Genomic DNA, 52,027 nt, shown 5'->3' on the forward strand with positions numbered 1-52,027 from the left:
ACTACTTGTGTGCCTGATTGATGCTGCCGTCTACACTAGAGAAAAAACCTGATACAGGTGAGAAACACAGTTGCATTTCAACAGCCTTTAGAAGCATTTACATAGAATTGCTATTGAAGTCACACCTAGGCCTGCAATAGCATTTGGATCAAATGAATGAACTGGCCATCCCCCCATGCAAAAAGACCAATATTGTGAAACTCTTTAGGTTGGAGACAGCTAAAATATGACAGAAGTCTAAAAATCATGGGTGAGGTTAAATAGGTAATGAATCGCACTCTAGGGAGTTAATATCTACTTCTGTGATGAAATATCAATATATATATATATATTTATTTATTTTTTTTAAATCACAGGTTAAATAGGGCAATATTTGCCAACACTACCCTTAGAGACAACATTTAGACAGTTGTGTTTTCAGACTGCTACATTGAACTTGCACAAGAGAGTCCTGGAAATTCAGGGCAGGCAAAGCGCTCTCGTGCACATTCACTGCGCCAGTCCTGAAACCACAACTTGCTAAATTACTATTTATTTATATATCACTTATAGCCTAAAGCATTTTTCCCTATCTGTCCCGATGGGCTCACACTCTTACCACCACCACCACCACCCTCTAGTCTGGAATTCAGACTGGCTTTACTCAACTACCTTTGGTCAGAACCACAGCAAACAACTTAGAGTTCCCTTTCTTTACAATAAATACTGCAGCTACCACTGAGGAAGGAAGTTGGTGCGAGTAAGAGAAAGCTTACAATACTCTCTCAGCAGTTTAAATGTCATGAAAGAGCTTCAAGTCATCTCTATCGTCCAAATGCTCCACCTTGGGCTGAAGCCACAGTCAGAGAAGTCCACAACGAATATGTATGAGATGGATTTGCATGCACTGCCTCCTTGAGATGCAAATCTATCTCATGCATATTTATTGTGGATATCCTGAAAACCTGACCTGGCTCCAGCTCTCGAGGACCGGAATTGCCTACCCCTGCCCTAGTCCCTTAAGTAGAGACTGAAGTGAACCAGTTGCCTTTCTGATATTGTAGAGCAGGAGAGGGGAAAAAAAATCTGGATTTAGATAGGAAAGAGACTTAAGGGAAGGTAAGAAGAACAAACCAGACAGAGGGTAGAGTGGCAAGACAGTTTGTGTAAGTATATCTATGTCCAGCACTCCAGCAAAGCAAAGGTCCAGAAATAGTATGTGGTATTTTATAAGGAGCTGTAAAAAAACAAACAAAAACCCCTTCCCACTTGTTATTTCCTTTTGTGTCTTTCTAAGCATGCTGGAAAGAAAGGAAAGTTATTGTTCTGCCCTATCCCACTGCCTATAACACAAAACACTGAATGAAAATATAGAAATAATAAAAATTCCATGGCGTTTTATTTAAAAAACAAAAACACACCTCTACATCACAACAGCTCCATCATAGCAGAGATGAAAAGTCAGTCTTATCCTCTGATATTTGTGTAGTTGTGTATGTTAAGAGAACAGAAAGTTTTAAAAGGCCAGGTCAGACCGAGAACGGCTTGTCAGCAACTTCAGGAAGCAAATGGTGCACTTGAACCTGAAAGGAAAAAGAACCAAAACGCAAACCCTAAAGCAGGGGTGCTCAACCCAGTCAGGTTTTTCCCAGTGACTTTGCATGAGATCTAGTTCAATGCACTGCTTCCCACTATAAGCAAATAGATCTCATGCATATTCATTGGGGGAATCCTTAAAACCTAACAGGGTTGCAGACCTTGGAGAACCACATCGAACACCCCCGGCCCTACAGCAGAAGCTGTACCTGCGCTTCAACGCCGGCTCCTGAGATTTTCATGTCCCAATTTCTTACACAAACAGGACATGGCACAGCTGCTGTTTTTGCGCTTTTATTCAAAGATGCCCCATAGCTGGGCACACCCACACAACGTAGGGTGGCAGAATAAAACACCATCTCTCCTCCAGGTCACTACTGCTAGGAGTACATTTCCATAATTCAGGTTACAAAAAAATGGAATAAAACGCTTGGAGCTGTTTGCAGTGACTTGGGCTGCAGCCGAACAGACACACTGCCTTGCACTGTCTGTAACAAAGAGCACACCCTACTTTCTACCTAGACCAGTGGTCCCCAGCTCTGTCCTGGAGAACCACCAGACCAACTGGTTTTCAGGCTAGCCCTAATGAATATGCCTATAATGGAAGTGACAGGCATGCAAATCTGTTCCATGCATATTCATAAGGGCTAGCCTGAAAACCCGATTGGCCTGGTGGTCCTCGAGGACAGAGTTGGGGGGCCACTGACCTAGACTGTCCGAGCTCGTACTAACCCAGTCTCTTGCCTTTCCAGTGCGTACTGAGCTTATAGCTAAATCATGACAAAGATGGTGAATGGCACCAAAGCATCCTCTGCTTTGGTTCCCGTTCAGGAGAGGGGACAGATAGCGATTTAGAGATGGGTAAGTAGCTAAAAAAAAAAAAAAATATCACCAAAACTTTCCTTGCCTCGCTGAAGCTGGCAGGAGCCAGTTCCAGAACTTCCCAAACCCGTGCCGATTCAGAATTTCTGCTCAGGTCTGTCTTCCACTGCAGCCCCTTCCAGACACCCCTCGCTGCAAGACAGCCACTCCCACCTGCTCCCCAAGCTCCATAACATCCCAAGTATTCCACAAAGCCCTTTTCTAGGCTCCAGCCAGCCAAAGGCAGCAAGCTAGAAACTCCAGTGCCAGTTATAACCTCATGACTATGCAGCGACAGAGGCTGGCCAAGTTCAGGCTGTGTTCTCCATTCATTTCAAACCTTTGATCAAAAGACTTTAATTTAAAAAAACAGGGCTACTGTCCGAAACAGCAATACAACTAAAAAAATATCCATTTTAAGGAGCATATCCATCAAGTACTGTGATTGCTGGAATCGGGGGCAGCACGAAAGGGCTCAGGACAGAAAATGAGGGCCTTTTCTGCGACTTGCTTCTGCAGAGCTTTCTCTCACAACAAAAATATTTCATAAAGGAAAGGCTTTCATACCCCAAGCCTTTGATCACTGTGAAAATACAAGCAACGGAAGAGAACTCTTATCTTAAATCATTTTGGGGAAGAGAGGTGGGCTTATAATTCATCTCTGAAAGGAGCAGCCCCTCTCCAACTACAAACTGGAGAGGAAAAAAGGAGCTACATTGAAAAGAAGAAAGGACACATTTCAGACTGTGTTATCACAGTGACTTCCCTCTACCCCCATAGCACAGGGAGGTTCTGCTGGGGCAGGAAAGAGGGAGAGAGAGAGAGAGAGAGAGTGTGTGTAAGGCACAAAGTTGCAGTGATGAAGAGATGACAAGAAACATCCCCGCTCAGACTGGAGCAGTCATGGATTCTGCTCTACTTGTTAAAAAAAAAAAAAAAAAAAAAATGGATGAAAAGAAAAAACAAAATAAAACAACCAATCAAGGGGAAAGGCATCTTTCTATCATTTCTTGGCCTTAGCCGAATTGCGAGGTGGAGTCACTGGCCGCCCTCCAGGGTTCAGGCCACTGAACTGTCCATATTTGCCTTTGCTTTTATCAGCGGGTTTCAGAATCTGTTAAAAAAAAAAAAAAAAAGAGATCGGTTAAGGGGATAGGAATGGAGAAGGGTTACTTTTAGAAATCTTAAGAGGCGTAATTTTCCTTAATCTCGCTGCATAACAGGCTATTATAAAACTAATAACACCATACTGATAACTTTGAGAAATATGTGTATTTTTACTATTTGTATTCTGTAATTCGCCGATTGTCCAGCTCTCTTCAGTGTAAACCGCCTAGAAGTCATAAGATTGTGGCGGTATAGAAAAAATAAAGTTATTATTATTATTTACTATAGCCTCAGACACCCCTAATAAAAAAAAAAAACACAACTTATGGCTGGCACTGGCCTAACAATCTAAGATAAATGTTTTATGGTGAACACAGGGAACAGGTGATGTGCCGAATAGGTAGAAGTAGAATCCACCACAGGGATCTGCTCTATTCTAATTGTACATATACAACTATCTTGAACCTAGGTCTCCACATCCAGTTGTAAAATCCCTTAAAGCAGGATGCTATAAAGGCGGCTGTCAGAATTTTATGCAGAGCTGGACAGGTCATTTCTACAGCCCTGTTCAAATGAAAATGGTGCCGTACACAGACATACGAGATAAGCTGTGCAGAGTACAACTGTCTAGTCAAGACAAAACAACAAGTGCCAAGAATCAGCCCTTTATCTAGGCCCCAGCTACCAACAGCTGCAGAGAGCCTGAGTACAGGCCCCATTTTTTTTTTTTTTTCATTGTCAATAAATGTACTGGGAAAGGCGAAAACACCAAGGTAGGCACCCCCGCTGCCTCCCTCAATGGGAAAGAGACCTTGGTGGACATGCAGAATGAGAGCTCCTATATCTCCTGAAATATTGGTTAAGAAATATTTTAAGGAAGTTTTGGGAATGGCTGATATAGAAAATTTGCCTCTAACAAATCTATATTATATTCCTCAGAAGAAAAAAAGTTTCCATAGAACCGGGTATAGATCAGTTGGAACAGATTGATTTTGATTTAACTGGTTTCTTAGAGGACTCGCAGGATATAATCCAAACTAGATCTACACTCTTAATAACATGTACGAGAGAAATAGATAAATCCTTAATAATGAAAGCTTATTTTCAGAATAAACAAACAAAATTTTGTGGAGACAACGTATTAATATTTCCAGATGTGGCCCAAGCAACACAATTAAGAAGGAAATCTTTTTTGGTTTTGAAATCTAGGGTATTGGCTTTGGGAGCCACATTCTATTTAAAGTTTCCCTGTAAATGTTTGATTAAATTTCAGGAAAATGATTATGTTTACTGGGACTCAATGCAGTTAGAACAATTTTTACAACGTCATGAAACAAGTTTACCTTCTTCTCTCACCACATAATTAATAATTTGGAGTTTTGATTTGTATTTATACACCAGAATGTTTGATCTTTATTGATCAGGATTATATTTAAATATGTCTGTTTCATTTGCCTGTTTTTTTCTCTCTCAATTATGTGGACTAGAGGAAATTATATAGAAGAACCCTTAGGAGGTTATATCACTTGTCTTTGTGTTTCTGTAAAATTCCTTTTCTTTCTTATTATTTGTATAAATGATAATGTAAAATTTTGGAAAAAAAAAAAAAAAAAAAGAGAGCTCCTGCTGGGGGGGGGGGGGGGGGTAAGGGACAATATTTAAACAGTACTCCACAGGAACAGCAGCATTAACATAATGTGACAATATTAGCCCAGGTCACAAACGGATAATGCCTTCTCCTCATGGCTAGGGTTACTAGACGTCCAGATTTCCCCAGATATGTCCTTCTTTTGAGGACATATCCAGGGGTCCGGACGGCTTTTCAAAACCCAGCACTTTGTCCGGGTTTTGAAAAGCTTCCAGCAAATCACCGTCAGGAAGGAGGGATGGGGGAACAGGCAGCGGGAGATGGGTGAAACCGAGTGGGCCTGGGGGTAGGTCTAGGGGTCTGATTTTCCATTTGGAAAATCTGGTAACCCTAGTCATGGCATTTTCATGTTTTTCAGCAGAAAGACATGTGGTTTCAGCTCTTCATTTGTGTCCTCCCTGGGGTATCCTAGCTTTAACATGCTCTGGACATTGTATACAAAATTATCTTTTTTTCCCTTTGTGATCTGAGTAACAGAGGCATGTAGGCCTTAGAGAGGTGTTCACGAGTACAAGTTATTAAATAAGAGAAAAAAAAAACCCCAACTATTATCAACAAACGGGAGGAGGGGGGCATATTGACAATCTTTGTCTATACAAGGCAAGACCCAGAGACCTAATTCTGTATTTAATTCCAGGAACTACTGCCTTTTGTTCCAGTGACTGCTCTGAGCAGGCCCACATCCAGGCCTTAAGCCCATGCCTCCTCGTTGCTGACTTTTCTAACAGTGTTTTGGTTTCTTCACAGGAGGATCTGGGATTTCCCTAGTGGTAAACTAAACTAAACTAAACCTTAAGTTTGTATACCGCATCATCTCCATAAAGATAGAGCTCGACACGGTTTACAGGTAATTCAATAAATGAGGGAAGGACATAATAAGAAATTAGAGGTTATGAAGAGGATAGTTAGCTTTACATTTTAAATAGATAGCTTTACGTTTTGGAGAAAAGCCAGGTTTTCAGATGCTTTCGGAATAATTGGAATGAGCCTAGGTTCCGCAGCAGGGCAGGGAGGTTGTTCCAAAGCTCAGTGAATTTGAAGAAAGGGGATTTCCCTAATTTACCTGCATATATGACACCTTTTGGTGGTGAAAGGTGCACACCCACCTGAAAGGAACACATGAGGGTCTCGTCCACACTCATCATGGCTCCTGCGTTGTCAAATTCACCGCAGTAATTGGGTGCCGAGAATAACGTCACCAGCTGGCGCTTAGCAAAAAACTCATAACCATCTTCAACCACCTGAGCAAGGAAGAGAGTCCTGAATTATTCACAAGTGGGTTCGGCTTCAGGTGAGGTACAAGCAAATGCCCAGGGCTTTGTTACAAAAATGTATTGATTCATATTACCATTTATGTATTTAAAAAATGTATTTACTCGCATATGTCCAACAATTCAGAGCGAGTTACAATATCAATATACAGTGGTGCCTCGCATAACGGACGCCTCGCACAGCGAACGCTGCGCACAACGAACTTTATGTCTTGATCCGTACAACGAACTTCGTTTCACACAACAAAGTCGCCCGAGCTGCATCCTTCCGCGCAGGCACTGCGCTTAACTTCCCTCTTGCCCCCCCGACTCCCCGACACGATCGGGGCAAAAAGGAGCCCAAGCCCAACCCGACCATGTGCCTCAGGCCCTGCACCCAGGAGGGACCTAAGGCTCCCGGGCCTATTCTGATTGGCCCAGGCGCCTTAGGCCCCACCAGTAGGCGGAGCTTTGGGACGGATGGGCCAATCCGGCCTCATTCCGTCGATGGCTGCCTGCCGGACAGGCGGGTTTGGCTCCCGTCTGTCCGGCCAACTACAGAAAGGTACGGGGAAGGGGGTTGGGGGTGTCGTGGGGGTCGGCCAGGGGGGTCGCGGGTCGGCTGGGGGGGCGGTCGGAGGTTCTTGGGGGGGGCGGTCGTTGGGGGGAGGGGGGGTTTGCGTCGAGGGCAGGAGGGCCTGGGATCCCTCCTGCCCGTAATGTAGTGCAGGGTGGGGTTAGGGGGTCGCCGTGGCCAGGAGGACTTGGGCTCCCTCCTGGCCCGATATTGTCGGGGAGTTGGGGAATCGGCGGGGCAAGAGGGCTTGGGCTCCCTTTTGCCCCGATCGTGTCGGGGAGTCGGGGGGGCAAGAGGGCTTGAGCTCCCTCTTGCCCCGATCGTGTCGGGGAGTCGGGGGGGGCAAGAGGGCTTGAGCTCCCTCTTGCCCCGATCGTATCGGGGGTGCCAGGGACCACACGGAGTCACCCACCGTACCACCCGATTCGGGTAAGCGCAGGTATCGGTGGGTGGCTTATTTGCGGGGGGGTGCCTTATTTTACATTTTTTTCTAAAAAGGGGGGGCTGTCTTATTTGATGGCCCTGCCTTATCATCGGGGAAACACGGTAGAAAAAAAAAAAAAATGAACAGTTAAGTCCCAGTTTTTGCCGCTGAGACTCTGCCCTCTCACTGTAAAATTAGACTCTACTTAGTCTGTCTTTAAATTTAAAAAATGTGTGTTGTTTTAAAAAACAATTATGTTTTTAGATGTATCTAAATAAAAATAATAACCAAAAATTTATCTTTTTTTATGTCATCTTAGCATATTTTATGCTACAGAACGAATTATTTTTTTTAACATGTATTGTTATGGGAAAACGCGTTTCACATAACGAACTTTTCGCATAACAAACTTGCTCCTGGAACGAATTAAGTTCGTTGTGTGAGGCACCACTGTACATAGTTAAAACAAGATCACAAACAACGACAAAACATGTCAAACTATATCATTAAAAAAAAATCTCCTTAATTCCATCAATTGCCAGAGACAAAACATAATCTGACTCATAAAAATATTCCTGACTCAACCCTTTATCTAAAACAGTTCTGGAAAGCAGAGTTTTAAATGTTTTCCTAAATGAAAGATAACTAGACGCACTCCTAAAGTCCAATGGTAGCACATTCCATCTTGAATAGTCAATAAGGCACGCCGAATGCCCGCAAGCTTTATTTGCTTAATGAATGGAAGCTCAAGGCAAATCTTCTGTGGATTGTAATGCATGTGTAGGGTGGATTTATATCTCTAATCATCCTTATGTTTGTTATTATATGATGGGGTGTGATGTTAAGACGGAAGTACCCTATATACACTAATATAAGATGAGATTTTTGGGCTAAAAAAATGGCCCAAAAATGGGGGTCTAGTCTTATATTTGGATCAGCGCCCACCCGCCCCCCTCCCAGATTTGTTGCCGGCCTCCGCCAGCATGCTGTATGACCTGGTGGGCCAGGAGAGGAGGGATCCCTCCTGTCTCCTGTCCTGGCCGACACTCAATTTTTTTTTTTTCCCTCCCTCCCGCCTTCCCTTCCCTTCCCCCCCCCCCCCCCCCCCCCCCGAGTACCTTTTTGAATCCCTGGTGGTCCAGCGGTGTACTGGGCAGGAATGAGCATTTTGTGCTCCTGCCCGTTGCTGAACCGCTCGCTGAATGGTTGCCACTGGTTCTCGCGGGGAAAAAGGGTACCTCATCTTATACTCTGATCGCTTATATTCTAGTATATACGGTAACACAATCTGAGGCCCCAAGAATTTAGATTGGGTTTATTTAGCCTACGCAGAAGCAGATTGAGTTTACTGAAGAATTTAATTCTATTGGGCCTAATATTCAAATACAGGTTAACCAGGCAGAAGAGTCTGACCAGCCGTCAATATTCGTAAGAGGTAATTGCCACTGAATACTGTCCGATAACTGCTGAAATGGCCCGAAGGTGAAGCGTGGGCAGAGCCCGAACTTAAACCAGTTAGTGGCGATATTCAGTCCATTAACCAAATTGTCTTCTAAACCATTGGTTGGTCTGAAATCAGGATAAATTGGCAGCCTTATGGGTTTCTAAGAGTTAATCATCAGCTTAAAATGTTCCACTGTTAGCAGGTGCTCCTCTTCAGTTTAGGATACCTCAGTGAGTGAAGGGCTGGTGTTTAACATTTAGCTCTTAAACTACATTTAATTCATTATGGTTTCAGTTTCCTTCCAATATAGTATTGGTAGTTCCTGCACTCTATTAAGAGTAGATTAGACTACTGCAATTCTATTTCAGGGCCTAACTAACTCTCTTTAACGAACACATAACGTTTGTAAAAAAAAAAAAAAAAAAGGAGGCAAATCCAATGAGGAAAAAGCATTTCAGCTTCTCAGAACACAGCCCTGCATCTTCAAAAAGAATTGAAGAAACGCAATTATGTCAGCATAGCATTAAAAATGACTTGCCCTGGCTGCCTATTGAACCAAGTTGTAAATTTAGCATTTAGGTAAAAGGTTCAGTGAATTACAGTGGTGCCTCGCCTAACGAACGCCTCGCACAGCGAACGCTGCGCACAACGAACTTCTTGTCTTGATTCGTACAACGGACTTCGTTTCACACAACGAAGTCGCCCGAGCTGCATCCTTCCGCGCAGGCACTGCGCTTAACTGCCCTCTCTCACTTGTTTCCCCCGATTATCCAGCATCTAGCCCTCCCCCCCAAACACTTCCTGTTTCCAGCGAGGCGGCCGCGTCAGAGGGGACGGGGTATCGAAGCGCGAGCGAGCTGCGGAAGTGGTGTTGGTGGTGGATGGCCTCAGGTATGAGTTAGGATGGTGGGGAGGGGAGGCCTGAGAGCGAGCATGCGCGCACAGGGAGGAGACGGGGAGAGACGCGCTGGATTGGCAACGGTTGCTCTCTGTCGCCTCCCGGCTCCAGCGGCGTGACAGTTTTAAACAGGCACGTGGTTCTTTCTAAGCAGAACCACCAGCTTTAACGGCGCTGACTCCCGACTACAGCCTCCAACAGATGACTGCTTCCCATTGCATCCGGCCGCTGGCAGGTCTCGCGCGCAGCAGCCAATGGGTGCCAGTCACGAGTCGGCCAGCACCAGAGGGGGGAATCAGGAGAGACGAGCATCAGAGGGTGGAGGAGAGGCAAGGTAGAAGAAGAAAATCAGAGAGGAGGAGAGAAGCAGAGAGAGAGAGATTGGACAAAGAGGAGGGGATGGTGAAGGAGGAAGAGAACAGAAAAGGAAAGCATAGGAGGAGCATTAGAGAGGGAGAGGAGAAGACAGTTTGCCAGCCTGAGAAACTCCCTAACCCCTTATGCTGCTGCACTGGGAAATGGGGAAAAATGACAGCATATTTTATGCTACAGAACGAATTATTTTTTTTTACATGTATTGTTATGGGAAAACACGTTTCACATAACGAACTTTTCGCATAACAAACTTGCTCCTGGAACCAATTAAGTTTGTTGTGTGAGGCACCACTGTATCTTCCTACATGTATTTTACACTTCATTTAAAAAAAGAAAAGGTTTACTTTGCCACAGTTTTCTAAAACCAGGGACGGTACAATAAATTTATGGATGTTTGGGAACCATTGACTAAGCTTTGTAAGGAATGATAACTTATTTTATTGACCTTTCAGCATACACATCCAGGGTGGGTGGGAGGGGGGAGGGTTTTGCATTAGAGTTTAATTCAGGGAACATGTGGATAGTTTCTTGTAGGTATCTACTTTCTGATTATTTGGTGGGATGGTGGGGAAAATAATTGTTCATTAATGTCTATACGTTTAATGTGCTTTTCTTGTAATATTATATATTTTGGATTTGTTTGTTTGCAGAATGGTAGTTTGGAAAATCAATAAAGATGTTAAAAAAAAAAAAAAAAGTTTTATAAAACCAGGTTGCCATCATTTTCAACTTCAATTTCAAGAATTAAGACACAGGTCCAATTATTTGCTTTTGTTTGGAACTATATAAAGGCAAGGATTTTAGTCGGTTTTAAGAGCAGTGCTTCTTAATCTCACCTGGTGGGCTCGGCAGATGAGATCCAGGTCATGCTTATGAAGGAATTTAGCCACCACTTCAGAGCCGAAGGTAAAGGACACACCTCGGTCGTTCTCGCCCCAGCCCTGCACATCTTTGTCTGGGTCAGACCAGAGCAGGTCACAGAGCAGACCTTGGTCAGGCACATCAGTGGGACGCATAATTCGGCGGATTTGCTCCATGGACTGAAGGTCAGGTGATAAGCCTGGAAGGCAGGAAGAACAGTGACAGATCTTATATTCCACTATTGCCAGGTAAAGTTCTAAGCGGATAACAAAGATTGCTAGATCAATTACAATATTTAGGAATTTCCTTTTACGAAGCTGCGTGACTTTTAATCACGCGCTAACCCCCGCGCTAGCCAAGAAACTACCATCTGCTCAAGAGGAGGCGGTAGCGGCTAGCACTGCCGGAGATTTAGCGTGTGTTAAACCATTTTAGTCTTTGATAGCTAAACATTGAAAAACAACAATAAAATGAATTAAGTCAGAAACATATTTCCCTAAATAAGTAAGTTTTAATCACCTTCTTATAGGGATCAAAATTGGGTAAAGATTTCATTTCCCTTGGAAGCACTGACCAAAAATTAGAAACTTTATAGAACCCCCCCCCTCCCCGAAGACTGAAAAACTTTCCTATATTGTACATTCCTCAGACTTGGAAAGGACAGTTAAGTTAAAATGATAAATAAAATGAATTCTAGCAAGAGTAGGTCTACAAATCAACTGAATCACATATAATGGACTTAAACCATGTTGAGGGGCACAATAAAAAGAAACATCTAAGTCTGTTTTGGGCCCAAGTCGCTAGTTGCCCAAAGTTGGAAACATCCAAAGTCCATACTCAAAAAATATGTCCAAAATTTTTTTTTTTTTTTAGAATCGTCTACTTGTACGTCCAGCCATTTGATCGTCCAAACCACCATCTATCTTTATACCGAATTCTTGTCCAAAAATTCATCCAAGTAAAAACGCCTAGAACAAGACCTTTTGGACATAGGAGGGGTCAGCAAAGTGATTGGCTGGCCACCCAGACATGGCAACAGAGTAGTGGGGCACCTTACAGGGCACTGCTATGCTTATAGGTCATGGTGAGCCCTCCAAAACACACCCAAAATCTACTATACCCACCTGTCTACCACCCTAATAGCCCTTATGGCTGCAGATGACCCTGTATGGCAGTACAGTAGGGTTTTGGAGGGTTTTGGTGGGTGCGCAATTTTCACTATGAATGCAATGAACCTCTCTATGGTTCACTAGCTTATGCCACCTCTGTGCAGTTCTACTACGCTTTCCTATACCAGGTGCTGATGTTCCAGAGGCAGGTATGTATGTTTTTATTCCAATTTTTATGGTGGTGTGAGGGGGGCCAGTGATCACTGGGGGAGTGTGGGTCTGTACTTTGTCCCTGCAGTGGTTATCAGGCCACTTTGGATACCTCCTGGGCATTTAGACCTGTTTTTACATTACATTAATGATTTCTATTCCGCAAATACCTTGCGGTTCAAGGCGGATTATAAAAGAAGTTATCTGGCCATTTCCAGAGGAATTGAAGAGTAGAGCGAGTTGCTTCAGAGAATTGGGATGAGTCTTGCGGTGTTAAGTTTGTCTTCAAGGTTTTCTTGAATAACATGGGTTTTATTTCTTTTCTGAACGATTTGTAGTTTGGGGTCCTTATCAATAAATTGGAGAATTGCTAGTCTAGTTTTGCTGCTTGTGTGGCTAGAAGGCCATCGTACAGTTTTTTTCGTTTTGACGCCTCTGATTGGGGGATGCGTGAACGGTTTGCGGGTTCTCCTGTGTTTGGTTGAGGTAGTTTGGAGTAGGCGGTTGTTTAGATCGCCTAAGTCGCAACGTATAAGTTCTGTCATTAAACTTTCGATTATCCCTGCAGTACGACTAAGTCTAGATCGGCCCACATCCCGCCCACACTACTCCTTCAAAAATGCCCCTTTCAGCTCTGGGCGCACGGCGGGATTCTGAGGCCTAAAATGTCTTCTCATTTCTTTCCTTTTACATGCCTAAGATGAATTTTCCCCACCTGAACCCTGCACTAGACACCTCCCATGGATCTTTAAAAGGGTACCAAGGGGTATATGTGTACACATCTGCTTCTCACGTGAGGAGGGAGGGGGATGGGAATGAGATGCCTTTATGTGGATTTTAGAAAGATGTGGTGATGGCACTTTAGAAAGTTTTAAGAAGGGAAGAGAGGTTCTCGTGCACACACACCTCCCCCCCCCCCCCCGTTCAGCTAACGGGTAGGCATGAAGGTAGGGCAGAATAGGTTCGCACATAGGAGGTGCTCTTCATACGGCCAGGCATGCACCCTCTCGTTCTTCAGTCTAGCTGCACTGGCATCTCCTCGTCTCCTGTTCCCAGAGTTCCCAGTGTGAGAATGCAATTCCCCGACATCTGCCACCCCTCCCTCTCCAAACCATATAGCTGCCTAGCAGCGATTAACCTTCCTCCTAGCAGACAGAAAGCCTCCTTCAGGTATACAAGCCCCGGACCGCACACCTCCCTTACCTCCATGGCAGCAGAAGATCTTCTCATCCACAATGGCAGCGATAGGGAGACAGTTGAAACAGTCCGTAAAGGTCTTCCAGAGCTTGATGTTGTAGCGTCGTTTGCCTGCAGGGGAGGGCAGAATATGAAAATATTGCTCACGTTAAGACGACAGCCCATCTCCGAGAGTCCCTCAAATGCTGACGGACGCCGTGTCAGAACGAGCCCCTTCTGTCAATACCTGCGAAATAACCCCACCTCAGATCGGCTCAGCTTACTGATTAAATAAGTCTGGCGCACTCGTACGATCTTACCGTTATGAAACCAAAATGCTTAAACAAATTGAGGAGGCTATTTGGAGAAGAATCGCCACATGCAAATAGCGGCATTATCCATAACTTTTATGGATAGTTAAGAGTTGTCACACAGCTTTCCAAAAAGCGGCAGCGGTCACTGCTAAATCCAGATATGAAATGATCAGCCACTATCAGATACTGCCACTGAATATCCAGGTTTGTGTCCGCTGCAGTGGCTGGCGTTTCACACACACTGCCAAACATCAGCTGGACATCCTCGAGGGCCGGAATCCAGTCGGGTTTTCAGGATTTCCTCAATGAATACGCATGAAATCTATTTACATGCACTGCTTTCAATGCATATTCACTGGGGAAATCCTGAAAACCCGACTGGATTCCGGCTCTCGAGGACCGGAGTTGCCCACCCCTGCTCTAGCCTAAAGAGAATCCAGCTTATTAAGGACAATGTGATGAAAAGTATCATAGAGCAAAAAATAATCTGATTGTGTCACCCCATCATTCGAAGGAGGACACTGGCTGCCCGTTGCCAAGCGATTCAATTTAAAGCTCTTGATGGTGTCTTTTTTTTAAAATCTTTATTGGATTTTCACATCTGTCAAAAAGTGCAATACAGTATATATACCATAACAACAAACAAATAAAGCACTTATATTCAATCAATATCAATATAGCAACAAACAATAAAAAACCCCACCCAACCAATATTTTCATCAAAGAATCACACAAAAGATATATTCACCCCCCCCCCCCCCTCTGGATGCTGCATCTTTCACATGATCCATTAAGCTCCGAGACCCTCTCAAAAGAATTTCAAATTCTACCTACAACCTCATAGGTTACACTGGAACTTGGCACGCAGTCTTTAGCTAGTTAACACCTCATCTTAGAACTCTGCCCCAGCGTTTAAGAGCTCAAAGCTCTATTTCCAAATTTCAAAAGTTTGGCTCTTTTCTATCTTTGGCGAGACTTAGAAATTCTGTCTTCCAGGTGCTGCAAGATTTCTCTCTCCCCGTTGTTTGTATTTTTTTCTTTTAATTATCATCACGTTTATTTTAATTGGATGCTCTTAATTGGGGATAATTTGATGCCCGACATCTAACCTTTGTGTGTCATCTACTCACACCCTACCCATCCCTCCCGTTTATTTTAATTGGATGCTCTTAATTGGGGATAATTTGATGCCCGACATCTAACCTTTGTGTGTCATCTACTCACACCCTACCCATCCCTCTTTCCACCCCACCCCCATTTCTATATGGAGGGGGTGGGGGATAGATATACTGGAAAGGAAGGTAGTTGGGAACAGAAAGGGAGAGCTGGTGGACCCTGGGGTGGTAGGGAAGGAGAGAGAGAGGATGGATGTAAGGGTAGTTGAGAAAAGGAGAGATGGTGGATCTGGGGATGGTGGGGTCCATCGCTGCAGGGAAGGAGACGAAAAAAGGAAAGATGCCAGACCTCATGGGGAGGGAAGGGAAACGAAAGGGGAGGACAGAGATGGAAGATGGATGGTTAGCACGGAGAAAGAAGAAAACGGGAGACCCTGGCAAGCGAGTTATCAGAAGACAACCAGAGCCCGGGACCAACATGATTTGAATAATGACCACACCACAAAAGAAAAAAAATAATAATTTTATTTTCTGTTTTGTGATTACAATATGTCAGATTTGAAATGTGTATCCTACCAAAGCAGGTGTTAGACCATGAACGTGAGCTAGGATTTAACAGAGAGGAAAAGTCGTTTTTGTTTACACCACAGCGCCAGTGTGGGTAGGAGAGGGAGGTGAAGAAGCTATAAAATAAACCCACCAGGATGTTTGAAAAAAACAAAAACACACACACACACACCCAATTGGGCAGGAAAATCAAATCGAAAAATTGATTCAACAGGCTGAATGGAATCAAATTTTTTTTTCCCCGAGTTGGGCAGCACTAATGCGGACTATAAATTTTTAAATAAATCTGTAACTGTCTCTGGGAAATATTATTCACAATTTATTTTATTTTTATAGTGGCTGAATGGTTGAACACACACTGCTAATTCGTGAACCAATTTTCTCTTTTACTACCTGTGCTCTAGCTCTCCTATTAACGCACATATACCTGTTAATATTACGAGGAGCCGCAGAAAAGTTCTCAGCCCAACTAACAAAGTTGGGGCAGCCTCCTTCGAGGGCTAAACACTTAGTCCGGTGATTTTCCCCTTTTTTTCATTCCGTTGGAAAAATACAGAACCAAAAAAGTGGAAAAATCGCTGGACTAAGTGTATAGCCCTCGAAGGAGGCTGCCCCAACTTTGTTGATTGGGACTTTGTTGGCTGGGCTGAGAATTTTTTTGCGGTTCCTCAGATCTGACTGGATTTCTAGGGTATGCAAATTAATTTCAGCATTTCATGTTTTCTTCTATATATTTTTATATTCTTTAATTAATTTAGTTTTAACATATATGCTTATTGTTGTCTGTTCAATATAGTTATGTCATTTTAGACCCGAGGCAAGCAATTTGTCAAAAACATAGGCTGCATTAGGTTCTGATTTACAATAAACTGCCTCATATCTACTAATGGACGATTGTGCTTTATTGACACATAGGGTCGGGGCCAGAAGCAAAAACAGAGGACTTTTGCTGCAACTCGGAGCTCCAACCTCCAAGTGGTTTTAGTGACTTAATCCATTTAGGCTGTTAGTTTTAACATTTGGTTTAAATCTAAGTGCAGACATGTCCTTTAGTCTGTGGAAAATCTATATGAAGCAAAGCAATGAAGAAATGTAAACAATTCTTTGTAAGTATATTACCAAAACCCTCCCCTCAACTTCAAAGCAGGGACAACATTTGAAGGCGATTCAGCGAGTTGGATTATATTACAGGCAGATTGCTCCACAGATGTAGCAACTTTTTCATTTTGGTCTGCCTCTACTCTAGGGTGGCATAGACCCTCCTTTACAAGTGCTTACCTCCTGCACCCACCCCATGCCCCCTCCCCCCGCCTTATCTCCCTGCCTATCCATTACCACCAGTGTTCTTTTGCACTCAGGCACAGCCCATCAGGAATTAGATACAAAGATTGACATGATCAGTTGGCATTGTATAATGGTTATTGTTATTTGTTCTAATTTTTGTTTGAATATGTTATATGCATAAAGTTTATTTAAAAAAAAAAAAAAAGATACAAGCACATCCTTGAATCAGCCAGTAGGTGTATCTTAGCAGAGATCCCTTTCTCCCCTAGCTCCAGTGACAGGAACCGAGGCGTGTATGAATAGAAAGAATACAGTTTTCAATAACTAATTGATAAAGTGTTCATTTCCCTCTAAAGCCTATGGCGCATTTTGCGTATACACAGTTGTAAAAGGTTCTACCACAGAAACAAAATCTTTGCCACAAAGAATAGACAGGGACTGCTAGCAGGTAGTCCAAAAGGAAATTAATTTTTAAAAAAATGCGTTCCAGAATAGTTAAGCTCTGGAACGCATTGCCAGAGGTTGTGGTAAGAGCGGCCAGCGTAGCTGGTTTTGAGAAAAGTTTGGATAATTTCCTGGAGGAAAAGTCCATAGTCTGTTATTGAGAAACATAGAATATGACGGCAAAAAAGGGCCTACAGCCCAACAAGTCTGTCCACTCAAATAACCCTCCCTTCTAAGTTCCTCTTTGAAGTGAGCCCATGTGTTGATCCCATTTGATCTTAAAATCAGTCACGTTACTGGCCTCAACTACCTGAAGTGGAAGATTATTCCAACGGTCGACCACTCTTTCGGTGAAGAAGTATTTCCTAGTGTCATGGGGGAAGCCACTGCTTGCCCTGGATCGGTAACATGGAATGTTGCTACTCTTTGGGTTTTGGCCACCATGAGAATGGGCTTGATGGACCACTGGTCTAACCCAGTAAGGCTATTCTTATGTTCTTATGAATGATTACTAGTACATTTCAATCTGTGATCATGTACTCTTGTTTCTTAATAAAAAAAAAAAAAAAAGGTGGGGGACTGTCACAGAAAATTTAAGCAGCCTTGGATTTGAATTCATTTCCTATATGCTGAAGACACTCAAACTTTCAATTTCCTTCCATACTGTGCACCCGAGGAACTGCAGCCCGACCCTGTACATCTCCCAAGCCCCACACTCACACTCATCATAGAAGCCGTAGATGCGGTTGATACTGGCACATTCGTGGTTCCCTCGCAGGAGGAAGAAGTTCTCTGGGTACTTGATTTTGTAGGCAAGGAGGAGGCAGATGGTCTCCAGCGACTGCTTCCCTCGATCCACATAATCTCCCAAGAAGAGGTAGTTGCTCTCAGGGGGGAAGCCCCCGTACTCAAACAAGCGCAAGAGGTCATAGTACTGCCCATGAATGTCACCTGTGAGGGGATTAAACATGTCATTCCAAAGAAAGGCCAACCACGGGTTTCCATTTTCAAACACACATGCAATTCACTACCCCCGTGTTTCTCAACTCAGTCCTGGAGAGCCTCCTGCCAGTCAGGTTTTCAGGATATCCACAATGAATATACATGCGCCATTACATGCAAATTTATTTCATGCATATTCCAGCGTTGCGAGAAGGCAACGAAGAGCTGCAGAGCTGAAGTGAACAAGACTTCTCGGCTCTGCAGAAAACGTTGAACTGAGGTACCTCACAGGAGACGCGCGCCCTAACTCGGGCGGGAAGGCACTTGCAAGCTCTTAAAAAGATCTTCAAGTCTGCTTGCGAGGCTGTCCGCTGCAGGGCTCCGTGGGTGACGTCACCCACCTGTTGAGAATATCTGCCTGCTTGTCCTGGGATAAACATAAGCTTGATTTGTATACATTGCCTCCATTATATGCAAATTTCCATCATGCCTATTCCAGGACCAAGTTGAGAAACACTGCACTACCCCATCTAAGTAGTAGATTGCTCCAAATCTCTAGAAGGCTGCCCAGGCTCAATGCCTACTTGAGGGGTGCTGAATGATGGGTTTCTGGGGGAAATTAAACTGTAAGCTCTTCTGAGCAGGGACCGTCTATTACATGCTAAATGTACAGCGCTGCGTACACATTTCAGCACTATAGAAATGATAGACAGTAGTAGTTAAGCAGAATACCAAGCCAAGGATGAAACCAGGAGTCTGGAACAAGAACTTGAAGACAATTAAAAGCAGCGAACTCGGCCATAATATGTGCTTTTCTCTAAATATTTTTTTCTGTTAACATTGTCTATTGCCTAAGTCCAGATTGACCTTACTGTACACCGCCTTGGGTGAATTGCTTAAAAAAAAAAAAAAAAAAAAGCGGTAAATAAATCAGAATTTATTTAGATATATAAGGCCTGGTCATGGCAGCAAACCACAAGATATGCATAGATACCAAGAAAGCTTGTATCGACGGGATGGAGGTCTTTTATCTCTCGCAGAACATAAGAAGCATAAATGGTGTTTTATTGCAGGACAGATCTGAAGCCTCTGAAGGAGGAGGAGTGGGATACAACAGCATTAGCCAAGGAGCAGAACGCCACACTGAGTTTCACGGGGGGGCTGGGAGTGCTTCCCGAGACAGATGTGTTCCTGCTATCAGACAGAATTATTTTTAATTTTGAAGCCTCCACTTATGTCCCTGTAGATTTGCAACCTACTGGACTTTACGAATAGGCTTGGCTGGAGAGCCCAAGCGAGCAAACCTCTGCTCAGCCCCGAGTTCTGTTCTGTTCTTTGGACAGTTTCTGTTTCGTAGTGTATTAAGGTTCAGGACCAAGATAAACGGGAACCAGAGAAAAAGGGGCAGGATTTCCAACAAGAGCATATGCAAGCCACAGATTGGGCCAAAACAATGATCACCCCCCACCCGCCACGTGCACTCACCACAGATCTTCAGGGGGGCCTCCAGTTCAAGCAGAATGGGCTGGCTCAGGAAGATTTCCCGTGATTTGAGGCAGAGGCCACGGATCTCGTTTTCCATCAGCTGCACATTTTTCCCCGGCCGTGATCCCTGGACTGGAGAGAAGATGGAAGACAAAGTTATGTTGCCCACAGAGCATAGTGTTCAGCGCCCGTCTTCACAACAGCAACCACAAATGGCGTTCAGCCGCCTCGCGGTCCTATCCTCGCTGCACACAGCATCAGCCCCCCACTCTCCATGCATATACTCTCTCTATGCTCTCTGGAGCCTGGGCTCTAAATTCAAGAAAAGCCTAGCTCCCTAAATTCAGGCTTCTAAGTTACATGCCTAAGCTTGTCCTTATTTTCAGTCAAACACAGAAGCGTAGGTTTTCTGCTGAAAATTCACATAAATTTAGGGGTCAGTATTCAAAGTGATTTATACAGCCAGGAGAGCTTCTTGGCCATTTAAAATCACTTATGCAGGGCTCTTTGAGAGATGTTCAACTGCACTTAACCAGATTGTACTGCTGAATTTCCCTTTTAACCATCTATGCTGAAACTGGCTAGTTCACGAGTGGTTTGGAGGCAGAGTGAACAACCGAGCTGGTTAGCGGCGATTTTTAGTCCATTACCCAGCTAAGAAACCACATAAAGTTAGGAGAGCTGTTTTGCTATCGTAATTAACTCGGTTCTAGAGTGCGTCTTGGCTGGTGCCTGCTTAACTTCCAGGACAGGGGTCATATCCGGATAGTCAATACTGGGAGCCACACCTGCCTCGGCATTGACTATCCAAGGTTAATTCAGGCATAGGAGGTACTCGGCCACAGTAAATTTTCAGAGGGTTTAATTTAGGAGCATAACCCTCAAAGTTAGGACTCAAAATCTTTTGAATACAGTATTAGCCTCTGCCTCCCCCCCGTCACACTATGCTCTGCACACCATGCGGTGTTCAGTCCCAGCTCACAATTATATGCTAGGACTGGAAAAATAAGTTACCTGAGCTCTCCAGTGACTAAAATTTGGTGAAGTGGGGCCTAGCCCTGCCCTAAGTTCAGTGCCAGAATTTTTTAGATGAGCCAGGGACGCAGCCCAGAAAAGCCTCTGCTACTAGGCCCACAAAGGAAGCAGGCCCCAGTCACACAGAGAGCCCAATTTTGATAGTATTTCACCATCTCTTCATTCTGGCCAGGTAGAACATGATTTTTAGTCATGAAGATTCCACACTCCATTTTGTTTCCTGTGGAACTGTTATCTTGTTTTACTCAATCACCTTTTAACATATGACTTTAGGCAGCATATATATACATTTTTAAATAAATAGTATTTGTTCTCTGGGATCAAAGTGTCCCACTGGTTATCCTCCGTCCACCAGGTCTCCAAGATTCAATTATATCTACTTCATCATTACTGCTATATATTCTAAATTTCTATCTTATTTTTGTAGACTTTTAACATATTTAAAACGTGCTTAGCTGTTGAAGGAATAATTTTAATCTTTCAACTGTCTGCAGATGATCTGCTTTTGCTTTTATTGCAACATACTGGGATGCTCCAACTTCCCGGTTTTGTTACTATCCTTCAAACATTCCTTAATCTGAACCATGTTCTCCTGAGCGACTTATCAACCTTTCCTTATGATCTAGTTTAAAAGCTCCTTGCACTCGCTCCTTTTTGAGGGTTAGCCCCCAATAGTCTAGTTCCATCCCAGCTAATACGCAGCCCAATCTTTTGGATTTTAGAGAAAAAAAATAAGGCTCCCCCTTTCCCAAAATGTTGTCCAGTTCTTAATAAAACTAAATCCATGCATTAAAACTCAGGAGCTCGGGTCCTGTGCATGGAATAGGGAGCATTTCTGAGAATGATGCCCTCAAGGTTAGAGAATGGCAGGGGAACGGATACCCGCGGAGCAGGGACAGAGACGGAGCCGGCGGGGACAGGGACAAACTTTGAGACTAGTATCAATATGTAAAAACTTAACACATCTTCAACAATGATTTTAAAAAAAAAACAACAACAACAATGGAAGCTGCTTTTGGATTTCAATGAATTACCAAATGACATCATTTGTGTCTTGTTTGACATCATTCTCAACACCCTTCCATCATGTGCCCAGTTGCTCAAGCATCTTACTGTTACTGCAACAGATTCATCCATCATTGCTGGCATCAAGGAACATTTCTAACATTTACGAGACACTTATTTTCCTGTTCATCCACTAGTTTAGCTTCTCTTCTACACTCATGTCTAAAATACAATCCAATTATCTTCCCAGGTGATGTAAAAACATACACAACTGAATCTTTGGGAAGGTTGTACCAAAACCAAATCGAAATGGAAGGCTCTATTTGTGATTTATAAACAGTTGTACAGAATATGTCCCTTTTTATACTTTAATAGAAAGATTTAAATATAAAACCATGTATTTGCACTGTTTAAAAAAAACCAACATGCAATTCACTAAGCCAGTGTTTCTCAACTCAGTCCTGGAGGCTTGTGCAAATGAGGACAGAGTCCGCGGGGACAGGGAGGGGATGGAGCCTACAGGGACAGGGTGGGCACAGTGCCCACGAGGATGGGGACAAACTTTGTCCCCACCATCATTCTCAAGGTCCTAGATTGCAACTTTTTACCTAACTGCCTAGATTTCAATTCTAGAACCTCTTCCTGCACCTTCCTATGTAACTGGTACCATATGCACCACAATAACTAGCTCCTCCCCAGCACCGTCCAAAATCCGATCTTGATGTATTGAGATCTGCCACCTTTGCACCAGGCAGGCAGGTTACCAAGTGATTCTTGCTTGAAGAGGAAGTTTTGCCTTTGTCAATGCCAAGGTCAAAAGCAGGCCATATGACTGCTAGCATGATTTACTGGTAGAGTGGGAAATAAAACAGGAAGATGGGAACCCAAGGTGAAAATATGGATGAGCAAAAACACTACTGAGTCTGTATCTAAAAGTAATATAGGCCAAGAGAAGAAATTTGCTCTAAAAGGCAAAAAATACTACTAAAACTATTCCAAGCACATTCCATTCCTCCCACCCAAGAAAAAAAACACCCAACAACAAAAAAAAAACCCCAAACCATAATCATCAGATATCTATTTGTTGGGACTGCTAGATGGCCAAGGGGCAAAAGGGAGTGACCAGGAAGCATAAGGAAAATAATAGAGAAAGTAATTAGATTCTTTGCTTAAGTCCTTATTACGGAGGATGTTGGAGTCATACCCACCTTAGAAACCTTCTGCATTATGATTTTACAAATCACTGTAAATCTAGAATATATAACAATGCATACTGACAAACTAAAGAGTTAGGAAGTCACCAGGACTGGATGGTATTCATCTCAAAGTTTTGAAAAATCTCAAAACTAAATTTGCTAACCTGTTATTTGAAATCTGTAATCTATCCTTTAAAACAGCTACAGTACCCGAGGACTGGAGGGTGGCCAGTATAATGCTGATTTTTAAAAAGGCCTCCAGGGATGATCCAGGAAACTAGAGACCAATAGCCAGACACTGGTACTGGGCAAATTTTTAGAAAATCATTCTAACACACAAAGTTACTGACCATACTGACAGCTTAATGGGAAAAAAAATCAACATGGGTTTTAATAAAGGCAAGTCTTGCCTTGCCAAAGTGTAACCTAGAGAATGAAACGGAAACAAATTTTTCCCTGTCTCCACGGGAACTCATTTTCCCATCCCGGCAAGTTCTTTTCCTATCCCTGCCCCATTCCTGCAAGCTCCGTCCTCATCTGCACAAGCCTCAAACACTTTAAAATCATAAGCGTTTGAAGCATGTGCGGGTTAAGACAGAGCTTACAGGAATGGGGCAGGGACAAAACTCATGGGAGTTCCTGAAGGGACGGGGAAAAATGGAAATTCTCTAGTGTAAACAATTGCAACTGAGATGGAATGACTAAATAGGGAATGGTTGTTTAACCTTTCAACCAATAAAATAAAACAAGAGGACCTTCCATGAAACTAAGAACTATCAGACTGAAAATAAAAGTATGTTTTCAAACACCACAAAATTTTATGTGGACAAATGTAAAGTGATGGACACTGGAAAAAAATAACAATGTAATTATAATTTGGATTAAGTTCCACCATAGGAGTCGGCACCCAAGAAAAAGACCTAGGTGGCACTGTGGATTTCGGCAGTTGGAACCCAAGCACAGTTCCGGGTAAAGCTTTGGATTCTTGCCCAGAAATAGCTAAGAAGAAAAAAATTTTTTTTAAAAAAAAATTTAAATTGAATCAGGTAGGGCAGACTGGATGGACCATTCGGGTCTTTATCTGCCGTCATCTACTATGTTACGCTGAAATATTAGGAAAGGATTAAGAAATAAGACAATACTATATCACTCCATGGTGCAAATCTCACCTCGAGTACAGTGTCCAATTCTGGTCACTATCTCAGAAAGATATAGCACAATAAAAAGGTGCAAAGAAATTATTATTAATGGGATAAAGGCTCTCATCCAAGTCAAGGCTTAAGAGGTTAGGGCTCTTCAGCTTGAAAAAGAGACAGTTAAGGGGAGAAATGAGGTCTACAGAATCCAAAATGGTGCAGAACAGGCAAATCCGAGTCAACTGTTAATTCTTTCAAAAAGACACGATGAAGTTATATGATAATAATTTTAAAACAAAAATAGGAGGAAAATATTCCCCCCCTCCCCCTCAATGAATAGTTAAGCTCTGTGGAACTCATTACCAGAGGACGCGGTAGCAGCGATTAATGTATTTGGGTTTGAAAAAAAGGTTTTGACAAGTTCCTGGAGAAAAAGTCCATAGCCTGGTATTCTTTCTTTTCTTTTTTATTTATATCCCACCTTTCCCGAGATGGGTCACAACACGGCACATACATAATCAAAACACATGCATAACAATAAATCACAAAAATTTAAACACATGTACAATAATGAAAGCAAACAGCATAAAATCTCAAAGAATAGGCAACCAGCGCCTACGTACAAATCAAAAAATGGTTCATCTCCTAGATTTCATCATACAAAAGAGATGTCTTTTTAACAATTTTTTTAAATTTCCTAAACTTGTCCGTCGATGTGTATATTGAGGAAGACTATTCCACTCTTGGGGACCCAAAGAAGAAAACATGCTGACTCTAGATCAGGGGTCTCAAAGTCCCTCCTTGAGGGCCGCAATCCAGTCGGGTTTTCAGGATTTCCTCAATGAATATGCATGAGATCTATGTGCATGCACCGTTTTCAATGCATATTCAATGGGGAAATCCTGAAAACCTGACTGGATTGCGGCCCTCAAGGAGGGACATTGAGATCCCTGGACTAGATGGACCGCTGGTCTGACCCAGTGCGGTGATTCCTGTGTTCTTAGATAAATTCTCTGTAATTCAGGACTCTACAGAACACCCTAAAGTAGGGCTACTCCATTCCGGTCCTCAAGGTCCACAAACAAGCCATGTTTTCAGGAAGTCCATAATGAATATGCATGAGAGATTTGCTTCTTCGGTATGCAAATCTCTCTCCTGCACATTCATTAGGGATATCCTGAAAAACAGATCTGGCTGTGGACCTTGAGGAGCAGAACCGAGCAGCCTGGCCCTAAAGGCTTTCAGAGATTGTTAGCCAACAAAATAATCCAAGCCGTATATAATCAACAAGCAAAAGAAACAGGATCCGAACTCCTGTTTCAGGATGTGGAACGGGGCCTTCTTTCATGGAATGGCTCTCAGAGGAACTCACCTGGCAGAAGAAAGACCATCTTGGCAGACAAGTAGAATTTTATTTCTGCTGGGTCCAATTTTAGTAATCTGTCATGTATGACATTACTTTGCATGTTTTACTGTAGTCCACAAAGCACTGTGCAGAGGCAGATTATAAATCTTACAAATAAAATTTCAGCAGGCGATAATCATTCATTAATGCCATGGTAACAATTTGACATGGTTTTGGTACATACGACATTTACATTGAGGGGTGTTCAATAATTTATCTACCCGAGTATGAAAGAAAGTAGCAAGTGTGTTGAAACAAGTCTGTGCACGTGACATTTCTCAAGGTTACTCATGCATAGTTGTGGCTCCATGCGAGTCTAACATTCCAAGAGACAGGATGTCAGGAGAGTCCTCATGCGAATCAATTAACGAACTACTAGATTTGAAGCACCGTTCAGTGATAAAATTTATCACAAAAGAAGAGAAAAAGCCAAAGGAGATCCATGAACGTGTTTATAGTGAGTCTGCCCCATCATCCTACAAAGTAAAATTTTAGAGCAAGCAGTTTAAGTGGGGTAGAGAGTCCATTGAAGATGACCTTCGAATGGGACGGCCTGAGGAAACAACTTCCACAGAAATGTGCAAGAAGGCTGAGGATTTAATTTTGTCAGAATTAAGGTTTCCCAAATAGCTAAAAAAAATGGGCATCTCAGCAGATACAGTTTTGAAAATAATTCATGAAAAGTTGGGCATATCCAAGGTTAATGCAAGATGGGTTCCAAGAATGTTGACACCATGTCAGAAGGCTACGAGGTTCCAATGCTGTCAAGAGAACTTAGAGATGTTCTGTGAAGACCAAGTTAATTTTTTTTCCTTCTTTGCTTGGTGACTGGAGATGAAACTTGGGTCTATCACAGAGATCCTAAGTCAAAAATGGAGTCAATGCAATGGAAGCACAAGTCATACCCCGCCCCAAAAACGTTCAAGACAGAAAATCTGCAGGCAAAGTCATGGAACTATCTTCTGGGATGATGAAGGAGTTTTGATTCTGGAGTTCATATCACACAAGACAACCATAACCGGGGAGAGTTACGCCAACACAATAATGATCGCTTTGCAGGAGTCAATCAAGAAGAAGAAATGAGGAAAACTCACAGCAGGCTTCTTCACGACAATGCGCCGGTGCACATGTCACGACAATCACAGGTTGCCATTCAAGAATGTGGGTTTCAGCAGCTGAATTATCCACCCTACAGTCCTGACCTGGTTCCCTCAGATTATTTCCTGTTCCGAGTTTTGAAGAAATCTCTCCACGGTTTTCAAGTGATGAAGACATCAAGGAAGCTGTGATGTCCTGGTTTGAAGGTCAAACAGAATTATTTTCAAAGGGGTTAAAGTCATTGCAGGAAAAGTGGATGAAGTGTATGGAGCTATCAGGGGACGATATTAAAAAATAAAACAAAATTTTTTTGAAAACTCTTTTTTCCTACTGAGGCACATAAATTATTGAACGCCCCTCATACATATCAAAAACATGTTTTAACAAATGGTTTACTAAATAGGCCATAAAGCCTTTTGGAACCCAACAGAGAATTCACTTATAAGGACATTATATAAAGCAGCCATTCCTTTCCATTCTTATTCCTGGCACTTCCTTCCTGCTTCTTTGAACTTTCTGATCTGTAGGTTCTGGGATTGTGACTCAGAAGTGCAAGCCCATTTATTCCCGAGGATAGGGCTTAATTTGTAGGCATAAAAAGATGTGGAACTGTGAAGCCAGGAGCAGGAAGGTGGGCCAGGGACAGGAAAAGAGGGACTGAATTAGGGAGCAAAGTGACTGTTCTCTGTTCCATACTCACTCCATCCCCCTCCTGCTCCCTGCAGGCTTCCTGAAAGGGCGATACTAGAGTTTCAAGTTTATTGGTTTCTTGATATACCGTCTATCAAATATATCTAAACGGTTTACAATGAATACTCCTGCTGCTCTGGAGTCTAAAAAGGAGCAGTGTAACTGCCTTCCATTCCCCCAGACATTAAGCCCTGTATCGGGATATAAAATAGACAAACTCACAACAAACTCACACGGCTCAGTCACTGCAGCTCCTTTCGAACCCTCTAGATCAGGGATGTCAAAGTCCCTCCTCGAGGGCCGCAATCCAGTCGGGTTTTCAGGATTTCCCCAATGAATACGCATGAGATCTATTAGCATACAATGAAAGCAGTGCATACAAATAGATCTCATGCATATTCATTGGGGAAATCCTGAAAACCCGACTGGACTGCGGCCCTCGAGGAGGGACTTTGACACCCCTGCACTAGACGTCATTCCTGCATGAGGACCGAGTCACCCTCCTTTCAGGCGGTATGAATGCCGAATTTCAGCATCCCCCCAGTCTCTAATGGCCTGGAGAGTGAAGATGTAGCCTAAATCTCAAATCAAATGTCTTCTGTATGATAGATGACTCTGAACCACTGTTAGCCCTTATGTAACTACTCTAATGCTGTACAATCCATCGTTTCACAGGGCTGGTTTAGAAAAACATCTTGAAATGTGCAACTGGAGGAAAAACTCCTAACAACAACCTCTTCCTCCTATCTTCATTTTTACACACTCGCAATAGCTTCTTATAATCTCTCTGACCACCCATGAGCCCAATTTTCAAAAATATCTGAGTTCCTGTTAGGTATGTAACTTTGCCCCCTATTTTCAGTCAAGCATAGAAGCTTATACAGTAAAACCTTGGTTTGCGAGCATAATTCGTTCCAGAAGCATGCTTGTAATCCAAAGCACTCGTATATAAAAGCAAATTTCCCCATGGGAAATAATGGAAACTCAGACGATTCATTCCACAACCCAAAAACTGTAATACAAAATACTATACATACATGTATTGCAAGACCTCGCTCATTTAGAACAGTCACTACACTCCTGTAGCATCAGAGAGAGAAGAACCATCGGCTCAATTGTGATGTGTGTATACTGTAAGTACTTGTATTGCAAGACATTACCTGTATATCAAGTTAAAATTTAATCAAATGTTTTGTTTGTCTTGCAAAACACTTGCAAACCAAGTTACTTGCAATCCAAGGTTTTACTGTATCTTTTTTTTTTGTTTTTGTTTTATTAATTTTTCAAAACCACACAAGCAAAATGAGAAAAATAATCCAATAATAACCACACTCAAAAAATTCACAACACAGCAAACATACAAACCATGAAGAACGCACAGAGCCCCCTAGAAAATATACTTACGCATTCAAACAACCCAGGTCTAGCACATTTATGGCTTTCCCTTGAAAAAAATGACCTCGAGGTAGGAAAAAGCCTCAGAGCCCCTCCTCCACCAGCCAAACAACAAAAGTCGTGAAAAAGTTGAGGCTTTCATGGGGTAGAGTTAAGTCATTGGCATAAAAAAACCTCCTCGATTGATATTTTACTAGGAAAAAAATCTTTGTGCAATGCAAACTTTTAGGGTATTTGAATGAAACCACCATGAAAATAATATTTTTACAAACCACTGCTCTTATAACTACGAAAAGAGGGATACTCATCTGAAGTTAGAAACACACCACATACCAACGGTGGCCAGCGTTTCGCCAATCATTAGCTGCCTCAGGATGCGACAACCTGGGTTGTTTGAATAACCGCATGAATGCGTAAGTACATTTTCTAGGGGGCTCTGTGCATTCCTCATGGTTTGAATGTTTGCTGTGAATTTTTTGAGAACGTGGTTATTAATTTTTCAAACATAATACACCAAAAAAGAAAACAATAATCATTATAAATAGACATAATACAAATTTAACATAAAATAACTTAAAACAGAACACACATAAGCTGCCAATTTCCACCTTAGAGAATAAAAAGGAGTCATGAGGGATTTCCAACTAAATTCCTACAGTATTCATCTCAAAGCTACCAGATAGTATAAAGAAATAAAACATTTGTTCACATATCCCTCCCTAAAATCCTGTCGTTACAAGAAGTTCCTTGAGAGAACCCTCTCGTTTCAGGCCGCTAAATTGAATGTATGGCTTGGAAAAATTATGTTAGAGGTTCCTTCTTATGCCGATTTTAGAAAACTGCTAAAGGCACAACTATTTGATAGGTTGGTATCTTAATGCATTCTGTTTTAACTTTTAATAAGTTCTTTTTCATTTAACTTGTTGTATTTTATCTGCATTGTATGTATCAATTTTATTTGTTGTGAACCACCCAGAACCTTTTCGGTATGGCAGTATATAAGAATAAAATTATTATTATTAAGCTACCAGAGAAAGAGCTGCAGGCTAGATTTTTTTTTTTTTTTATTACTCTGCCGCAGGACTACTCTATTCCGGTCCTCAAGGTCTCACAGGCAGGTCAGATAACTGAATACCAAAGAGGCCATGCATGCAAATCTCTCTCAGTGTATTCAATAGTACCATCATTAGGCAACTTTAGTATATCATAGAGGTGTTATTTCAATCAGAATTTGAATTAAGGGATATTTTCCCTTATAGTATAACACCTGTTTACAGTTTCATGATCCTCAGAAACACCACTCTGCTGTGTTCAATAATTTCATTACACAGAGCTTTATGTGTTAAATTGTCATAGGATCCAGATTTTTCTTTCATTTCGATAAACATACGCAGCCGCCAGATTCTGGGAGAAAGTGGTCTATAAAAAAATAGCGACTTATCCACGAGGTGGGCGTTATAACTACTCTATAATTTAAAGTTTATGTATGAAATGTTGTAGTCCTAGCTGCTTTTTATATTATACTTTTCTTCTACGGACTTCACCTTGAGAAAGTATTTATGCGAAACATATTGGTGAACTAGCCGTCCCTGTATTCAGACCACAATGAAAAGCTAAGTAATAGCTAAGACTATTAAATTCTAGACTGATTATATTTATTAAATATCTTAAGGGAGAGTGTGGTGCAGTGGTTAAAGCTACAGCCATGAGGTTGTGGGTTCAAACCCACGCTGCTCCTTGTGACCCTGGGCAAGTCACTTAATCCCCCCACTGCCCCAGGTACATTACATAGATTGTGAGCCCGCTAGGACAAACTGTTCTGAGCTCCCCTGGGAGAATGGGATAGAAATGGGATAAATAAATAGTGTGAAAAGTTTCAGCCTCTGATAACCAGAGCTGGTCTTGTGACATCATAATGCCTCATTCCACCAATGCCTAAGAGCCAACCTCATCAGTGATGTCACAATGGCTTGATTGTCCTTTACTCGGCTCACTTCTAAAACATTTTGATTTCCAGAGTGGCGCAGTGGTTAAAGCTACAGCCTCAGCACCCTGAGGTTGTGGGTTCAAACCCATGCTGCTCCTTGTGACCCTGGGCAAGTCACTTAATCCTCCCATTGCCCCAGGTACATTACATAGATTGTGAGCCCACCGGGGACAGACAGGGGAAAATGCTCAAGTACCTGAATAAATTCATGAGCTCTCCTGGGAGAACGGTATAGAAAACTGAATAAATCTAAATAAATATATTTATCGATATTACAAATACTTTATATGAAATTAAAGAAAAATATGATCCTATGACGATTTAACACATAAAGCTCTGTGTGATGAAATTATTGAACGCAGAGTGGTGCTTCTGAGGGCCATGAAACTGTAAACAAGTGTTATATAAGGGACAACATAAAGAGAATATCCCTTCATTCAAATGCAAATCTCTCTCATGCATATCCTGAAAACCTGGCCAGCCTGTTTATCTCGAGGACCGAACTGAGTAGCCTTGTTCTACCAGGCTACATTCTAGACAGGCGAGTTTTTAAGAGTCAGCAAGGGCTGCAGATGGCTGAACATAGTTACAAGCTGGACGACTACGGTGGTGTTTGTTTTCAAAACAGGAGAGAGGTTTTCAAGAACCATTCGCAGATGGATGAAGCTGGTCCAGAACAAAGGCATCACCTACAGCAGTTTTGTCGCTCTTCATTTCTATGCATCTAACTCAGGGGTCTCAAAGTCCCTCCTTGAGGGCCGCAATCCAGTCGGGTTTTCAGGATTTCTCCAATGAATATGCACGAGATCGATGTGCATGCACTGCTTTCAATGCATATTCATTGGGGAAATCCTGAAAGCCTGACTGGATTGCAGCCCTCGAGGAGGGACTTTGACATCCTTGGCCTAGATCAGGGGTCTCAAAGTCCCTTCTCGAGAGCCGCAATCCAGTCGGATTTTCAGGATTTCTTCAATGAATATGCATGAGATCGATGTGCATGCACTGCTTTCAATGCATATTCATTGAGGAAATCCTGAAAACCCGACTGGATTGCGGCCCTCAAGGAGGGACTTTGAGATCCCTGATCTAACTGGATTAATTCAGCACACTTTATTCAAAAGCTAACTCCACACTACAGGTTATGCAAAACTAAACGCATCTAAATATATTCTAAATGGTTCAGAGAAGCCTACCAGTAAATTATGTAACCTTTCAGGCGACTGCCTTTTGTCCACTTCCTAGATACAGCAGCACTGGCTCTGCTCTATGAGACCAGCCAGAAATGGGTGGGGCTTTATAGGACCAGACAGACGACATCACCGGGATTGTGATCTCAGCACCGACATCACAGGCAGCAACCACTGTCCTCGACAACCACAACTCAGTTTGGCCTTCAAGGTTTCCACAATGAATATGCACGAGATCTCTTTGCACACAATGGAAGCAGAACATGTAATTCAATCTCATGCATGTTTGCAAAATCTTGAAAACCGGATTGGGTTTGGCCCTCGAGGGCCATGGTTGCTAGGAAATCACCTCCCGCTGCACCTCGGGTTAGAATCTCCTTTTCTAACGTCTTAAAACTACAGTTTTCAGCTGTATTTCAATCTATTTCATATTAGGAACCTTGTTCGCTCTCCCCGGGGCCTGCAGGGACAGGGATCAGGCATTTTTCAAGTCCTGTCATCTCTCTTCCCTGTGTAATTACCAATTTACATTTCCCTACCCTTTACTCAATCCTTGTCTTTCTTGCTGTAAATATTGTAGTTCTCCCCCCCCCTTGTTTCTTTTTGTAAGTCTATTTAGGTCTTCATGAGTTTGTTATGTGTACTTAATTGTATCCCCATTTTATTAATTTATAACGCTTAGAAATGCTGATAAATGTTAAAATCAAATTTTAAATAAACTTGAAACTTAGCCTTCCCACTCCTAGTGGCACCTTGCTTTCTCCTTGCTCCAACATAGAAACATGGGTCAAATGGCCCATCCAGTTTGCCCATCCGCAGTAACCATTATCTCTTTCTCTGTCTGAGAGATCCCACGTGCCTATCCCAGGCCCTCTTGAATTCAGACAGTCTCTGTCTCCACCACCTCTTCCAGGAGACTGTTCCAAGCATCTACCACCTTTTCCGTAAAAAAGTATTTCTTCAGATTACTCTAGAGCCTATCACCTCTTAACCATCCTATGCCCTCTTATTCCAGTTTCCTTTCAAATGAAAGACTCGACTCATGCGCATTTCCATTACGTAGGTATTTAAACATCTCTATCATACAAGGAACACCTCGGGAAACTGGGACTGTTCACCCTCGAAAAGAGAAGATTGCGTGGGGATCTGATAGAGACTTTTAAAATATTAAAAGGATTTGACCAAATTGACCAGGAAGCAGCATTACTGACATTTTCAGATGTGACAAGGACAAGAGGTCATAGCCGGAAACCGAGTGGCAGCAGGTTCAGGACAAATGTGAGGAAGTTCTGTTTCACACAATGAGTGGTGGGCGCTTGGAATGCTCTCCCGGAGGCTACTGTTCTGGGTTTCAAACGCAAGTTGGATGCACACCTTCTTGCAAAACATATTGAGGGATACGGGAAATCCGGGTCTCCAACAAGGAGCACCTAAATGGGCCTCCGCGTGTGCGGATCGCCGGACTAGATGGAACTTGGTCTGTTCCAGTGAAGGCGTTTCTTATGTTCTTATATCTCCCCTCTCCTGCCTTTCCTCCAAAGTATACAGATTGAGATCTTTAAGTCTGTCCCCATATGCCTTATGACGAAGGCCACACACCATTTTAGTAGCCTTCCTCTGAACCAACTCCATCCTGTTTATATCTTTTTGAAGGTGCAGCCTCCAGAATTGTACACAATATTCTAAATGAGGTCTCATCAAAGTCTTATACAGGGGCATCAATACCTCCTTTTTCCTACTGGCCATACCTCTCCCTATGCAACCTAGCATCCTTCTTTCGCTGTCACCTTTTCAACCTGTTTGGCCACCTTAAGATCATCACATACGATCCCACCCAAATCCCGCTCTTCTGTTGTGCACATAAGATCTTCACTCCCTAATCTGTACCGTTCCCTCAAGTTTTTGCAGCCCAAATGCATGACCTTGCATTTCTTAGCATGCAATTTTAGCTGCCAAATTTCAGACCATTCTTCAAGCTTCGCCAGGTCTTTCTTCATGTTGTTCACACCTTCCCTCATTTTCTTTAAAAACACCGATGCAAACCACATAAGACTATTTTTGATATAGGCGGTATATCAGATAAAACTGAACCTGGAACATTAACCATCCATTACCATTTCTCTTCTTCTGTTAAGTTAAGACGGTGGACGTGCTACAGGGGACTATTTCTTAAGTATGACATTTTTGTTCACTTTGCAATGGACTTAAAGCTCGACTTGTCGCTGCAGCAAAAAATGGAGCTTTTCTAGAAACATAAAGATGACAATCTGGCCGTGGGACCAGGCGATCATCTGTAATTGAAGGTTTATGGTTACTGTGGGACAGGGCTGTACTCCAGAGCAGGGTGTAAGGAAAAGCCGGTTCATAGACAATTGCGCGCAAGACAAATGAGCGTTAAGACAAGTGAGCGCAAAGACAACTGAGCGTGAGACATTTGAGCGCAAGACAATTGAGCGCAAATTATTTTCCGAAATGTGCATGAGCGGGACAACTCAGCGCAAGATAACTCAGCGCAAGACAACTCAGCGCCAGCGGAAAAGCCATTACAAGAGCAACCCCTGCTGGCAGCAACAGCAGCGATGTCCCCCAGCACTCATCCCAGGAACCCCCAAGCCACATTTAGAAAGCTCAGCTCACATGCACTAGGAACGATCTTAAGTTGGCATTTCTGACTAAATATGATTTACCCAAAACACAAGCAGTCATCTTTTACGTCAAATACATAATCACGGTTGAAACAAACACACACACAATCCTTCACTATGACCAGAGGATACAGCTGGAAGTTTACAGCTTGACAGATGAAAAGGTAATATCTGCCTATTCTCAGATGAAAAGAAGTTTAATATTTAACCTTTTCTCTTGTGCCAACTAGATTGAAATGTCCACATCAGAAAACCAAAAGCTATTAAAATGGGTTACTTTCAGAAGAGAAAAATCGTTTTAAAATAGGAGTAAGCTGCATTTTATTTTTTTTTTTCTGCCCGTTTCTCACTGTACTGTTACAGCATTTTCTTGTTGCTTTAGGTCAGGGGTCTCAGAGTCCCTCCTTGAGGGCCGCAATCCAGTCGGGTTTTCAGGATTTCCCCAATGAATATGCATGAGATCTATGTGCATGCACTGCTTTCATTGGGGAAATCCTGGAAACCCGATTGGATTGCGGCCCTCAAGGAGGGACTTTGAGATCCCTGCTTTAGATGGTTAGCTCATTTCTGTGTTACAAGCATGCATTCTGCTTTAGAATCGTTACCTACTAAAAGCAAGGCCTTAGCATTTCAAAGACCAATGTCCAATTTTGACTAAACTATCTGCAAAGTCTGTCAAGGTAACTTAGAATCATGTTTCTGCGGGGCTTCCTTAGCGGTACAGCTTGCTATTTGTAATACTGACTTAGGCCCCGTGCTTGGCTAACATTAATCCTTGGGTGTCTTTTGAATATTGTTGTCAATACAATTTTTTTTTTTTTAAATTGTGTGTGTTTATTGAGATATATGAAGTAATATGCAAATACAAGGGATAGAAATAGTTTCCCATCTCAAAAGCTTTAATTAATCATATTTGCAAGGATATATGCTATAAGAGGCAGGTGGAGCAGCACAGAATACACTCATTCTGATGATGTCACAATCCTGCTGATGCAATAATTCTGCGATTAAGTGCCAGCATCTGGCACCAAACAGCCCTGGGCATTTCTAACTAGTCTCAAACAGCTGACACAACTGCTGCCTGTGAGACCCAGGATACCGGCATTCATGCAGTGCGCAGCCTGGAAAGGAAAGACGGGGACAGTTCTCCCCTAACAATAAGCTGATCCGTCACCTGCTTATTCTAATTTACTTGAGAATGGACTTTCCCTTCTTTCAGAGGTTTACATTTATGCTCCGCAGTGTGATTTATGAGGTTACCAGATGAAGCCAAGAGCAGATGGAAGTCTCTATGCCTGACTTTAGCAAAAAAAAAAAAAAAATGCTGGTCTCTAGGGCCTCTATTTAACAAATTCAGAAGGAAAATCCTACATTGGCATAATTCTTCATAAGAGAGCCAAATATTCTCTGAACTGCTGGAAACATTTTTTTGTAGCATAAGAAGGAAATGCTATGGACTTCCTATGTCCAGATATTTGGCTATGTTCCTGCCTCAGGAGCTATGCATATTTGAGGCCCAGGGCTGTGGAGTTGGTAGATAAATGTTCCGACTCCGACTCCTCAGTTTTTTGTACTTCAGACTCCGTCTCCAGGTACCCGAAATTTCCTCCGACTCCGACTCCTCCACTCTGACTCCACAGCACTGGTTAATTTTCAGATCGTTAAAATGGAATGTCAAGTTGAGAGAAATGAGCATTTTCGACACCACCTTCTTTTTGCTTTTAATCAAGGTTCTAAGGCCGCAGAAGCTGCTCGCAACATTTGTGCTGTGTATATAGTGGGTGCTATAGCTGAAAGAATCGCTCGTGATTGGTATGCCAAGTTCAAAAATGGAGTCGGTAGATAAATGTTCGACTCCGACTCCTCAGTTTTTTGTACTTCTGACTCCAACTCCGACTCCAGGTACCCGAAATTTCCTCCGACTCAGTCTCCTCGACTCAGACTCCACAGCCCTGTTGAGGCCCCTGTTCCTTTTTCTATTCTTCAGAAGCTGGCATGTGCTGTGTATGACTATCCATCATCTTCCATCCCTAAATATTTCTGAAGCTCGCCCTGCTAGTAACATGGCTGGAAAATCCCAGGTGCCTCGAACTGGAAATGTGGCAACACCCAGGTGCAACAAGAGCCATCACTGATGGCAGAAATGAAGATGCCACCACACAGCCTAAGTTCAGGGTGAGGGGGAAGAGTTTGAAGACAACTAAGGGCTCCTTTTACAAAGGTGCGCCAGCGGTTTTAGCGCACGCTAGCCGCTACCGCCTCCTTTTAAGCAGGCGGCAATTTTTCGGCTAGCGGGTGCTAATCGTGCGCTAAAAACGCTAGCGCACCTTCGTAAAAGGGGAAAGGATGTTTGGCAGAAACTAAACTAAGCTAAATCTTAGGTTTGTATACCGCGCCATCTCCACAAGCGTAGAGCTCGGCACGGTTTACAGGGTTAGGTTGAAAAGGAGCTACGATGAAGGGTTATAGGAAAGGAGCTGGGAAGATAAAGAGGGACAGGGAACCAAAAAAGCGGGAAGTGTTAGATTTTTGAAAAGAGCCAAGTTTGCAGGTGTTTGCGGAAGGATTGGAGGGAGCTTGAAATTCTGAGCGGGGATGTGAGGTTGTTCCAGAGTTCTGTGGTTCTAAAGAGGAGGGATGTTCCTAGTTTTCCTACGCGGGATATACCTTTTGCAGAGGGGAATGATAGTTTCAGTTTTTGGGAGGATCTAGTGGAATTAGGGTTAGAGGAGTTCCAGAAGAGTGGGATAACGGGAGGGAGGATGCCGTGTAGGATCTTGAAGGCTAAACAGGCACAGAAGGAGAAAGAATAGTTTTCATGAAGAAGAGGTGAGCAAAAAAAGGCAAAGAAGTCTTTTTTTTAAAAAAAAAGGAATTTAAAAAAAAGTATCCAGTCCATAAAAATGTTGGCCGATGTCAAAGTTTTCTAATGCCTCCTGATCGCCTTATCCATGATGGAGCCCGTTGTCTGCTTCTAAAAGTCAGAAAATGAATATTTTTTCCCCCCCAAATATATTATTTTAGAAGTCAAATACATCTTCCGATTCACACAATTTTCCCAGCTTCCAAAAACCTTCAAACAAAAGGAAACCATTGTGCCAATGGTTTGTGCTACATTTCTCCTGGGAATTACAATGAAGAACATCTTTATTGCTCCGAGTCGCATATAATCCCCCGAGATACTGGAATTTCAAGTTTCTTAAAGATCCTCAGGTAGCCGCTTCCACTGCTATGAATCAAACAATGCTGTTTAAAAGTACTAGGTCAAAGTACTTAAGGAAAAGTTAAAAGCATAATGAAAACCGAATTTAAAATTTACTCAAGTAAAAAAGTGCCTAAAATAATACTTTTGAGGTAAAAGTACTGCATTTACAATGTCATCAAGAATTGCCACTAGCTTCAGCTTCATCTCCAGCTCATCTAACCAGTTCAAAACACACGCCAATGCCACTGTTCTTAGAAGGCCAGTGAATCACAAACCGTGTGACGCGGCACATTAGAGAGATTGCAAGTGTGCCTTCCGACTCCCTGCAGAACGTGCCTCTCGCGGAGAGAGGCATGTCCTGTAGACAGCCAGCGCCTCGCCTCACCTCTCCTCCTCCCTGGCACCTCTCCTGTTGAGTGCCCCCCACCCCCCACTTGAAGCTTAGGGCCTGTCTGCAGGGCCTTCGCGCATGCACATATGTGGGTGTGCCAACATCATGCATGCACATGACATCATCATGTTGACATTCGTGCCCTTCCGGGTGCCCGCCGTTTAGCACACCGTGGCTCCGGATAGTTTGCGAGGCGCTGTTAGGGGCTATATTCATTGAGCATCAAAATTTAAGAGGAAACGATTCATTGTTCGCATGACCAAGTTTGCAATGCAAAATCCTGTTCCCAGCTTTGCCGTTTCATTTGGTTTACTGAGGAATCATCGTCGTTTACGTCTCCCTTCCAATTTTAGGCTTCCAGATGAGGCACGGGACGTGCAAGGTGCAATTAGTACTATTATGGGGGTAGGGTCTGGGGTGGAGATTGGGTAGAGATGGGCGGGGTCTGGCCTACGACTTAGCCCGGTGTTCTTCAACCGCCGGTCCACGGACCGATGCCGGTCCACAGAATAATTCTTTTATTTCTGCCGGTCCATAGGTGTAAAAAGGTTGAAAAACACTGGCCTGGAAGTCTTTGGACTATGGTGGTATAGAAAAATAAAGTTATTATTATTAATTTTATTTCTTCCATTTGGGGAAGGGGTAAAACGCGGACCTCGCGGACCTTACGGACCTCGCGGATCTAAACCGGCACGGCCTTAAAAATTCTTCCGTCATTCAGCTGACAACTGCGGTTTCAAATTTCATCATTGCAGGGCCGGCTTTTCTACCACTATAGCTGCTATTGAGATGCCGGCAAGGAAATTTAATATTGCTCAGCTCATCCTGGACTTGAACCCGTACTGTTAGTCTCATAAACAGCTGCACTAACCTCTACACTATGTTCTTAGCTCGTAAAAGTGTACGTTTTATAACTTATATTTTCTGTAGAGGTTATCAGTCTCTCACTCCTGCCACCTGTAAGGATCCATTTGCTAATTTGTCTAAAAAAAAAACCAAAACCAGAAGCCCACTCATGTCTTATTCTTTTACCTATTCTCAATAAAATTTCAGAAAAGTGTGCTTTCCCCGGTCTTGAACCCAGCCCATCGGGGTCCCAGTCAGCTGCCTTAACCCCTAGGCTAGAGCCTAGCTTGAGTAGTTGCAAAAAAATTTCACTCTTTTAGTCTCTGCATATCTTATGGCCCTTTAACTCCCACGGACCTCCATTACAGCTTGACTCTGACGGACCCTAATGCTGGGAAGGGTCTAAAAGGGAGGATCCGTGATGTAAAACATAAGTTTTTCAATGTGGGGAGAAAAGTGTACTTTCCCCTGGTCTTATGACGGAAGAATTTTTAAGGCCGTACCGGTTTAGATCCGCAAGGTCCGTAAGGTCCGCGTTTTACCCCTTCCCTTCCATTTGTGCATCGCACATACCTATACAAGCTCTAGGCGACATTACAGAGGAAGGGGTTAGAAGAGGGTTGGAAGGTCTATGAGGGCAGGAAGGCGTGGAGAGGAGAGAAGCATGTAGAATATTTCATAGAAATTCCTAAGTTTACAGATAGGAGCACCATCTATGTAAATAATAATATCTAAATGAATTAAAGGAATATGTAAAAAGGAATAGAAGGGAGGAACCGTTAAACAATAGATTTCAGTTAATAAAATAAAAGTAATGGTAAAAACAATGGAATAAAATTTAAAATACAGTAAACCCCTGCGAATTCGCGGTTCGCAAATTGTGGACTCAGTAATTCGCAGTATTTTCCGACCGCCTCTTCCTGGTACTAAAATCATGGTTACAACAATCAGGAGCTGCTTTGACACGCTATCTGGCGTATCAAAGCAGCTCCCGATTGATGTAACCATGACTTTAGTACCAGGAAGAGGCGGTCGGAAAATGTGCCCGGTTTTGTAAGTACAATTTAAGCATCCCGCCAGCGCCCCAGCTGCCATCTCCTGCCTTCATCAGCTGAAAAACCATATTCACAGTTTTTCAAAATTCGCGGGTGTTCCTGGAACCCCCTGCGAATTTTGGGTCGGAGTACTGAATTCATAACTAGGGGGAAAAAAAAAAAAAAAATCATATAAGTCTGACAGAAGTCCAATTTCCTGAAGCAGCTCTTTTGCCTCAGCATATTTTAAATAATCCCAACGGCAAAAGTCCAGACGGGACAGATATCAGGCTTTTTTTTTTTTTTTTTTTTAAATCACTGGCCGTGGCGGTATTAGCTCCAACGCTCATAGGAATTCTAGCCTGTGATAAAAAAGCCCAACGTGGCTTCGTAAAAGCTGGGGGGGGGGAGGGTTAGTTACTATACAATGGAATCGAAGTAAATCAAGAACTTCTATGCGGATCATCACAGGGAATTTTTATGTGGAACTGTACCTGCTCTACAAGGCCTTGGTGAATCTCTTCATAAAGGCGGTTAACAAAGCCCAATAAATACAAGCGTGAATACAGTCCCGTGCAAACATCAGTTACACTGAAACATAAACTTTAGACGACTACAGAGGGAATTCAGGGAGGGCAAATTTTAAAAAACAAGTGTGTAGCTATAACGGTGAGGGTCACGGGATCTCAAAGTCAAAAATGGTCATTTCTTTCTTAAAATGTATGTATTATTTCCTTGGCCTCACTTAGGCACTCAGTTCATGTACATGGATACTCATAGGCTGACTAAGGAAATGCTAGGTCTGGGGATCCCAGGGAGAAAACTGACCAGGATATTCTTGCTGTGGATGAAAAAGACAGTAAGAGAAATGAAATTGCACAGACCGATAAAATATGAGCATTGACGGGACATAGCCAGAGAGGGAAGTACAGGAGAGGCCATGACACATGAAGAACAAAAATTTTTTTTTAAAAACTAAGGTGCCGCAGCAGATCTGAAAGCATTGCATCTCTCTGATAAAAAGGTTCCTTTTACTCTGTTATTTACACATCTCTAACACAGAATGAAATGTTACATGGAAATTCAGCTGACACCCAGTTACACAAGAGCAACCAAGCAGGAAGTAGAGAGCCGCACGGGATTCCCACAGGTGTGGAAGACGTTGCCAGGGGCCTCCCATGTGGATTCCTGCAGGAGTGTAGTCAAAAATTTCTGATGACTCCAGAATGAGGCTTGGAACGCACTAAAAAAAAAAAGGGACAATTGGGAGTACCAGGATACGGCTTGGCGTGCTCAGAGAAGCAGCTGGAACACCAGACTGAGGCTTGGAACACTCATTGGTTGAATAGCGAATACCATCCAAAAAAACACAAAAGACTGTTGGGGTTGGAAGGAAACAGAAGGCTGTGAGCAAGTAAATAACAGTGCTGACTCCTGCGGGTACAGGTGGAGTGGGAGGAGATTACCATTATATACTCAAATATAAACCTACCTGAATATAAACAGAGGTAACTTTTCTTCTCCCAAAAAAGGGGAAAAAGGTTGCCTCGAACATAAGCCATGAGGTTTAAATTCAAGTGTCCTGCCTTGCACCTAGCCCTCCTCTCCTCCCTCCCTCCTTCGCTTCCTAGCCAGCCCCCGATGTCCACTGCAGGTCTGCTTGAAGCCCTGGTGGTCCAGTGGTAAGCTGGGACAGGTGCAATCCGTCCCGCGTCCTCTCCTGGCCAACTCTAAACCACCCCGCCTCCCTGACCCCTCTAGGCCATATCTTTAAAGTCCTGGTGGTCTAGTGGTGCAGGAGTGATCTTCCCACAGTTTCAGCCTCGTGAGAGCTGCGATCAAAAATGCCTGCCATGGGAACTCATGGGAGACATTTTTGATCATGGCTCTCATGAGGCAGGAGCGTAGGAAGATTGCTCCCATCCCATTTCACCACTAGACCACCAAGGCTTTAAAAGGTAAGGTCTACAGGGGTCAGGGAAGCATGTGGTTTACAGTTGGTCAGGACAAGACGCGGAAAGGATCGCTCCTGTTCCAGCTCACCGCTTCAGGCAGGCCTGCGGAAGGCCTGCAACAGATCCAGGCGGGGGAGCAGACCAGAAGATTCAAATATAAACTCAGACTCCCATTTCTGAGCCATTTCATTGGCCCAAAAATCTCAGTTTATATTCAAGCACATACTGTACAGTAATTGTGGGGACAGAATGGATCTTAGCAGATATGGGTTGAACTCCATTGAGGATGAGCAGGGATGGATGAAATTTATGCCCCTGTGCAATTCTCTAGTAGGAAGTGCATGCTAGTGGGAGATTTTAATCCACCCTGCATCATTTGAGACACCCTTGCGGGACAGATCATGAGCTCCAATCTGGGAATACTCTTCACCAACTAGAAATACACTCATCCCCGAGGATCTGACACACACACAAACATGGAAAATGTTACTTAAATACAGATATGTGCTTTTATATCACACTGCGGATTGGGACTACATGAAGGTAAGGACCAAGAACTGCCAATCTTTTTTTTTTTTTAAGACTGAATATTAATCCCATAGTACAAGGTGCCTATTTGCCCCTGAACACTGGGGTTTGAGGAGTAATGCCAGGCCTGCCCAGAAGCCTACACAACCCCCAAATCCGACATCCCCAGAAAGGACTGAAATTTACCGTGGGGGAGGGGAGCCTGGGCTACCTGCACCTCTTCTGTGAAGCCTGCTGTCACTGTACACTGAAGAAACCAGGCCAAAAAAAAAGCCCACACCACTTTAAGTCACAATTATCACAGGAAGCCTCTATCCCACAGAAGTCAGCTCTGCATCTTTTTCTTCATAAGAGCGAAAGAAACAAATATCTCTCACCGGAGGTCCTACTATATTTAATGTTGCATGAAAAGAGAGAGAGAGAAAAAGAGATTAAAAAAAGCCAGAGGCTAAATCTATCTTGATATTACCATGGGCACCATAGGCAGACTGGAGAAACTCCCTGGACATAGGATATGGTTTTCTCTACAACCTGAGATAAGAGAGACACTTTATCCCCTTGAAACTCTCTCGTAAGCAGTCTCAAGTGATGAAGCTTTCTTTGAAAGGCCCAAAAAGAAAGCAGGGTTGGGAGCCGCACAGGTCAATTTAAAGGGTGATGTGGGACCACACACACTATATCATTTCCCTCCCAGGATAGTGAACAAATACAGGGCTTTGAACCCCTATTTATAAACATTAAACAATAAGCCATATTTATAATACCTAATCATTAGTATGAATCCCTAACAGCTAATTAGCAGTGGAAGCTCTCTGCAACAGTAGGGCTCAGCCTTACATTAGGTGGGGGGGAACACCAAATCCTGACCCACCCCACCCCAGAGCTCAGCTGTTACAGCAGAAACTAAGGGCTGGGGGAGGGGTGGCACCCAATTTAGAGGAAACAGTCTCATTCTCTCTCCCTTAAGGTTCCCGATTCCACCCTGCACACAACCTCAACTAAAGACACCTGTTTAGACCCTGCCAAAGCCCAGGAGAATTAAAACTGGCATAAGCAAAAATAGTATAAGTGTTATATATCTTTGCAAAACAAAAAGAGAGTTCTCACTGACTAGAGCCCTGGGGCGTTTCAGCCCAGGGGCAGTTTCTGGTTTTGTTTTGTTTTTTCAAACAAGGCGTGTAGTTTCTGTGTGTGTTTTGTCTCCATGGGAGTAAAGGAAAAGAAATTAAAGACCAGGGAGAAAGAGAAACGGGGCGCTTCCTCTCCCTGCAATCCGGGAGCTAGCAGCAGTCTTACCCCAGTCCGAAGCCCGGCGAGGGCACTGCGAGAAGGATCGGGGTAACCAAGCTGCAGTTGTGAGCCTTCTCGAGGGGGTGGAAGGGACGCTCTCTTTTCCTTTTTAACTTAAGTACTGGACTCCTCCCCTCACTTCCTGGTTCCTTCATATTTTTTTTTATTGTTGAATAACGAGACATTGATTTAGAAACAACAATTTAAAAAAATATATATATATATATAGTTTGGATAAAATCTATCTAGAGAGAGTGAAAGGAGGAGAGAGAAAGACGATCTGAGCAAGACGGGAGGGGGGCTGCAGGAAGCCTCTGGGACGGGGGACGGGGAACAGGAAAAAGGGAGAGCAGAGCTGGAGTTTTAGCTGCAAAACTTCACCTTCTAGGAGTCTCCCAATGATCGAGTCGATGTTGAGTTTTTCACTGTCGCCCATGGTAGGGGGTGGGGGCTGCGCTCCTCTCTGGTCCCTGATGCTGGTGGATCCTCAGCCCCCAGCCCTGGCTACAAGTGAATGAGGAAAGGAAGAGGATGAAGCTTCCCGCTGGGACCTGCCTCCCTCTCCCTGCCCCTCCCTGCTCCTGCTTGGGGGGTGGGGGGAGGGGAGGTTGGGCTGCCTATACCAGAGAGAGCAAAGCCTGGGCGAGAGTAGTGCTGCAGCTAGAAGCCCCATCTGCAGAGTAGGAGGAGAAATGGCAGCAGCTGGAGTGCCTTTGCACAACGCAAACACATGTCCAGCAGAAATAGCAACCTACAGGCAAAAAATTCGACTGGAAACCTGAAGAACCCCCAAAAAGGAGAAGAAACAGAAGCCTGCTCCTGTCATTAACCCTCCTTGTAACATTTATTTAACTATTTGTATACAGTAAAACCTTGGATTGCAAGTGTTTTGCAAGACAAGCAAAACATTTGATTAAATTTTAACTTGATATACAAGCAAATATCTTGGCAGGATTGGCTGGCCCGGAACTTCCTCTGTGATGTCAGGAAGAAGGTTTGTGGGCCGGTCAGGGCAGGATTAGCCAATAGGCCAAGTAGGCACGTGCCTAGGGCCCGAAATGGTCAGGGGGGCCCGATGAAGAAGGGCATCAACATTTTTTTTTCCAAACGGCGATGGGCCCCTCCAGCATCAATCGCCAACGCGGGCTCCACCCCGATCGGCAACACAGCCCTCCCCCCCATCGGCGGAAAGTAAGACAAGCAAGCAACACAGGTAAGAAAGGCAACGGGAACTGTAATTGTGCAAGCCGTGCTGCTTGCCCAAAGCTTCCCTCTGACGCAGCTTCCTGTTTCAGCCTGGGCTCATGGTGGGGTGGGGTGGGGCGGGGCAGGGGGCTCAGTGTATTTGTGTGCCTAGGGGCCCTCGACGACTTAATCCTGCCCTGGGGCCGGTCCCTGGACCTTACTTTGCTTTAGTTGTGGCAGTCGGCAGCGACAGCAGACCCGGGGTGGGGGGGGGGTTTGAAGCGGCGGTAGGCAGCATAAGGGGGGGGCAGGCTTCGGCTTCAGCGCTGGATGGAGGGGAAGCGATCACCTGTCCCGTTGTTCCTACGGGATGCTAGCTCATGGAAGAATACCAAGCAAAACGATTTATTGTTTAAATAACTTATTTTAAGAGAGTCGCATGAGAACTTTTTAGCATTCTAGCATTAGTCTTTAACTATGTTTAGCTGTTCTTCAATTGTGCTGAGTTGTCTTCGCATTTGTCCTTGCGCATTTGACTTGCCACCCTTCAGGACAACCTCCACCAATAGACTACCTACAAGTACACCTAAAAATGCCTCCTATGAGTTCCTTTAAGAAAGCATCAGAGTGTGCTCTTATTGCTGGAAGGGGGCAGCTTCCTCCTCTGATAACGCCTGGCCCATGGGCAGATAAATACACATACTAATTAGGGAATGCATTTGTTTGAAATAGCACAGGGAACTAACCAAAAATCAAATACTAAGGAAGTATATATCAAATCTTGAATATGCAAACTTACCCCCTTTCCCACATTCCCCCGTTCCTTCTGCTCCCTCTCCTCCCCCCCCCCCTCCACACTTGGTCTCACTCTCGTTATCGCTTACCAACGCTACCTTCTGTCTTACCATTACCTCTGCTAAATCTCCGTTATAGAGTTCCCCACGCCCCCCTCTTCATTGCCTGTAATTTTTTGTTAAAATTCTGTAATTTTTGTAATTTCGTTAAAATTTTGTAAATCCGTGTGTCACCGCGGACCTTAATTAATGAATGTGAACCGCCTAGAACTCTTTGGGTATGGCGGTATACAAGAATAAAATTATTATTATTATTATTACTTCCAACTGTAAACGCTGTAATAAACGCACAAACTTTTTGTTAGGCCATGCCTCAGAGACCGAGTATACCAGCAAAACTTGCTAGAAACATTTTTCGGTCAGAGTCTCAATCATTGGCAAATGGCATGTACTAACCGTACTAAATTATTTTTTAGGTGAAATCTGTTTTTTATTAAGCAACAAACTACAACAGGTACAAACAGCAGGCAAAGTCAAATATAAAAAAAAACAGGGCTCCCCTCCCCCAAGAGGACTGGACTCTTATGTCCTCTCAGGTTACAAAACGCCCCACCCCCCCAAAAGCAGACCCCTCCCAAATGGTTGATTAAGATAGGTGTATCTTCACCTTTTTTTCTAATATCAAACATCATAAAAATCATATAGGCTAGTGCATAAATTCAAGAAAGCACTTATCTTAATGAGCTGTCAGCACTGTTTCAAACCCAACGGGGCCACCGTTTCACCCGGTATGGCTTCATCAGGGGAAAACATAGACAGTGCCTGTATGTTTGGTTGAAGTAAGTTGCTTCTGGTCCTAGGAACTGGTCTGGCTTCTTTACAAGGTTTCCTCTCCAGCTTGGGTTGATTCAGTGGCTGTTTCCAACCCAAGCTGGGAGGAGAGAAGCTGGGAGGAGAGAAGCTGATATGCACGGACGGGGAGAGGGACCTTGGGGTGATAGTGTCCGAAGATCTAAAGGCGAAAAAACAGTGTGACAAGGCAGTGGCTGCTGCCGGAAGGATTCTGGGCTGTATAAAGAGAGGCGTAGTCAGTAGAAGGAAGAAGGTGTTGATGCCCCTGTACAGGTCATTGGTGAGGCCCCACTTGGAGTATTGTGTTCAGTTTTGGAGACCGTATCTGGCGAAAGACGTAAGAAGACTTGAGGCGGTCCAGAGGAGGGCGACGAAAATGATAGGAGGCTTGCGCCAGAAGACGTATGAGGAGAGACTGGAAGCCCTGAATATGTATACCCTAGAGGAAAGGAGAGACAGGGGAGATATGATTCAGACGTTCAAATACTTAAAGGGTATTAACGTAGAACAAAATCTTTTCCAGAGAAAGGAAAATGGTAAAACCAGAGGACATAATTTGAGGTTGAGGGGTGGTAGATTCAGGGGCAATGTTAGGAAATTCTACTTTACGGAGAGGGTGGTGGATGCCTGGAATGCGCTCCCGAGAGAGGTGGTGGAGAGTAAAACTGTGACTGAGTTCAAAGAAGCATGGGATGAACACAGAAGATTTAGAATCAGAAAATAATAGTAAATATTGAACTAAGGCCAGTTACTGGGCAGACTTGCACAGTCTGTGTCGGTGTATGGCCGTTTGGTGGAGGATGGGCAGGGGAGGGCTTCAATGGCTGGGAGGGTGTAGATGGGCTGGAGTAAGTCTTAACAGAGATTTCGGCAGTTGGAACCCAAGCACAGTACCGGGTAAAGCTTTGGATTCTTGCCCAGAAATAGCTAAAAAAAAAAAAAATTTAAATTGAATCAGGTTGGGCAGACTGGATGGACCATTCGGGTCTTTATCTGCCGTCATCTACTATGTTACTATGTTACTATGTAAAAAAGGTGAAGATACACCTATCTTAATCAATCATTTAAGTAATTTATAAAAAATTTAAAATAAATGAAAAAAAAAATATTAAAATAATTTAGTACGGTTAGTGCATGCCATTTGCCAATGATTGAGACTCTGACCGAAAAATGTTTCTAGCAAGTTTTGCTGGTATACTCGGTCTCTGAGGCATGGCCTAACAAAAAGTTTGTGTGTTTATCACAGCGTTTACAGTTGGAAGTAAGTTTGCATATTCAAAACTTACTTATGTCCACCGATTATATTCCGCAGCATCCATAATTATAGGTGGCAAACAAAATCACGTACGGAATTGTCAACAAACTCCTCGACCCATAAAGGGCCAGATTCTCCAAATGGCATCCCGAAATTAGGCGGCGGTACGCGTCTGATGCCGTCAAACGAATCAATCAGGATGCAGGGATTGTATTTTTCTACTGTAGGTGCCGTTCTTAGGCACCTGTCTCGCGCCCTCAGAAACGCATAGGGATGCCTAAGGCCAGCATGGGCATGGTTTCCGCCAGAAGCGGCCTTAAGCGTCCCCTATGCGCCTCCGTAAACACGAGACCAGTGCCTTAAATGTAGGCCTTTAAAATGCCAGCATACGACCATGTTAAAAGAGACCCGATTCTGGACGCGGTGCCTGCCGGTGATTGAGCCGCACAATTCAAAACCCAATCGGGGAACTCATTAATACCTTTGCAAATATATATTTTCCGTGTTAGAATAGTCAAAACAAGTTGAGAAAAAAAACCTCATTTATATTGTTATATTAGTGTAAACTAGCTGATGCCCCGGCGTTGCACGGGTATTTAATTATAGCAATAACACTGTAAATGGATTCAAATAAAGATACTTTATAGTGGTGAATGAAAATATTTTTTTACAGCTTTATAAAAAGTACAATATTCAAATTATAATGTGAAATATTTGACAAAATGAATACAATACAACTAACACAAAACTTGATTATAAACAACATTTTTAGTTTCACCTCCAGGAGCAAGAACATATACATTCTTGGGTGAACCCACCCTTCCCACGTGTGCAGGTGGGCCGCGAGACCCCCAGAACATATCATCCCAGGTAGTGAGGGATCTGCATACCAAGTTTCGTTCAAATCGGTCAAGCCGTGTTTGCGTGATCGCGGCACATACACACATACATACACACATACCTCCGATTTTATATATATAGATATCATGTGAAAGTGTATCCTCAGTGGGACCGTGAAAGCTAAGGGAACTACAGCAAAAGCTGACGTTCCAGGCTTTATCGCAAGCCACGGCTTACACCATCATAGGCATATATTGTATGTGATATAAATTATATAGAACATACAGAAAAAGTGCTCTTATATCAAAATATTTTTTTCATGGGTCACCAGGACGCAAAGTGGTATAAAATTATATCTAATTATTTGAATAAGAAGCCTAAAAATGGATTAAGAGATATTTGGAGCATTGAGATTAAGCATCAGATTAATGCATCTCAATGGCCACGTATTTGGTCTTGGAGAATTAAAGGTACGATGTCAGCATCTATTAGGCAAACATGGTTCTTTTTGTTGCATAGAGCATTCTGGACCCCTACTAGATTACAAAAATTGGATTGCTCTAAGTCTAATAGATGCTGGCATTGTAAAATTGAAGTTGGAACGCTAGACCATCTTTTATTTTATTGTCCATGTATTCAGGCATTTTGGATATCAATATGGGATCAAGTTAATATGTTGATGGAGAGTCATGTGGCTTTATCCTATGACACAGTGATTTTTGGAATGTGTATGAGGGCCAAATGCCAAATATCTACAGCAAACAATAAATTATTGTTGATTCTTACGGGAGTGGGAATTCAACAGATAACAACTAATTGGAAAGACTGTTTTAGATTGAATTGTAATTTTTGGTGGAACTCAGTTTGTCATATGTATAAGATGGAAAGATTTCTTGCGATACAGAGGGCGTATTTTAAAAGATTTCAAGAGGTGTGGAGGCCATTAGTTGAATATTATAACAAGTAAAGTTTATTCTTTTTCCTTAGGGGATAATATATAGAAATGGGATGGGATGGGAGGGATAGGGAGGGAAAAATATTGGAAATATGTTGTTATGAAAAATAAGGAGATATATGTAATAGGATGGGATATTTATTGTTGTGCATTACTGGGTATAATAAAATGTTTAAAGTGTTTGAGGAAGAAGGATGGGGGGAGGGACAGATTTCATGTCAGATTAATTGTATTATCAAAAAGGGATGTATAATTATATATAAATTTGGAAGGAATATTTTATTGATATGGAAAAGGGTGGGAGGTGGGGGGAAAATAAAAACATGTATAATAATATTGTTTAAGAATGCCAAGTGTGTTATGTAAATTAATTGTAATAATACTGTACACTTGTTGAAAGAAATAAAAAGGAATAAAGATTAAAAAAAAAAAAAAAAAGATTTTTTTCTATGATAACTTGTTTCCAACTTCTCAAGGCTAAATGCTCAAAACTGGCTTAGAATGAAATACTTATCTCAGACGCTCTCCCATTCTCAATATTTCTTTGTTTGGCACTTCCGTGAAATTTTAACTCTTGTAATAAATCCTCACATCTTACTGACATTCTTTACCAAGCCCAGTTTCAGGGAAAAAAAAATCCCTTCCTCAGGAGCCTTTGATGTGGCGCCAAAAACCACAGTTGATTGAAAATTGCAGTTGGAGCGCGCGGTTGTGAAAACAAAGCCGCGGAAGGCACCTTCCACGGCATGCGCCGCTTCCAGAATCAAGCCCGAAATGTCCACAAGTACATAAACCACATTAAACACTACAGATTCTCCATGAAAAAAAATTAAAATGCCCACAACAGGAAAAAAAAAGTCAATAACAGGGGGTTGGGGGGGGGAACCCGAAACCCTTCAAAATAGTGCACACTATTTGTGGAAAGGGATGCCACATTTGAAAAGAGGATGCATTCTTTCCTAATAGTGCACACCTGCATAAGCCTTTGTGCAGGTGTGACTAGTGCATGCCCTATTGAGAAAGAGTGCCCCCTCTTTGCAAACAGTGCACCCCCTTTTGGAGGAATAGACACTTTTTCCTAAAGATTATGTACTTTTAACAATATACACAATGTCCGAATAAAACGGGACCCCTTACATAGTTCGAAAATACTTTGCAATTATTTAAATATTTACCCCGCCCCCCCTTTTTTTTTTTTTAATACAAAACCATAGCGCAGTTTATAGCGCTGGCCACAGTGGTAATAGCTCCAACACTCATAGAATTCCTATGAGCGTCAAAGGTGTTATCTCCGCGGCCGGCGCTAAAAACTGCACTACGCTAGTTTGACCTCTGAGAATATAGTCGAATAATGGCATTCATAATTTGTGTTCAAACTGTGCCCTCCTTCAACCTCAACACATCACAAAGTCTTCGATGCCACTGAGCTGTTGGATCAATGAATTCCGGGGTTTCATTAATTAAGAGCTCAACTGTTTTGTGGGAGCCCCATCCTGTTGAAAAATAAAGCACTTTGAAAATTCCTCGGGGCCGGATTCTCTTATGTCGCCGGTAAAATCCGACGGGTTGCTGTAGAAACCCTGAATCTTGCAATTCAAAAAAGACAAGCCATTCTGAAAGAACTGCACATGTAAATGGGGTTCGTGGAGGGTCACAAAATTTACATGAGATCAGTCGCTGGTGACAGTGAGCGAAACATGTGCAGAAGAGTCCACGGTAAAGAGCCATGGGTGAATAGAGGGGGTGGAGAACTACCAACAAATGTTACATCGTTGTGTCAGTCATAGGCATGCCAGCGCTATTGGATGGAGGGGAGGTACAATCGTTGGCTTTCAACAAGCGGGTATAAGACACACACTCAAAATGCGTGCTTTTGAGATATTTTTTCCCATCACTATAATTTAAGTGAAGTGTGTTTTTTTATACACAGCCAGAAACACATTGAGAAGAATAACCTGAATCACAGTTACCAGCTGCTAGGGTCCACCTTGGGGTTAGCACCCAAGAAAAGGATCTGGGTATCATTGTAGACAATACGACGAAACCTTCCGCCCAATGTGCGGCGGCAGCCAAAAAATCAAACAGGATGCTGGGAATTATAAAAAAAGGGATGGTTAACAAGACTAAGAATGTCACAATGCCCCTGTATCGCTCATTGGTGCGACCTCATCTGGAGTATCGCATTCAATTCTGGTCTCCTTATCTGAAGAAAGATATAGTGGCGCTAGAAAAGGTTCAAAGAAGAGCGACCAAGATGGTAAAGGGGATGGAACTCCTCTCGTATGAGGAAAGACTAAAACGGTTAGGGCTCTTCAGCTTGGAAAAGAGACGGCTGAGGAGAGATAGGATGGAAGTCTACAAAATCCTGAGTGGAGTAGAACGGGTACAACTGGATCGATTTTTCACTCCGTCAAAAATTACAAAGACTAGGGGGACACTCGAAGTTACAGGG

The 52,027-nt window shown here is 43.0% G+C and overlaps 1 protein-coding gene across 2 annotated transcripts; it reads right to left on the reverse strand.

Moving 5' to 3' along the window:
* Positions 1-1,352: 1,352 nt before the first annotated feature.
* PPP1CA (protein phosphatase 1 catalytic subunit alpha) lies at positions 1,353-44,273 on the reverse strand. 2 transcript variants are annotated; one of them, XM_033920542.1, is made up of 7 exons: positions 44,076-44,273; positions 19,667-19,798; positions 17,960-18,190; positions 13,543-13,647; positions 10,996-11,219; positions 6,298-6,432; positions 1,353-3,550 (listed from the first exon to the last, which is right to left on the reverse strand). In XM_033920542.1, exons 1-7 carry the CDS (start codon positions 44,128-44,130, stop codon positions 3,440-3,442), a joined length of 993 nt encoding a protein of 330 aa, XP_033776433.1. In that variant the 5' UTR covers positions 44,131-44,273; the 3' UTR covers positions 1,353-3,439. The 2 variants fall into 2 exon arrangements, with proteins under 2 accessions (XP_033776433.1, XP_033776434.1); XM_033920543.1 differs by lacking the exon at positions 44,076-44,273 and adding an exon at positions 43,701-43,818.
* Positions 44,274-52,027: the final 7,754 nt, after the last annotated feature.

Source organism: Geotrypetes seraphini, chromosome 14 (genome assembly GCF_902459505.1).
Source record: "Geotrypetes seraphini chromosome 14, aGeoSer1.1, whole genome shotgun sequence".
In the NCBI taxonomy this organism is placed as follows: domain Eukaryota; kingdom Metazoa; phylum Chordata; class Amphibia; order Gymnophiona; family Dermophiidae; genus Geotrypetes; species Geotrypetes seraphini.

Coding starts and splice junctions, on each gene's coding strand:
- PPP1CA (XM_033920542.1), bottom strand. CDS start 44,130: ATGGGCGACAGTGAAAAACTCAACATCGACTCGATCATTGGGAGACTC. Junction 19,799..44,075: donor CATTGGGAGACTCCTAGAAG/GTGAAGTTTTGC, acceptor TCTTCTCTCCAG/TCCAGGGATCACGGCCGGGG. Junction 18,191..19,666: donor GGCCCCCCTGAAGATCTGTG/GTGAGTGCACGT, acceptor ATCCCCTCACAG/GTGACATTCATGGGCAGTAC.